Here is a 69674-nt window from a genome sequence, read left to right on the forward strand (position 1 = left end):
GGCATGTGGGATTTCAATCGATAAATGAGTTGACAATTACCGAGAAATCCAAATCCGCAAGCTGACGAGTTGTTGCTGAAGGTGACCGAGATGATGAAGAATCAGTTCGGTCTGAAGCCAAAGGGGCTGACTTGACCTTTTCATACAAATGTCCATATCCAGAATGGTATGATTTGGTCACTCTTCCTATAAATTACAGGCTCCCAGAATTCGCCAAGTTCACTAGTTAAGATGGTACAAGCACCGTAGAACATGTCAGTCGGTATCTTACATAATTAGGCAAAGCATCAGTTGAGGATGCCCATCGAGTTTGTTTCTTCTCCTTGTCCCTGTCAGGGCTAGCCTTTACTTGGTTTTCATCACTATCAGTCAACTCCATTGCCAATTGGGCCGACCTAGAGAAGAAGTTTCATACATATTTTTACACTAGGACTAGAGAAAAGAAGATAACCGATTTGACAACCATGAGATAGAGGACTAATGAATCAGGCACTGAGTTTCTTTAGAGATTTCGGGAGACTAGGAATTTGTGCTTCTCATTGAGCTTGGCTGATGATCAGCTAGCTGCTTTAGCTGTCCAAGGAATGCTACCAACGTGGAAGGAAAAGCTGCTAGGACAAGAATTTGACAACTTAGGTCAATTGACTCAACGAGTAGCAGCGCTCAATAGCCAATTTCAGAGTATGCGGAGAGATACCTGATTCTAGAAGAACACCACAGTAGCCGAAGCTCATGATCCATACTTAATTGAAGATGGCTATGAAGATGAAGAAGAGGAGGTTGCTGCAGCTGAATGGAATTGGGGCAAGAAGACAATAATGGTGCCAAATCCTTAGGGAGGAGGAGTTAAGGAGAGCTATGACTTTGATGTCATAAAATCGGACAAGCTCTTTGACTTCTTACTTGAGAAGGGCCAGATCAAATTGCCGAACAATCATATTATGTTGCCCCCTGAACAGTTGAAGAATAAGAAGTTCTGCAAGTTCCATAATGCCACTTCTCATTCCACTAATGAGCGCAGAATTTTCCGGCAGCATATATAGAGAGCAATTCAACAAGGGAGGCTCAAGTTCGATACGCCTTAGAAGATGAAAGTTGATGATAATCCTTTCCCAGGAGATCAAAATATGGTTGATGTTGAGATATTCAAAGGAAAACCCAAGGTCCTAACATCAGCCAGGTCAAAAGAAGCTGGAACAGTTGATCCTAAGATGCAAATATTAGCTGATGAATATAGAGAGATTAGAAAACGTCATGATCAGCAGAAGAGCCGATATGAGCAGGGAAACATCAAAGGATGGAGCGACGAAGCCACAAGTCACATCTTGGATCCTGTTGAAAAAGTGGCAGCGACAGAAGGAAAAGGATTATCAGCAATGGCTAGAGGATCAAGAATACCAGCGTCAATTAAAAGAAGAAAGGTATGAAAGGAAGCAAGCTGAATCGCACTGGAATTGTTCTTTCTTCAAATACCGCTGGAACGAAGGTTTGAAATTACCTACCAGACATGATTGTCTAGAATGCAGCAATCAATATTGGGAGTTTAAGCAATCTCAAATCAACCGCCGGTCTATCCATACCCAGGATGCATATCATCATAATAGCATGGATCGGTGCTTAAAAATAAAAGTATTCATGATCGGCTAGGAAAAAGAGTTGTTGACCAAGACTGAGCTGATCATGAAGAAGGAAGCAACCAGAGGGAACATGTCTAGTAGGAGGGCCAATGGTGCCCCAGAGGATTGACAAGAAGCCAGAAAAGAAGGGTGCAGCGCCTAAGGAATAAAGAGATGGAACATGCTTAGCCATCCGGTAAAACTCAAGTGTGGCATACCAAGCAAACAGCCGATAGAAAGCAACCATCGGCTAATGTCCAAATGGCTTTTCTGCTACCATCGGAGTTCAGAGCTCCAGCAGATCAGGAAGTTTATTTAGACTTCGATGAATCGGAGTATGAAGAGATAGTTGCCAAGTTAACGGTTGTGCAGCAAGCAATATTTGATAAGCTAGTCAAACATCGGCACTTAAAGGCTTTATATATAAAAGGTTTGGTTGATGGGAAGCCAATGAACAAGATGTTGGTGGACGGAGGTGCTTCTATCAATCTTATGCCTTACACCACTTTCCATAAGCTTGGTAAGGGACCAGGAGATTTACTTGAAATCGATATGATGCTTAGAGACTTCGGAGGTAATACATCTAAGACCCGGGGGGCAATAAATATTGAACTGACGATCAGAAGTAAGACTCTGCTCACCACGTTCTTCATTATTGATGGAAAAGGGTCGTACAGTTTGCTCCTCGATCGTGACTGGATTCACGCAAACTGTTGTGTGCCATCAACCACGCATCAATGTGTGATTCAATGGCATGGAGATGATGTCGAGGTGGTTCGCGCTGATAAGTCTATGAGTATTGCAACAACTGATCCAGTGTTTTGGGAGCTAGGAGACTTCGAATGCCTTTCTGGCAAAACATGGGAAGGAGGCTTCATCAGAATTAATAATGAAGGCCAACAGCTGGTTCAAGCAATCGGCACTGAGAGTTCATTTTGATCAATAGTCATGGCGTTGCGTTAGTCATTGAGTTAAGGAAAATAAGCATTGAGTCTTGGTGATGGGTTTAGACCGGCACACGTGAATGCTGAGTTAAAGTGTAAGTGCGATTCAGAGTTAATGAATTTCTTAAGAGAAGTTCTGTTTCGCTTAATAGGATGCTTGACTTGGATTGATCGATCGTTTGATCTTTGGAATGAAAAATGCATGAAGAAATGTTATCCTAACATCTAGACTTGATAGCCGATTCGTTTAGTCATCGGCCCCAATAGCTGATATTAGGAGGGTATCGCCTCTAGTTCAAAAAGTAAAAATCTTCAAAGATAGTAAAAGGCGATACAATATGTATCGCCTACAGAGCAAAAACAAAAAGAGCAGGAAACATTCATAGTCACGTGCAAAGGCATTGCATTGGAACATATTCATGGAAAGAACAGGAGTCTTTTGTGCATCAGATTACCCTAAGTACAAACTAATCAAAGACCTTATTCACTACATCTTGAGCGGATGTGATATTCACTATGTCCTCTGCTACCATGATGAACTCTTCTAGCAGATCCTCATATTCTTTAGGACCGTTGCCCGATGGGAAACCAATCTCCATGGCGTGGAGTTCATACCCAGTCTAAACTTGTGCCGTGGTCAGCGCCACCGCCGCACCATGATGGACACCATGGAGGGCGATCTCCTGAATGTGGGCTAGAACATCGTGGAGACGAGCATTGGTAAGGGAGCCACGGGAGTTCACGGTGTCAACAGCCGCGTTCGCTGCCAGTTAGAGAGACTCCAACTGCATCGTCAGGGCTGATGATCACAGAAAAGGGGGAATTATCACGATAAAGGCAGTGAGAAATCGGAATGGAGACATCCCTGAAGATCATCTTACCTGTTACCACAGCGTCAGACTCGGCCAGCCATGCTCGGACGGCGCTGGCCTCCTCCTTAGCCGCATGAAGAGCGGCCTGAGAAGCCCCGAGACGAATCTCGAGCTAGCCATTTTCTCGAGTCGCCTCGGAGTAGCGGTTCTGAGCCACCCTCCACTCCTAGAGGAAACGCCGAGCATCGTCACCATTGTACGAATCGAAGGAATCCAACAATGAGGTCAGCGCGGAGGACATGGCATCAGAGGGTTCATCGGCCCTAGGAGGAGGACAAAGCCTGTCATTCACAACAAACCTAGAAACAAGAGTTCACCCCTATGAATAGAAAGTTACAAATTGTCGCTATAAGCAGAAGGCACCAATCTCACCTCATGTGTCGGATGCGCTGGCTCACCGGCATGTTCTCCTCTAGAGTCTCCTCCGCCGTGCGCTTGCCGCAGTTGTCCTCCCCGGCCATGAAGCTGCTTGGATCTATTGGAAAGGGAGAAAACTGCTACAAGGTTGCGAAGGCAAAGAAGTGCAAAGGAATAGGAGCGGTTGCAAGCATAGATGTGTTCAAGGCCAGAGCCCTCGGCTGGTATTTGAAGCCACGGAGCGAAGAGACGAACGCCTCGGGGGAGTACAAAAGGCAACCGCAATTAATAGAAGGCGAAGCGATGCCTCGCTAAGACCGAGAAAGATGCGGTGTTAGGTGACTAAAGGTAGAAGCTCGAGAGGTTCTCTCAATAAAAGCCATGTTTCCATATTCAATTAAGATCAAGATCGTAAATCTAGAATCGGCTGTTTCCAATTGGCTCTTCGGCCGAAGAAGGAAATACAACAAGACAAATATAGTTATCGTACACAAAATATATATGTTGACCTACGGATTACATGTTCAAAACATCCTGAATGATTTTCAGTATTGCGAGCTAGATAGCATTAGCCTCTGCAACCTTGCGCTCGCATTCTTCAGCTGTTCCAGGGGCGTTCTCAAGGCTGCTTCGGATGGTTCTACTTTCTTTCACTTTGGTCAATAGTTCCTATTTCTTCTGTTTGATGGCATCAGGTATTTGAGCCAGAGTAGACTTGCGATGATCAATGGCGGCCTTCACGTTTTCCAGCTCCCTCCCAAGCTCTTCACATTTGGCTTCCAACTAGGACAACTCTGGATCAGTCTTGAGGGAAGAGTTCTTCAGAGCATCAATCGATTGTGTCACTTCTTTGACCTCTTGCCTGTTGGAGTCCCTTTTAGCTAGCAAGGCTTCATGGTTGGACAAGTTCCTCTGGATTGTTTTCACCTTCAAGGCCTGATCTTCGAAGATAGGCAAATATGATAAGACCTTGGAGAGAGCTAGGGATGGATCACCCTGAATAGCCAAGAAGACTCACTGCATTGATTCAGTATCCTGGACCAGATCAACTATGTTCTTCTCAAATACAGGCAGTATATCTTTTAGTCGATTTCTGGTCTCCTTTGGCAAGGATTCAGTAGAGGAGGTGGCTGACGATCTGATTTCATCTTCATCAAAATACTCCTCAAGATTGAAAGAACAACTCTGTGCTGGAGGATCAAGTGCCTGTATATAGGGGAAATCTTGATTAAGAGGTTTGAATCAGTTTGTTGCAAAATGGATGGTGAAAAAGACGCAGTACCTTCTCTGTAGTAGCCTCTATCAGAAGAGGGGGAACAACTAGTGATGCACCAATAGCATCTGGTTGAACCAGCTCTAGATTCCTAGTGCTGATATCTGCAATGGCAAGAGGAGATTTTTATTCATGTTTGTTGTAGAGGAATAGGCCAAGCACACAATTTCCTTACCATCAGGTGTGTGCCGAATTGGGGAATCGGCAGTATGAGTATCAACAATGGGACTGTTCCCAACGTCAATGGGATTATTGTCAATAGGTGAACTGCCAGGCCCCTGCTCTTGCATGGGTATTTCCTTAGAAGATGTCTAGCTAGACAAATGATTAAACAAAGGTTGGAAAGCTGGGCAAATTAAGAAGTTAAAAGGAAAGTACTCCAATGAATATCAAGGATAAAACTCACATTTTCTGCCATCGTGAAAGCATCGGTTGCCTCTACTAAAATCGGCTTCTCCTGAGATGAAGGTTCGGTTGGTGATGAATCAAGTGCCTGAGATAGCTATCCCGCGCCCAAAGTAGACTGAGACGCGATGCTCGATAACTGTGAAGAAAATGGGATAAAAAATTAAACATTAGTTTGAGGAAAGTGTGAATCATTCACCTGAGCAGCTGATGGTCTTGTCCTACGGAGTCTTTTTCTAGTAGTGGATTTCTGAATTGACCTTTGAACCACTTTGCGCTTAGGAGATTGACATGTCATGATCATGGGAACAGCATGGGTTCTCATTAGCTTCTTCAAAGAAGGTGCGGTTGATCTCATCATTGAAACTGGGCATGACGGCTGTTAATCTATCGGACGCCCTCTCCTATCCTGGCTTGGAGGATCGAATTCAATATCCTAAAAGGGTTGGTTAGGACAGTTGGCAAGAAGATTCACCAAGTATTTTTTTCTGAAAAGAGAATGAAGGGATTACCTCACTATCAGAAGCAAATTCCCCGTCCAGAGCTATGCACAGAGGATATACCGGCCCACAGAAGAGATAGGAATGCCATTCTTACCACCAGGAGTCAAAGAGATTGGAAGAAAAGCTGGCCCTAACCCAGTCATGCAAGGAAAAAGATGGAAGGTCTGATCCCAATTGGAAGACTCTAGAAGTTTCTAGCATGTCACTGATGTCTTCCCTCGGCTTTAGGGTGTTCTTGAAGAACAGACAAGGGGGAGTTGAACGAAGTCGAACTGATGGGCCACAAATGAAGGATTATAAAACTTATCAGTTGGAGGATTGCCTGAGATGGAGGAGCCTTTAATCATTTTGCCACGACCATGACGGAATTCGGCTGGAAGAACACATGGCTTAATAAAAGAATTGAAGATTGCAGCCGCTGTTTCGTCCGAACAGTCGGATTCAAATCAGAATCTGAAAGGAAAAGTCAGTTCATCCTCCTCATTATAAGGTAGCCAAGTCAGGACGGCCACATCAAACCCTCTGTAAAATTTTTTGAAGAGGTGGCCAGCATCGAAGTTAATTATTATGGCCGATGCAGCCTCGCCATAGTTCGTACACCGTCGGGTTCTTCCTTCTTTGCCTCTATATTCCTCATCAAAATTAGAGGAGGGAAAGCTCAAGTCTCTGAGGTCGGGCTTTACAGTCTTGTGCATGTACAAATTGAGCCACAATTATATCAGCCACCAAGGACCGCTGATAGTCTGTATCGGCTCATTCTTCAGCAATTAGGCAGCCATCTGGTATATCAGATGATAAGTAGCTCCTAGCGGATATTTTTTGAGAGGGATATTCTTGCCTAATGCTAGGTGTTCCACCATTAGTTTGTGATTATAGGTTGGACCACAGGATGACCCACAGAAAATAAATCTCGTCAGCCACATGTTCAGGAAGGCCACGTATTCCCTTTCACTGATGGCTGATCCATCTTCAATATGATTCAGAATGTAACTTGCCCATCCGGTACAGTCTACAATCTTGGTCAATCTCTTGGAACTGGCACTCAAATACTCATAAGGTTGCACCGATCTAGTAATCCTAAGGCCAGTCAACATGTGTACATTGGCCAGAGTGATGGTCATTGGGCCATGATAAAAAATGAAAGCGTTCAGGGCATTAGACCAGAAGTAAGAAGCGGAGATCCAAAGTGAATCATTCCTCTCCATTTTGAACAACGAAAGTGTTAAGCATTGGTTCAGATCATAAAGCTCCTAGTCTCCGCCTTTTTTTGCAGATACCCTACAGAACCAATCTCTCCATCCCTTAGGTGCGTTAGGCTAGTTTCTGAAGGAAGTTTTGTTCTAGGAGGATGAATCCACTACAGACTGTTTAAAGGGGATCTGTTTGGTTTCTTGGCGAATAAAATCGGATGGATCAGAATCACCCATAGGCCCGAGAAAGTAAGCATTGGGGACGGCAGTTGATGGAATCAAGATCTCATTCCTCATTTCCTAGAAATCAGATAAAATAAATTCAAGAAGAAAGAAGATATGGGATGGCGGTCGATACTCAAAAAATGGAGACTTGGAGATATACCTTAGGGACGTGGTCGACGGTCGCCATCGCGGTCGAAAATTGGTTTGGATCTTGCGAAGATTGCTTGGACGACGGTTCGTTGGAACGGATGATCTGCTAGGGTTTGAGGCCTCAGCGATGACGGCGTCGGCTGTTTGAAATTGGCTTAAGAAGAAAGGGGAAAGCGAACAGGCCGAGTAAGTTGCAAGATATACTGTTGGCATGTTATATGGAACTTGGACCAGGAAGTCAGGAGTCATGCGTATGTCTCGGATGGTGCAGTTGCAGCATGGTAAACTAGTGAACCAGAATTTTAGGATAAAACATTTAATTCCAAAATTGGGGGACATGTGTTTACACCAAAATTTGGGAGGAGAGCGCGGGAACTCGTAGGCTTTTAGACTTATGCCAATCAAGGAGTCGATAGAGTAAAGATTGATATCTGCTGGATCGAATGCGACACTGGATCCATTCTCTTCGAATGATGTCAGCAGATAACGATGACAAGCTATGATTGGCGCCAAGAAAATACATATCGGACTCTACAAAAGGGGAAAGATTAGAGTCCAAGTTATTTTAAGATATGAATATTTCCTTTATACCAAAGAATTATATTGAGTCATACTCGAGTAAGATTCGTGTTTAGACTCTGGGTATAAATATCAAACCCCGGCAATTGTAAAGACATCAACCAATCAAATACAAAGTCAATTACTTTTTTCAGCTCTAGCCACCCCTTAGGAGGAGTAGAGTAGATCTCGGCGAGTTCTTCAGCAAGTATGGCTGCATCGATCCGGTCAACCTCCACTGCTTGTCTATAAGTACCGTCATGGTTTATACCTCTGTTCGTATGGCTGCATCGATCTAGTCGACCCCCACTATGACTCTGGTATAGGCTAGTTATCGACTCTTGTCTAATTTAAGTATGGCCTGTGTGATTCTGCCTCACACCCCACTGCTTGAATTAGATCAAGGTCAAGTTATCGACTCTACCTTAGCATGGCAGTCTTTGGTAGATTCATTAAGTTACCGATATTGCTTATTGCTTTCATTGTTTATCTAATTACAGCAATATCATTTTGCCCGATTAAGATTGATTTGGATCGGCCTTACATCTTGTTTAACTCATCGTTTGCTAATCTAAAACTGATCTAATCTACACCTTAAGCGATGATTTATGTTTTTATCGGCTGTTTTGCGTCAATCTTGATCGTGCATAGCGTGCGGTTAAGGCATGTCCGATCTTGAGTAGATCTATTAGTTAATGAGAACTGTTCCATGGCCTGTCATCATGGCCTATGGGATTCTACCTCTCACCCCACTATTGGCACCATAGAGTGGGGATCGTTAGTTGGTAGACCTATTCCCGAGAAGGCATGACCTTAACTGTGCGCTATGCCTAAATCGGCTGTTTAGCCGATATCGAGTGCTTTCATGAACAGTTCACATTACAAGATCGTTGAAGTAGAGATAAGTTGAAAGATATGTTAGCCCCATGATCTTATTATTGTATTATAGCCTGCATGATTCTGCATCATGCCCTACTGATATTAGTAATGAGTTAGGGTCGTTGAGTCTATTATTGTTTCTACGGCATGCATGATTCTGCCTCATGCCCCACTGGTCATGGTAATAGATGAGATCTAACATGTTCATTAGATTTATCCTTATTAAATGGTTAAGTGATGTTGAATTGTTTCTTTATATAAAAAGGAGTTCGGTTACTTATAATCATTGGCTCAGTACAAACCGATCATCGTTGATATCTTATTGCCATTGATTAATATTTGCTTAAATAACATTTATCCTGAATGATAACTGATTCTTATTATACAACCCCATGAACTTTAATCGATTCATTCTTGCGAATATGCTGGGATCGACTATTTAGTCGATCTCCTCTCATATCGGCTCTCAGAGCCGCACATTTGGGACTATCTGGCAACACCGACATGTTCCGCCCTTAATTACTGATGAGCTTTCTCTCCTTGTCAATTGTAGGGTCAAATTGACTGGCATGTCTCGGGAGGATTGCGCAGGATCGACCACCCTTGCGCTAAAGCTAGGCGGATCTGCTCCATCGAGTGGACCCTTCTGGCTTACTGCGTGTATCCTCGGCACAGAGACAAAAATTTTGTGTCGACAGTTCCCAAACAAAAAAGACCCCCCAACCGACCCCTTTAGGATTGCCCGGGGGCTCGAGGGCTATACCCATCAGGTACGCTCGCGTGCACCCTCTGAGAAGAAACCCGGCTGAGCCTGACTCCGCCGCAACCTTCGCTGGGGCTTAGGGGCTTGCCCGAGCCCCTAGGCTCCCGATCTACACCGGCACTCTGGTCCAACCCTTGGCTCCTGCCCGGCAAATGATGCCTGCCATGGCCTGGGCACAAGAAGACAAGCCCTGAGCTACCGAGGCTCGGTGGATCCCGGTGCTGCCCCTTGGGCACGGCATTGCCGACCACTTTCCTGACAAGGTCACACACAGGGCATGACACAAGAAGACAAAGCTTCCCACCAGCCTCTAGAGGCTCGGGGGCTCCTAGGCCCGCGCATTAGCCCCTGGAGCCGACCTCCTTTACCACCAAGAAGACTCCAAAAGGTCCACCCGGGGGAGGCCGGTCCGAGCCGACACAACCTGACACGCAGAGTGTCAGAACAGAGAAGTCGGATGACACCCAAGGCTTCTTCGGCTCTACGACACCGCCATGGTCCACAGCATGTTCCTACAAGGCCTTCCTAGACTCTGGCTCATGTAGACCATAGACTAGTTCCCCCAAACCACCATATACCCAACCTATCTCGTTATATAAGGGATAAGGTCAGACCTAGGGAAAGGGGAGAGGACGATCACCATAACTCATATCATTCCATTCCATTCCTTGGCCTCTGCTCAGCACCGAGAGCAAGGCAACCCACTGAGGGGCACCGAGAGCTCCTCCACCGCATCCCGTCATCTTCCTCCTCTCCGATGAGGGGAAGGCTTTGACGAGGCAATCTTAGGATTAGCATCGAACTAAGCCCCTACCAAATCTCTCTACAACACTATTGTGACCCCTCGATTTTGGGTGCCTTTTAGTATAAGGATCATTAGCTGCTGGACATAGGGCATCGATTAGCCTAAACCAGGATAAAGCATTGCGTCCTCTCTATGATTCTTGTGTTCTTGAGTCCACCCGAGCCACCGGAGACCCGTACTCTGACACTAACTCGAACAACATGCTTACCGTGGTTCCAACCCCACGATAGGTAGTGTGTTATTTATTTATTTATTTTGGCTTGATGTAGAGGCAAGTACCAGAATGTTGTCCTCTCAGGTGATAATTTTGAGTCTCTGACTGAGCATGTTGCCAAGTTTCCTATTTCAAGTATCCCTTTTGGGAGGCTGGTCTCCATCGAACCTACAAGAACATTGGAATGCAGCGATAAGTGTTGTCCTTAGTTGTGGTCTGCCTTCTTACAATCGCTCTTTGCCAAGAAGAGAGGTATATCACTGGCTGATGCGTATGATGAAAAAAATGTTAGGGTGAGCATTTTAGCATTTTGGAAGCTTATTCCTACTGAAGCTACAAAAGCTAACAAGAAATCACCTGTTGATCATCAAGAGCATGCGACATTCATTGAAAGATTCCTTTGCAAGGATTATGGGTCTGGTGCACTCCAGCAGTTGTAGGAGTGGGATCATTTTCTCAAATCATTGACGCTTTCTGAGGACCAGTTGATGTATAACTTTGTATTTATTAGGAGGATGTCATTGCTACTCTATTCTTTGACATTCATCAACTCCTGAAGCATCAATTTGCTTGCTAGAATTTAAGTGATGAAGCTATGAGCACTCTTTTGGATAGTAACAATGTTTATAGTGACACACATGTTTCACGGACCTGTGCAGGGGATCCCTTCCTAAAGAATTTCCTCCATCTACCTCGTATGGATATTGGGGTCGCCCGGTTTGCATTTTGTGCACCATCCCCATGGTAGTGTTGTAGTTGATGTACAGGGTCACACAATTAGCCATGCTATTGAGGGTGTTGTGCTGAAGAAGATAACTATGGAGTCACCACATGTGGGCCATGCTCTCTTAAATTCATATTAGAGGGAGGAAATCATCCGACTGCTGAGATATGCCTTCTATCGTTATCCGCAGACTGCGCTAGATGCATCTTGGATGCACAACCAATGGCCCCAATTGGATCGGCAACTTCAAATGCCAAGCATCTTCTTATACACCTTCCTAACTGAAGCAAGTAGTCTATTTTTCCTTTACCAAGTCAGTGCATCAGCTTATGACTGAGCAGATAGCTAAGCTTGCAGTCTATTTTTCCTTTGCCAAGTCAGTTCATCAGCTTAGGACTGCTGCTTCACTATAACTATAGACAAATTGTCTTCCTAACCATGGGCCACATACTTTGGTTTGCATATGGATGCTTATTATTATGTACTCTTTGGATGTCAATGCATGGCATCTATATGCATAAACTTGCATGTAAACTCTGACTGTTATGAGAGGCCTGCTTTTGTATACTGCCTAGTTTAGGTTTAGTTGGAACTATTGTTTAGGAGGATCCTCCAACTTAATAGCATGATATGACTATGATATTGTTAGCCTTTGACCGAACATAGGAGGGTGAGAGTGGAGAGAAAAAGAGAACCAATTGAGTGGGAGGCAAGAGTCGCCCCTCTACCTTCCCGCTCTTCCCCCTTTTATAGAGAAGGTGGGAGGAGAGGTTCTCATTATTTCCGCTAGTGGGGCTTGTATTTTATAAAATAACCTCTAGGGGCTACAAATGGGCTCTAACTATTATATTACAAGCTCCCAAGCCATGTAATTGGGCCCTCTATGGGTATTTGGAGGCTTTCACTCCAGGGATCATCAACCTGATAAGATCATGTTATCTAACTATAGTGAGATTGAAAGGAGTCATGCTTTCTCTAAGGGGTTTTCCCACCATAGTTGTATTACAATTGCATGGAAGCTTCCTCACCATCTCGATGAAAACCATCCTTTCTATCCGTCCATAGTGATATTGTGGTTTAATCAAAGCTTCCTCACCATCTCAAGTCCCAACGCACCCCATCATCGTGAATGTGCACCCTATTTTACAACTCCCATTGGTATAGAAGACATATGTCCCTACAAGTGAGGAAGTAGAAAGGTTTCCCTCGTGCTTGATGCGGGACATCAACTTGATAAGCTTATCCAAGCAAACCAGGTTAAAACTTCGAATAATACTAATCACAATATCAAAATGTGGCAAGGTTAAAAAGGAAACATGCTTTATAAAGGCATTTATATTTGTAGTGGTATGGTACCTCAGTTGAACGGAAGCTTTCTTACTACTCAACAAACCCAATCCTCTTTATAATATTCATTTTTCAGTCATAATGTGGTTGGATGGAAGCTTCCTCACCATCTCAACAAACTCTATCATTTGCGCATGTAAGACGAATATGCATCCTATTTCATAGGATACACGCTTCCCTCGAAGCACCATGATGTCTCCCTAATGCTTGTTGATGTATATTTTGCAACACCCATCGACATAAAAAGGATATACGGGGTTCTCTACAAGCGTTACAAAGTTTCCCACTTACTTAATTGAGGTTGATGTATGCAAACCAACAAATACTAGAACTAGTCACATGACCAAAGTATAGCAAAGGTTAAAAAGGAGACACGCTTTTCCAAGGATCTCTCTCCATTTATAGCTGTATTGTGATTGGATGGAAGCTTCTTTGCTATCTCAACACACCCTACCCTTTTTGCAAACATGCAAGACGAACTTGGCACCCAATTTTACGGCATGCATCCCATGTGCGTCCGATACAAGCAGAAATTGTATGCCAAATCTGCATCCTTTCCTTGTCATGTCGGTGTCGTGACTCATCCGTGACACCGCTAAAAATTGTGTCCTTTATGGGTGTTTGGAATTTTTTCACTCATGCTCAACTGGGGATCATCAACCTGATAAAATCAAGTTCTCTCTAACTACAGTGAGATTAAAAGGACTTATCCTTTCTCTAAGGATGTTTTCCCATCATAATGATATTGCAGCTGCATGGATGTTTCATCACCGTCTCAATGAACCCATCCTATCTATCTGTCCATAGTGATATTGTGGTTTAATAAAAGCTTCCTTATCATCCCAAGTCTCAACATGCCCTATCATAAATGTGTACCCTATTTTACAACACCCATTGGTATAGAATACACATGTCCTGCAAGTGAAGAAGTAGAAAGGTTTTCCTCATGCTTGATTACGGACCATCAACTTGATAAGCTTACCCAAGTAGACAGGGTTACGACTTCAGATAATATCAGTCACTAGATCAAAATGTAGCAAGGTAAAAAAGAGTCAAGCTTTATAAAGACCTTTTTATATTTATAGTGGTATATATCTCAGTCGAACAGAAGCTTTCTTACTATCTCAACAATCCCTATTATCTTTATACTATTCATTCATTTTTAGCCGTAATGTGGTTGGATAGAAGCTTCCTCATCACCCCAATAAAATTCTTATCATTTGCGCATGCACGAGGAATGTGCACCCTATTTTGCGGGATTCACGCTTTTCTAAGAGCATTATGAAGTTTTTCTTGATGGGGCATTTTTTCAACACCCATATATAACCATAAAAAGGATATACCCCGTCTATAAGTGCTACGAAGTTTTTCACATGCTTGATTAGGGGCCATGACGTATGCAAACCAACAAACCCCAAAACTAGTCACATAGGCAAAGTACTATAGCAATGCTGCGAAGTTTTCCACATGCTTATTAGGGACCATGACGTGTTGGTGCCGTGACCCATCCGTTTCATCCCGTGGCTCCTCCAGCCGCTGACAAGTGGACCCACACAGCAGAACTCGGTGGGCTACGGCCCAGACGCGATCGAGGCCCAAACCAAGGAGTCCACCGGCACGGCCTCCCTTCTACTTCTACTGAAAAGAGAGCGCGCCCGCCGCCAGCCGGAGCCGGGTTTGTTTGGTGCTCGGCCTCCGTCTCCGTATGGCCGCGCCGCGCCCGCGGTTGATTACTTTTGCTTGCTTCGCAGCCAAGACCAAGAGTCCAATCCGTCGCGCGATGTGGGCGCAGAGATAAATCTCCAGGATTTACGTGCCTGCATATATATCCGGGGACGGTCTAGTCCGCTTGTTTAGGCGGTTAGTTGGTTCTTGGACTCTCTTCTTCGGCCTCACTTGTTCTTGCGAGCCGCCAGGGGATTCTCTTCGGTTTCCAGGTTCTTTAGCTATCGAATTCGGTTGTTCCCAGTCTCCTCTCCTCCAAAGATAGCTTCTTTCTCGTGGCGCGGCCTCGACGGATTGCTGATCTTCTTGGGGTTTTATTCTTAATCTGCCCTGATTTGACCTTCAGGGAATTGGGAGAGGAGACGCCCGTCGATCAGGGAGAAGAAGTCATGGGGTCGTGGTGCTCCAAGGAGAACACGCCGGGGGGCAGGCAGCCGCACGATCACAACCACAATCAGAATCACAACAGCAGTGCCGCGAGTAAAGGGGGCAAGAATCGGTACGCCAACTTCGGCGATGATTACCACACCCTGGAGCAGGTGAGGTCGATCGGTTCCCTTCAGTGTTTAAATCTGTGCTGCTTCTTGATTCCTTGCAATGCTGCCTAGTGCTGGTACATTCAGAAGCTGGGGGTTGATTCGGTTTTGTTGGATGGTTCTTTGTTGGTGTCAGATTAAGAGATTCTTGCACTATCCTCGTGTTTACATATTATTATAATAAGTTAGATTACTGGGAGCCTGAGGGTGTTTATAGTATTAGATTAGATTACATAGATAATTGTAGCTGTCAAAATAGTTGTATTGTTATTCTTTGATGGTTCTTAAATGCCTCAAGGTTTGCAAGTGTCTTGATCCTTTAATAATTCTTGTGATTTAAGTTATTGTGTTGACTGTTGTCATCAAAGTATAGGGAAATTAATAATGTGATCTGGGAGGTCCGATATGCACCTAGTTGTTTCCTGGGGATATCATTTATGAGTGATGACATTAAGCATCACATTCTTACCAGTGAAGTTGCCTTTTTGAACCCCTTTACCTTGTGCCTTTGCACCCAAGGAATTTTCTTTTATTAATCTGATCTGACTCAAGGTTCCATTCAGTTACACTGTACCTTTTGTGAAGTTATTTTCTTGCCCTCTTTAATCTAGGTTACCAATGCCCTTGCACATGCTGGTCTGGAGTCCTCTAATCTGATTGTGGGGATTGATTTCACAAAGAGCAACGAATGGACAGGTATGTTTGTGCTGATCAGCTCTGCGAGACGTAACTATGTGAACTTATGCAAGAGTTGTTTTACTTTTTCTTCTTTTCTTCTTTCTTCCAACAGAAGTTCTGATCTGTTTGTAAGCGCAGGCAAAGTGTCCTTCAACAACCGGAGCTTGCACGCAATGGGTAACACTCCAAATCCATATGAGCAGGCCATATCCATCATAGGGAGAACCCTCGCACGATTTGACGAGGACAACCTCATACCATGCTTTGGATTTGGCGACAGTCAGTTCTAACTTGCCTCAGTTCAGTCTTTTTGCATAAATAAAAATGCAGATATGTAATATCTAAGTTTCATATTGCAGCAACTACTCACGATCAATCTGTATTTAGCTTCTACCGTGATAACCAACCGTGTGACGGCTTTGAGCAAGCTCTTGCTCGGTATAGGGAACTTGTTCCGCAACTTAATTTGGCTGGTTGGTGCACCATTGCTTGTTTTAAGCTTCACATATGACAACATAGTAAGATTCATTTGGCTCATGTGTGATGAATAATGCTTAACAGGTCCAACTTCGTTTGCGCCAATCATTGAGACTGCTATTGGAATTGTTGATAGTAGTGGTGGCCAGTATCATGTCCTGCTTATAATAGCAGATGGACAGGTTTGTTCGAACTCGTATTCAGTTTCTGTTGTATAATCGTAATTCCTATCCTGAAGAATTCGTCATGATGACATGCTATACCCTCTAATGTTCTGGCTATGGTTTTCTTTTGAATTTTCCAGGTTACACGCAGCGTTGAAACAGGCAATGGTCAGTTGAGCCGACAGGAAAGGGAGACCATAGATGCCATTGTGAAGGCTAGGTAACCATACGCCAAATATTTCTATGATTAAGACTGCTTTTGACTTACCATGAACTAGTGTTTTGGTCATATACTGAGCTTTTATGTCTCAACACTGAATCCATCAATGCAGTGACTACCCACTTTCAATTGTGCTTGTTGGTGTTGGGGATGGGCCATGGGACATGATGAGGCAATTCGATGATAACATACCTTCCCGCGCATTCGACAATTTTCAGGTAAAAATTGTATAGTCGTTCTCTGGAACCATGGCACCCCATCTTTGATCAAATATGCATGAGAAACACTAATTACGCTGGTGGAATGGAATGCAGTTTGTGAACTTCACACAGATCATGTCAAGGCCTATACCCGCCAGCAAAAAGGAGGCAGAATTTGCTCTTTCAGCACTGATGGAGATTCCAGAACAATTCAAGGCAGCACTGAGCCTCCAGCTTCTTAGGTATTTTCTTGTCCACCAGTCAAAACTTTACTCATACCTGGAAATTCGGATCATCCACTGCCTGTTTATCTCTGTTTATCACTGTAAGTAGTCATCAAGTTTGTTTTTACATGTTTCTTGGGCAGCAAACGAAGAGGATTTCCGAACCGGCCAGTGCTGCCTCCACCTGGGAATGGTGGGCTGAAATACTCTGGATGGTCAGCAGTAAAACCAACCGAATCCACTAGCTACGGATCAGCGCCTGAGAAGCCATCTGCACCTCGACAGGACAGTGACATTGGTGATCCACAGGTACGTGTCAGTGCCATTATAGTAGAGACAATGAAACATCAATGTGGATATGTTCATGAATGTTTTTACCTCAGCATGCTGAAGTGCTGAACTCCTTTCCTGCATGCAGACCTGTCCAATCTGCTGGAGCCAAACAAAGGACCTTGCTCTCGGGTGTGGGCATCAGGTACCGGATTGAACTGCTTGGAAGCCCCCGCTGAAATTTTTCTTTCTTTATGACGGTGATATATCGCCATCACTTTGGCATCAGCTATATGTGAATTGGTAATAACCAAATGATGGTTGTCTGAAAGTGCAGACGTGTTCTGACTGCTCGAAGGATCTGAAGGTGTGCCCGATATGCCAGAAGGCGATCTCGACAAGACTGAAGCTCTACTGAAACAAAGCCCTTGAGAAGAGAAGCTCATTGGCAATCATCAGTTGAGGAGGATTTTTTTTTTTGATATGATTAGATATATATACTATATAGGAGGTTCTGCAAATTGATTGGCAGCAGGAAGGCTGTAAATAGAAGGTTTTTGTGAAGATGAATGCTCAAACTTGATACTTTGTGTGTGGTTATGGCAGGCATGCATACAATTGGTTAACGAAATTAAAGAAATGGTCCATGTCAAATGACAATCTGTTATAGTTTTGTTCCTATATTCATGCCAAAATAATATAAATAAACAATATAGTGAAGGAACACAGGTACGTGCATACCTGGGAGCAGGTGATGAGTGAATGCCTGCCTGCCCTCTTTCTCTCCTCTCCTTTCTCCGAAGAAAGAGCGCGAAGCTTGCAAGGAAGGAGATGGAGCTGCTGCTGCTGAGGCAATGCAAGCAACCTGCATGACTCCCTCAACGCCAACCGGGAGACACGCCATAGACACGATGGCGTTGCTTCTCGGATGGCATTCAGGGAGCCAGGCAGCACGAGCCGCCATGAAAAGCAGCTACATGTACACCTCATGCTGTACATACATATGCATATTATTGTACGACATAGACATACAGATGAGCCAGGACATACCTTGAGACCACGACGACAATGCTTGGCAATTGCCATCCATGGCGTGCTCTGTATCCTACGTGAACGTACACACCTCATGCTGTACATATAGATGGTGACGGACGCGCGCGGCAACGTCTGTGTGCTCTACTGCTCTGTGCTGTGCTGGTGGTGGGATCGCGCGCGCGGGCGCGTCCAAAAGCAAAAGGTCGCAGCTGTGAAGGGTACGTACGGTGCCGGGGCTCTGGACCCCGCCGGGAGCCCGGGCAATGCCAGCGACCAGCGCGCAGTCCAGCTGCGCGGCCGGCGGCATGCATGCATGTGAGCGCGGTGAGCCGGCCGGCCTGCGCGTTGCGTGGCTGTGTCTGCGGCTGCACCAGCACCAGCCGCGAGTAGCACAGCGTCGTGCTGATCAACTGTTGTAGTAGTTTGCAATGGCAAATGCAAACGTAGGTCAGGGCAGGTAGGGCCGGTACGCAGCAGCCTTGCCTAGGTAGGCGACGATTCCTCCACTGCCTTACAGGTCACCGCTGCTCTTGTCCGATCCGCTTTCCATCGCCCGGCCGGGCCTGGGGGCTCAGGCGCTCAGCGATTCAGATTCAGATTCATTTCAGGGACGACGACATGACATGCTCGATCCGACACTGTTACTGTTACCGGCCGATGGCCGATGCCATGTTTTGGGTTTTGGGACGTATTACCGCTACATACATACGCGTGGTGAAGTAATTTAGTCAGCCTGCAGGTCTGCGTGAAAAGATGAGACTAGTCTGTTACGGGATGCTAATCATGCAAGCAACTCAGGTCCTCAGGCCAGCGCGTGTGCAGAGCACGGCACAGGACTTTGAGAATGGGTCATGCTCATGCATGGCACGACCTCTTGGCATGGCTCAAAACGTGACGTGGCACACGAAATTTTCGGCCGAGCTGGCATGGCGCGAAGCAAGGGTACCGTCGTGCTAGCTTGATCCGCCATGGTACCAAAATGGCATGTAAGTGCGTTTACCATGCTACGGGTGGAATTGCCTTACCTCTCTTCTAATCCTCAAAGGTATCATGAAAAAACATCGAAACTTTTCATAAAACGGTACATACAAAATATATTTCCCTATGTCATTGGCGAGCAAAGATAATCTATGGATTGTGGACAGACGAGCCATTGACCAGGATCGTACCAAATCCAAAACTTGATGTGCCAGCACACGGGCAGCACACGGTAAGGGCGGGCGGACCTATAGGGTATGTAAATGTGGGCCACAGCATACCCTATGGGACAGCCAGTCCTTTTGTACTAATAAATACATCGACATATTTATATAAAATAGTTACAACTAAGGCAATAACGAGCAAGTAGTGTGAACTTTGGCTTCTATAAGTAGGATAGGAGAATTTGCAAGTTCAATTCTTTCCATGTTTTCTAAGTCATTGAATTTTTATTTTCTTGTTTTCTTAGTCGATCTACAGTTATTTTATTTTCTAAGTTGCGCATGTATACTACCGAGCTGCAATTTAATTTTAATTGTTCTATTTTTATCCTCTGCAAATTAACTATGGTAATTGTTCTATTTTAATTGTTATATCTTTTGTCATTTGAGAATTGAACTTGCAAATTCTATCTTTTATTCTATTTAGCGATGCATGCATGATGTGCGCTGATGTGGTTACACGGCCTTTTTTTCAATTTAGCTCCAAAAAAATGTGGAATCCACTTGCCATATGATGAGCGTCATAGAAGTTGTGTTTTGGTACCTACAATAAACAATGAAATAAAAAGCAATTGAGGTTTGTTTTGGTCACTAAACTAAACAGTCTCCTCTAATATCATAGATAGTAACATTTAGTGACGAATTGAGCTATTGTCATCTCATATCTGGCATAAAGATATAATGTGTTGCTAATATATATGTAGTCACTTTCCTGAAACAATGAGAGTTTTGTTTTGGTCACTAAACTATTTGTCGTCGTTTTTACTTTAATCTTTGAATTTAAGACCTATCATGCTATTTAATGTACGTGGTCGTGGTTTTACCAATAGAAATATGGTTTTACTATATTCGGCTCGTTCGACTGATGGGTTGCACAGTAGATTTCGGATTATTTCGGACAATTCAATAGTGTTCTGGGAGAGAGAATAAGCTGAAACAAGATGAAACAAGCTGGAACTTGAGCAGCCGAACACGCCGATTGAAAGTAGTTTTACCTTCTTCTTTTAGTATACCTTGTGGTAAAATACTAGGTCTGCCACTGACGCTCCCAAAAAGTGGCATGAAGCACGAGAGGACTAACACCGTGCCGTGCATTAGACCCAATTATGAGACATCCAACCCGCCCCGCTAAAAAAATCCAATATGACAGTACAGTGGCTGGGTTAGCAGGTTCCGGTCATGATTTTAGAGGCCTGACCCGACTTAACCTAGAGTAGACAAATTTGAGACATAGTCTAACCTGCCAAAACTCGATCTATTGGTGTGTCTTATCAGGCTCAAATTCGGATCGAAATAGTCTAACCTGTCAACTATTGGGGTGTGTTTGATCGGACTCTGACCTGTCAACCCGATCTATTGGTGTGTCTGATTGGGCTCATGTTCCTACCGAAACAGGGTTTTCTCGATCCATTATCACTAATTTTTAGCAATCGACTATTTGGATCCACTTGCTAATAGGTGGCTGGATAGTGAGTTGAATATGCATACGAATGATTAGCACAAATTAGCAACCCTAAACCTGCTAAAGGAACTAATAATTAACAGCCCTTCAGATAGTAACTAGCAGGTTTATTAGCAGGACTGTTTGGATTCACTAATATTAATTTTAGCGGGTAATTTTTAGAGTTAAAAGATCCAGAACAGGCCCATAGTCTAAACTGCCAACTCGATCTATCGGTGCGTCTGATCGGGCTAAGGTTCCGACCAAAGATTTTGATCCGATATTTTTTCTCTCGGTCTCTCCATGCTGTGCGTGTGCTTGTCTCTCCCCATCTCCTCTCCTGCTGGGCCGGATGGGGGACTGCCGGCCCATGGACCGAAACGGATCCATCATCCAGCCCCTTCTATCAGCCAGTCCAGCCCTACGCCACACTGCTGCCCAAACTGCAAGAGCGCTGCGATAAATAAGATAGATCCACTTACACAGCGAAATCATCAGAAAAAAATTTCTAGAAATAAGGAGAGAAATCAAAGGGCCGATCAAAATGAAAGACCAAAGTAAACAAAGCTACTGAAAGAGGAACAAATCACCTACTCAGCTACTACTCCCTCCCTCCATGGACTGACTGCCGGTCGTTTTCTTTTTCTTTCTTTCTTTGTGGAGGAAAAAAAGAGAGAGGAGAAATGGAGACGCATCGCATGGCATGGCCTTCATTTATCTGTCTTCCTCGAATACCATCGCAGCAGGCCCTTTTATAGCAGCAGGGTAGCAGTAGCACCGGGGCAAAAAGACGCACATGGCCTGCTGGGGGATGTGCGGGTGGCCAGCTCACGGCGTCGCGCCAGTCCCGCAGCGACGAGCGCTCCCGCCCACCCGCTGCCATCGACGATCCCATTCCCACCTGACCAGGGGGTGTGCCCGGCCGCCGCCCCATCGGCATCGGCATCGGCAATTAATGTTCTTTTGATCGTTCCATCTCGTCTCCCTCTCGCCATTAACGGATTGACCTCCTCCTTGCCGGCTCCTCCTTCCTTCCTTCATCCCTTCCGGCTCCCGAGACCCGGCGGACGGGACGGCCCTAGATAGATCATATTCTGCAGTTGGGTCGTCGATCCATCGGCTGCCGGCCGTCAGCAATGGGGCGCGTGAAGCTTGCGATCAGGAGGATCGAGAACAAGACGAGCCGGCAGGTGACCTTCTCGAAGCGCCGGAACGGGCTGGTCAAGAAGGCGTACGAGCTGTGCGTGACCTCGCCCTCCTCATGTTCTCCCTCTCCGCACGCCTCACCCACTTCTCCGGCCGCCGCCGCGGGGTGGAGGACGTCATCCTCCGATACATGGACCTCTCGGAGCACGACAGGGGAGGGTACGGTGAGCCAGTCAGCGAGGCGTTCGTCCATGTCTCGTCATGGATCCATCATCTCCTCCTTCCTGTCTCTTTGTTCAGTTATGTAGTATTACCATTGCATTGCTGATGGAATGCGGCTCATGAATATGCATGTCTCCCTCTCTGTCTTGATTCTTTGTTGGGTGATGTGATTACTTGCTTGTCATCCCTCCGATGGACCATCGTTGCAGCGCCATCCACAACCCAGAGGTAAGGCACACCGCACCCTGGCACACGCACTACTGACACTGCCCGGATCACCCATGGAATTTTGTACTACTTCAGTAACTAACTGTAGCAATGCAACTAACACTCTGCTGTCAGTGCGCGCAGTCTGCTGCTGCTGTTTTTACGTTTTGCCCTTAATAATTTGGGGGTGCGTGCGTTGCAGGAGATTCAGCAAGAGATTCACACCTCGCAGCAGCAGCTGCACATCCTCTGAGGTGAGATTGATTCTCCTCCGATCCTGCATGGTTTCACTTGTGTACATATACTGACTGACATACTGTGTACGTACGCTGTTGCATCCGTGCATTGTTAATTGCAGGCTGTTGGAGCCGCCGGACCCTGCCGCGTTCGCCTCCACGACCGACGACGACATCGACGCCTGCCACTGCCAGAAGTTCCTCATGGACGTGCTCGATCGCGTCGTCCAAAGGAAGGTCGTAATCCATGCATGGCGATCCAGCTTCACTTTACTAGTATATACAACGCAGGGATAAATAATCCTTCTGAATTACTGTGATCTGCAAATGCAACTTCTGAATTGTGTGTTTAATTTGTGTTGCCCACCAACGAGGAGTTCCCCTTGCAGAATTTCCTGTTGAGCTTGAGCAATCACATGCCCCCCTTCCAACCGGCTGCATCTCTGCTGGGATGCAAGTACAGGTATGTATACACACAACTCTTTCTTTCATTCTTTGGTTGGTGGTCCGGTGTGGAAATGTTGCATCGTGCATGGCAGGGGCCAAATGGTGCGCCGGCGATGTACGTCCCACCCGGACGACGACGCGGAGGGCATGGCCGCGTTCGCCGGCGACGCCCCCACGGCCCACGCTGTGGGCCGCCGCCGCCAGCGACGGGGGCCCATCAGACCCCGGCGGCCACCACATGTTGTCGTTCGGTGCTGCATCCGACGACCCGTTCATCTACCTCAGGTACGTACGTACTACACGTGCCCGATCGACGTGCCGGCGGCGTGCACGTACCTACGCCGTCACTGGAACTTCGTTCCCTCTCTCCGTCGTCTCAGGGACCAGCAGGACGTGTACGACGCCACCTCCCAGCTGGTCCACCTGCCCGGCGAGCCGTGCGTGGCCGGATTAGGCGGCAACGCCGACGCCGAGGCGGAGGCGTGGCGGCAGGCGTACTCCTGCACCGAGCTGCTCTCCACGCCCATCCCCGCCACGCCCTTCCCTCTCACAATGCCGCTGGTGAGCCATGGCGCAACTGCCACTGCGACGACGCCACCACGGCAGGCAAGGCTGACGATGACGCGTTTTTTTCCTTGCTGGTTCCTGCTGCAGCGCTGCCTGGCGCCGGACGAGCAGTTCCTGACGATGCCGGACAGCGGCGGCGGCGTGGTGACTGCGCATCAGGAGCAGGTGGAGGCCGCGTCGGCGTCGGCGAGCTGCTCCTACGTGCCCAGCGACGACACCGGCACGCCAGCGATGGCCTACGACAGCGCCGTACCGCCAGCCAACCTCGCCTGACCTGACACGACCGACCTACATTCTGTTGACAGCACAGTATGTATACGTGAGGACAAGGACAGCTTTGATGACCCAACCCTAGCGGCGCCCCCTGGCAGCCGCCCCCAACCCGCCGCCGCCGCCGGCGGCCGCCATACCGGCGCCAGCGGCCCCGCCCTCCCCCTCCCCACTCCCCTGCCCTCCCTACAGCCTCCAAGCCCGCAAAACCAGCCCCTCCCGCAGCCTTCTTCTCCACGGGATGCGCCTCCACCAGGGAGCCGCCGCCGCCGCTCGTTTCCGGGCCGAGCGCCGTGGCCGCCGGAGATGGAGCTTCCTCTGAGCAGCTGCCGCTCCAGATGTCTCCGGCCACCATGGTGTTGCGCGGATCCGGCGCCGGCTGCCCCGGTGAGGGCGATTTCGGGTCAGCCGGTGACGGCGAGACACCGACGGCGCCGCTGCCGTCCACGGAGGATGGCGCCTCCCGCGCGACAACGGCTGTGTCAGGTGCGCCGCCCCCCCACCTGCCCCAACCACCGGCCGCCGCCACGGCACCGCCGCGCGCGCTGCAGGGCGAAGAAACTGGCGTTGATGGCCGTGGGGCGGCTGCCCGGCCAACGGCGCCGCCCGCGGGGTCCGCGCCTCCACCAGCTGCGAAGCCGGCGCCTCCGGCCCAGCCGTTGGGGGCTGACGGGACCGGATCTGGGGCTGCGCGGCCCGATGACGGGGGAGCGCCCCCTGCCTCTTGGTCTCCGCCCGTCACGGAGAGCACAGTTTGCGGCGAGCTCAGCCCGGCACCACAGGCTGCCTCGGGACGCCCTGCCGCAACCTCGCCGTCCTCGCTCTCTCCCTTCGCCCAACCCTTCCACCCACGGGAGCGCTCGAGGGGACGCTCCAAGGCTCGTCGCTGGGCTGAGGATGAGGATGGCCTCCTCGATGTCTCGGATACGGAGCGGACGTCGACCGCCTCCCAGCCCCCTACCTCGACGCGGCTCGTTGAGGCCAGCGACGGCTGAGGTCGCCGCTAGCCGAGACAGCCCGGCCACGCTCAGTCGTCGTCGGAGGCGAGCGCAGCTATGCTGCCGGGGCTGGCGCTGTCGGTGTGCGGCGCAAGCGCCCTCGTCGGCCACGTCCGCAGCTCATCCACGGGCTCCCAGTCCGTGGGCGGGACGGGGACAGCCGGCCTAGCCGGAGTGCCCGTGATCGTGCGCAGTGTCGGCGCCCGGTCCATCGGAGGCTTGGACCATAACCTGCTTCCGGCGTCCGACGACGCTTACGCAGAAGGCTGGCGCAAGGTCCTGTCGTGTGGGTCATCTGGAGGCCGCGACGAGGCTCCGCCACCGCGCCCAATGCCCCGTTTTCTGCCACAGCTGCTCGGGGAATGTCTCAATTGCCTCTCCTCCAAGAACAGGGTGGCGACCTACAGACTGCCCCAGCGCTGCCTGCGTTGCAGGGGCTTCCGCCACCGTGCACGCGACTACAAAATGCCCCAAGCAGACTCGGCAAGGACCGGCGTGCCTGATGAGTTGGGCGCACCTCGTCGACGCGTCCAGTCACGCACTCAAGGCGGTACGTGTGGCTTGCGCGCGGACGGCGGTGCGCTGAGCTCGGGCAAAGCCGTGGCGGACACCGGTGGGCGCCGCGGCAAAGGACACCGACGACGTCGCAGGTGTCGGGGACGGCCAAGGGATGACGGCAACGCCGCGACGCCGGACAACACTGCCGCTGCCAACGACAGTGTTGTCCAGGAAGGTCACGGTGAGCCAGGTGGAGCTGTGCCTGCATCGACCGCTGCTGTGTCTGTCGGGCCGAGGGCGGAGACGGCGATGATCGAGGCGGCGGCGGACAAGACAACGGAGGCGGCCGGTGGTAGACACCACCGACTCCTCCAGCGACGCTGCGGCCGACTGCGGCGAGACCGTCTGCACCGCTGCCACTGCCGCAGCCGACAGTGCTAGCCAGGAGGGTCACGGTCTCGGTGAGCCCACCAGTGAGGCATGGGGCCTTTCCGAGCTCGATCTGTTGCTCACACAATACTCGGACGCCACGCACACTGCACGCGATGTCTCAGAGGACCCGATGATGGAGGAGATTGCTGCCTCCCTCGCAGTCTGTCGGATGGCCGCCGGTGACCGCCTCGGTATCCCTTCTCAGACGGCAACGGGCTTCGCTCCACGGCCGCCTGAACACGGTCAAGCTTAGGTCACGCCACTTTGGGTGGCGAAGACAACCCCCTTAGGAGCGCCGCCCCTACAGAGGACAAGGAGGGCGGTCCACCTGGCTTTGGTCCGCCCGAGGCCTCGGCGGATGCTGACATGTTCAGTATGCCGCCTCGGGGGGACCGCACGATCGACGTGAGCGACAGCTCCGCTGCACGCCGCCTCGAGATTCACCAGGCGCGTGCTGAAGAAGGTCGACTCTCCGCTTATTCAGCCTCCCAAGCAGCCCCCTGCTAAGACGGTGATGCCGTGGCGGAGCAGACGGTTTGCGGCTCAGAGTACCTGCTTCCAAGCGAGGTGATGTGTTGATCATACAGCGTATGGGCTACACCAAGAGTCCATCAGCGCCATCCGCGTTGTAGCTGGATGCCTTTAACGAGATCTTCGTCGGCAACCTGACTACATCCAACGTCGAAGCGCTGAACGCGCTTTTCCCGGACGGTGGAAAGAGCTCGTCCAGGCAGACGCGAAGACGCAAGGCCACCTCCTAGGTCGCATTGTTGCGTCAGTATTGGTTGTTTCCTTTTATATAATATCAAAACTAGAGATCTTCTGTTAGGATGGTCCAGCTATGGCTGTTTTAGGTCGACTTTGACGCTCGGTAGATGCGTGTTGTCTGTACGTTTAAACTCTTCTAATACATTGCGTATCCGAGAAGAAGAAAAATCACTAGAGCGAATAATTTCATCATAGCTGAGCCAGTGGCGCACCGGTGCCCACAAAAAGAAAAGAAAAAGAAAAAGATGACTCAGACGCGCACAGACACGACAGTAAAATCCAAGAAAAGATCATGCAGTCTGTTGATAAAGCAAAACCAGATCAGAACGAATGATCGAATCCTTCTCAGAAGTTTCTTCGCAGATACAGGCGACTAGACGATTCTTCTTCTTGTTTCTCCTCACCACCAAGTACCAACTCACGAATCCGAATGGCACCTGAAGAATGCAGTGCTGGAGCCAGGAGAGACGACACACGGCACAGCGCAGGAAGGGAAGATCCATGTAAAGCCGCGCAGTGCGGCGTCAGCTTTCGCCGTCGCTGACAAAAGCAGGGCCTGCACCAAAGAAAAGCCATGGACGACTCAGGAATGTTCCTTCCTGCTGAGATCTCGCATCAAATCCAGGCCGGTTTTCTGTCACCACATATGGGTTCCTTAGTCATGAATTAACCCCATACCTGCCTACTTCGAGACGAAACTGGTCCAGGGAGCGCCTTTTTTTCCATGGCTAAGCAACTTGCCCTTGTTTCCTTCTCATCTCACCTCCTCATTGACTGACTGCTTTCCAGTTTTCAACTTGAGACTTCATTAACAGGAAGATTGCATGAACTTCCAATGATTGTGAGTTTGTGGCACATTTTATTACTTCATCTCACCTTGGCCAATTTTTAAAATTGCACAAGAAAAGCATGGGCAGGTGTTCCTCCAAAATGAACCGCTGATTCACTGGCCATGTATGTATTGGTGGGAAGAGCACATTCCAAGCTGCTGTCTGAACATGCCAAGCCAGAAACATGAAACATCGAGCATCAGGCTAGTATTTGTTAGTGCCAAGAATAACCCAAGCTTTACCTTTATCCACCTCAAGAAATATGCTTTTGTGAGATAAAGCAGACCCCAATCAATTGCCGGCAGCCGGCAACGTTGCCCCACTCCGCACCTTTGCTCGAAGCAGCTGTTGTTTTTTCAATGGCGGAACACGAGATAGTGGCCCCACGCCCAATTTTCAAAAGCCCCTCTTTTCTCCCTCTTTATTTTGGAAGGAGGTGCCACCACTAGGCTCGATCAGACTCCTTTTAACTCCATCACTCCATTCCCTGGCTCTCGTTGTTGTGGTTCTTGCTCTCTAGCTTGCTTTCCCCATTAAGCCTCTCTACACTCTTGAGCTCCTCGTCTTTGCCTTGTTGTACTTGGTAGTGGTGGTGCTGCAGAAATGGGCACTCCTTATCACCTCCAATCCCCAGGAACCATCATAAACAAGCTAATGAACAGGAAGCAGCTGCCACTGGCCTTGCCACAGCCGCCGCCAGTTGATCCGTCCAAGGTAATCGAGCAGCCACCAGAACTGCCACAGCTGCCGCCGGTGGATCCGTCCAACGAGCAGCCACCGGCGCAGCTGGTGGATCCGTCCAAGATAACTGAGCAGCCACAGGCGCTGCGGCAGCCGGCGCGAGCACCGTCGAAGATAATCCTGCAACCGCGCCATCGGACCTCGCCGGCGATGTGGTGTGCGGCCATCGTCTGCTTCGCCTTCAGCATACTCCTCATCGTTGCAGGCGTCGTCATCCTGATCATCTTCCTGGCGGTGAAGCCAAGGCCGCCATCCTTCGACACTGCCAACGCCATCCTCAACAGCATCTACGTGGATTCACCGGCCCCCTATTTCAACAACGACATGACGCTCGTGGCCAACATCTCCAACCCCAACAAGAAGATCGACTTGGTGTTCCGGTCCGCCACCATCGAGCTCTTCTTCCAGGACAGGCCCATGGCCGTGCAGGCGCTGCCTCCGTTCCTGCAGCGGCGTGGCCAGTCCCAGGTCCTGAATATGCACCTGGTGTCCAGCCGAGTTCTGCTGCCGCCCGAGGTGGCTGTAAAGATGGTGAACCAGGTGAGGAGCAACAGGGTGGTGTACACAATCAAAGGCACCTTCAAAGTGGAGGCCAGGTTTGGGTTTGGCCACTACTCATACTGGATGTACACAATCTGTGAGCTGGAGCTCACTGCCCCTCCTTGTGGAGTTCTTGTTGCCCGGAGATGCAGAACAAAATGACTGGCTTTAGAAAATTTCACTCGTTTTTGTTTTGTTATTATATCAAATCTTAGTTTTTTATACTGATGATGAAAAATGGCCTGAGAACAGCAAAACATACCTATTGATTCATGTGAATTTGAAGTTGATTCTTCATCTTTGTAGATCTCTTGGTTGCTCAGTTGTTGCTGCGTCCTGGTGGCTAGCTGCAACACAGTATGTCAGTAGCTTAGATTGTAAGCAACCTGAACATAGACTTCAACAAAGTGTGTAATGTACAGCATATGGAACTCGTTGCTTGAGTGTAAGCAATACAGTGGATTTTTATCGAATTTGTATTGCAGATTGAGATGACACACAAAGCTTGGATAGAGGTGATTCAGCAATACATCACCACCATCTATAACCATAATCTCATAGTTTTCCAAATGAGGGCAACACTGAATCTTTTACCACTAAACTGGTGTTACATATGGACAGCACATGCTCCATGATAAATACTCTTTTCTGAATTCTCATATCAGGACTAGTTTTACAACACGATGTGTCAGATATCAATAAAAAAACTGTCACGCACATTACAGTTTGATCTAGTAAGTCTGGACATAAGCCTATATGCTGCCGCGGACCTCAAACACCCTTACAGTGTGATCAGCTCCACAAGAAGCGAGCTCAAGTGCCGATTTCTCATCGGTCGAGCTGGGTTCCTGCCACCGTAAACGGTGAACAGTTGACACGTGACACAAGAGAGGGTCAAATTGAAGCACGCATGCCACACTGAGCGGAGTGTTTGGAGTACTTCCTGCAGCTCTTCCACCTGAAACACTCCAGAGCTCGATCAATCCATTATCCATGCCAACAGCGAGGATACCAGCATTAGAAGAACGGTCACGGCCCATCCATGCTAATGCAGTTACACTGTCACGGAACTGAGGCAATGTTGCAAGTAGCTTGACAGAAGATGCGTCTTCAACACACCATATCTTGACACTCTTGTCCCTCGATCCAGTTGCAAATTCATAGCCGAAGGGATTCCATGAGCACGCCCATATAATTCTTTTGTGTGCTTCAAGCTTTGCAACCAGACGGTGCTCTGCTCCTTCTTCTAGAATTACACAAGTGATATCATATCAACAACTCCAGCACAAACGAAACAGCATGACTGGAGAGACAAATGTAAAGCAATAACTTCAAAGGCACTACATGATCATAAGAATTACTGCCTACCGGTTTTCCTGATTGAAAAGATAGACAATTGGCGATCCCTCGAAACACTTAAAAGAAACGCATTATCACGAGAGAACTCCATTTCTGTCACTGTTAGATTGTGAGATTGCAAGCGGCCAACAGCTTTCCATGCTCCAACCTCCCAGAGCCAGATCTCAGCAACTGCTGCTGACTGAGTCTGAATGGGAGTGAAATTCCATCAAATTTCCCATGGGTACAGTAAAATCAAACCATTAATAACAATTAAACATATTCAGCATCAACTAATGTAATTATGCTAATATGTCAAATATTAACAAAAAAAAATGCCAAATGAAGACGCACTAGTTTTCACACAGTGGTCCATCCTACATGAATGTTTCATGTATCCCCGGAAATAAAGAAAGCTCCAAGAATACTAGAATTTCATCCCATCCCCCTCTTCATATTAAGATGAAAAACAAGCATTTGTTTGTGAATCCACACCCAATCCAGTTATCTTAAGAGAAGGTATGAATTACTGAATCAAAGGATCAAGTATTTCTTGTAACATGATCACACATATACGGATCAACAAAAACATTTTCTCAATGGCATCCAGGAATTCCTATGGAATAATATGGTATTATCACGACTTGCTTTTGACTTTTGGTATTGCTGTTGTTGTTCTATTGACGAATTTCACAATTAGCACAAGAAAACATGCAGCAACAATACCTTGCAAGACGATGCAACAAGCTTCCCTTCATAATCACAGCATATCGAGAAGAGCTCGTTTCCGTGACCATATAGTTTGTGTGATTCAGGCCACAGAGTATTCCATGCAAGCTGGTCCTCCACAGGAGGCTCAGTGAATACAGTAGGCACTGCATCAGGAATTGTTTCCATAGAATCTGGACCATCATTAGAATTACCGCTTGGGGATTCCTTGACTCCTGCTACACCACCATGCAAAAAGCAACATCAAATAAAAGGAAAAAAACTGAATTATATACAAGTGTGTGTTTTCATGCCAAATAAAAGGAGGCATTATTATTCAATTACAATAGACATGGGTGGTGTGAGAGATACTGACCATGTGTATATATGGGTTTCTGTGAAAGCCCAAGAGCAGACATATTTGCTCCAAGGACTTGAACATTGTCAAAATCCTCAGAGATGTCAGGTTTCAACAGAGTTGCTTGTTGTAGGGTCTTCAAAAATGATAAGGGGGCCTCAAAGACTCTAGAGACCTTTTCATCAGCACCACTAACAAAGCGATGGTTCCCACTACCCTGAATGAATGTCACACAGTTGAGATCATGGCCATGAATTTGTGGACGGGCAATTTCACGCCAATAGATCATGTCTCCAGGGTTAACTTGATTTCTCCAAGGTGCAAATATACGTGTTGTCTGCATGTTTAGCATTGATGTAAAAGAGCATTAGCAAGTAGAAGAGAAAACACAACTAAACAAATATATGAGTTCTAGAAGTCAAAACTGGTATTAAGTCGAGGAACTTGCCTGGTCATGGCTAACTGATAGCAAATATTGGCCAGATCTTGCCCATGTCAAGTCAGACACAGGTGCAAAATGACCAGACGGGACTATCTGAGGCTGCCAATTTTCAGAATCCAGTCCAACATCTCTCCACATATGAAAGGATCCACCATAACCATGTGCAAGAATGGCTCTGCCATCAGGCTGCCAATGTCCACCATAAAATCCAAGTGTGGAGTGACTTAATTCACCAACAGTCACTGAATTAATCCAAAGGCCAGTATTTTTCTCTGGCCTCCATATCATCATCATCTTGTCCATGGATGCAGATAATATGCTCATTGGCTGATGAGCTCCATCCCCAGTTAACAGTGTAGGCGGCTGCCACTCTACGGAATATACCCAATCGTCATGCCCAACAAGAAGAGACTCCAATGATACTTGGTAACTTGTACTCCCGGCCACAAATAGAGGTCCTTCAATATAGGAGGTCATCTCAATAGTTCCTTTCCTCAATTGTACGGAGGAGCCAGAAGAAGCAGCTTCTGAAGTCATTTTCCATATCCGAATGGTTCTGTCCTGAGATGAGCTAACAAGGAAAAGGTTGTGCTTTTCACCACCCATAATCACAGGTAAAGAAAAGTCTAAACTTCTGATCCAATCAGAATGACCTTTAAGCTCACATGCCTTAATGAACTGCGCACAGAAAAATGTGTAGTTAGGGTAGCAAGAAATGGAAGAATGGACAAAAAAAGATATTGCAAAAACAAGTTACAAACCTTGCCTGCCTTATCCCCACAATAGATGTGGATCTTGTGATCTAAACCACCCATCGCCAAAATGAGATGGCCTCCTTGTTCTGGCAATACAGCTAATGAAAGTGAAACCATTGGTTTCAAACCAACGGACAGAGAATGCAGGCAAGACACTTTGCAATCACCTGTGAAGAGAAAGCAAATAAGTTAAGTACAAATGCAGTGCCACATTCCCAAGAACCGTTAAAATAGTTTGAATAGTTAAACCAGCATGACAAAAGATTAGGCACCTAACACTAATATTGGCAATCTACAAGGAAGCAATCTTACCACCAGGGGCGGGCTCAATTGCCATCTCCCAAATAACAACAATACCATCCGAAGAAGTAGAAGCAAAAATTGCAATAGTATCAGACACCATCCTTCCAGCAAGACAGGTGATCCCTTTCTTATGCATCCCTGGGAGCTGCAACGCATGAGACCACTGCAAAGAAGGCGTAAACAGTAAATCAAACAATTAGGCATCAGCAGAAACCATTGGAGTCCATTTTTAAGTTTATCAAGCAAATAATTCCCAGCAAGAATACTGCAAGTAGCCTACCCCAACTTGTTTGGGACTTAAAGGCTTTGTTGTTGTTGTTGTTGTTGTTGTTGTTGTTGTTGCAAGAATACTGCAAGGTTGCAACCAATTCTAATACTACAGAGCAGTGAGCAGCCAATGTAAGTACAGAACATAGTATACAATTAAATGAGGGCGAATAGATAATGAAGTCACCTCTCCTTTGCCAGAACCAATCTTCCAAGCCATGATAGTACCATCAGCACTTCCTGAGAGTAGATAGTGCGTCTCCCTGCCACGAACTGCAAACCATGAAGGAAAAACAGTCAACAAAATGGAGCACTAGGCCTCACAAAGGAGAAAAAGAAACCAGAGTTCAGGATCAGACATGTCTAATCTAGTACTGTGTATATATATATATATATATATATATAGAACTACTATCCTGTAGCTGGCTACAGAATAACTTATTCTGTAGCCACTTTGAGTTACGATAATTACTATGTTATTTTACGAGATTATAGTAACTCCTTACTAAGTGGTTTAATATAACGTTATGGTAAATATCCCCATGTGTTATAGTAACCCAACTATCGTAAATATGTATTTATATTATGGTAAATTAGTATATAAAATTATAGTAAATGGAGGTGGCTACAGAATAACTTATTTTGTAGCCGGCTACTGTATATATATATATATATATATATATATATATATATATATATATATATATATATATATATATATATATATATGCAACCTGTCAGTTACCAACTAAAACAATTCAAGGAATGAACGAAATAACAATAATCTATAAAGCTCCAGACGAATAGACGATCACTGCTGATACTTGGATCACCTTACATAGTCAAAACATATAACCTTGCTAAGCCCAAAAAACAACAAATGGAAAAATCTATCACACAAGAGTCGTTTCAGCAATCAGCAACCTCCAAAGTACAGTAGTTACAATTCGGAAACATTGAGCCTACGAAATAAAAAATATGTTAAAACAAAATAAAATAAAAGTGACCCACCTTGGAGCACATCCTTCTTAGTGGGAAGCCATAGCGTGCAGTTCACCGGCGCTTTGTGCCCCGGAAGCGTTGTCACGATCTCACCTCTCTGCTCGCACGAACACGAGTTCGGACGAATTGGGTGACACGAACAATTGAGATATACTTATCAGGTAACTAAAACTGCAGGAAATAGAAAATGGTGAAGGAGCGAGGCGGCAGACCAGTGGAGAGAAGAGGGCGACGGCGTTCTGGGTGCCGAAGGCGACGAGACCGCAGGCTCCCCACGAGACGTTGTTCACCACGCGGTTGCAGCCGGCGCCTATGAAGACCCTCCGCGCCTCCACGGCCCTGCCCTCTCTGTGGGATCCAGAGAGCTGCTCTCCGGCGGCCGGCGACATCACGAGCAAAACCAGGCTCCCCGCAGCGGAGCCGGATGCGAACCGCGCTTAGGGCTGCAAATCTGCAATAGACGGCCAGGGAGTAATCAGACTACACCACCCATGGAGGTGCCGCTGGAGCTGGCCCAACTAGAATGAGGAGCGGCGCGGGGGCTGGTGAAGTGGAGATGCAGCGGCGGCGCCGGCGGCGGTGGCGAGCTGGGCGGAGAGAAGCGTGGCGTTGGGAAGGGCGCGGCGCGGCCGCGCGGGTGCTCGAGGGAGAGTAGTAGGGTTGCTTCACAAGGATATCTGTTTGGGCCGTGATCCCTGGGTCTGGGCTAATTACACAGCAAACCCAAACAATTGGGATCTGGGCCATAGCCTTCACGGGCCGCTAATGTAAGTAAAACTATAGCACTATTTGCAGCTTTGCGCTTGTGCAATTTTTTATTTTTTTGCAATAATGATATGGCTCGGGCGTCCATCCCGTGGCTTCTTGTCCGGACGTGGCTCATCCGCGTTCGCGTTCACTCGCTCGTATAATGCGCATGACTTCTCGTCTGGACCTCGTGGCTCATCTTTATCTACTCGCAGGCTCATCCTCATCCACTCGCCCGCGTCGCTCACACCGCTTTGTGCTGTGCGCCCCAGCTCGCGGTCGCAGGATGGATTCTGCCGCGATGCTCGCCGACGCCACCCACGCTCGAGCCCGAGCCGCTCGCCGACGCCGCCCCCGACCAAGCCGCGCGCCGCGCCCCCCCCCCCCCCCCCCCCTCCACCCACACCCTTACTCGTGCCTCCCATCGCGGCTGTGGTCCATCCACCTGTCGCGTCCACTGTCGAGGTCCGTACCACCAACGAGCTCCGCACCGGCGACCTCCACACACTCTGTGGCATCGAGCTCCATGCCTATGTCAAGCTCCACAACGACGAGCCCCATTCGTCCAAGCAGCAAGAAGACATTGCGCTTGCGCTAAAAGCCCATGTTGCAAGTATATGTTTCAAATGTTTCATATGTCTCAGAGGTATGTTGCAAGGGTTTCATATGAATTTTAAAAAGTAGATCGGGATGTTGCATATGTTGTAATGGTTTACACGTATGTTGCAAACGTTTGTTCTCAATATTTTCATATGTTTTTCGAACATATGTTGTAATTGTGTTTATCTGGATGTTGCATGTGTTTCACATATATGTTGTAAGCGTTTTCCTGGATGTTTCGTATGTGTTGTAGTTGGTTTCAAGTGTTTTTTCATGTGTTTTTGCAAGTGTTTTAGACGCATATTTTAAATGTTTTATCTGCCTTTAGACGAATGTTGCGAGTGTTGTATCTGGATGTTTTAAAAGTAGATCGGGTGTTGCATCTTTCTCCTCGCTTTTTCTGCTGCCTTGCGCTTGGTGTCTCCTCCTCGCCTTCTGTTGCCTTGCATCCTTCTCAGACTGCGGAGGGGGCGCAGCGAGGGCCGGCGAAGGGGGTGCGCTGGGGGCCGACGGACGGGACGTGTTGGGGATTGCGGCGTGGATGCGAGCGCACGTCGTTCCCCCTTCCGTTGCGCGGGCCAATAGCGCTTGGTCCTCTTTATTTTTCTATTTTACGCGGAATGCTAAGATGGTCCTGTTGGTGAGCCACGACGCCAGCCCACGGTTCGGTTGGCTGAGGACTGTGAGATGCGTTCGGATGCACTGCGGGCGCCAGACATCCGAGCACTAGTGCCCCCGAGTTTTTTTTGTGTGAATGAAGGTTTTATTAATTTAGATTATAGAATAGAAAAATATGGTCTAGTGAATGATTAATTGAACCATGGGCTAAGTGAACTCAAGTTGTATTGATGATACTTCAAAAACATGGGCTAAATGAACTCAAGTTGTATTGGTGATACTTCAAAAACACCATTACTTCAAAAAAAAATGAAAGCACAAGTGTACTAGTGAATGGTTAATTGAACCCAAGAGCAAGTTCAGTGCCCTTTATTGTTTTCATTTTTTAGGAAAACAAAAAAAATAGTCATTTTATGACTTCAGCATAGCCGTTTTTTTGACAATTTTCTCATTATAGCTATTCAAAATATGGGGAAATTTCATAACGACCATTTTTAATTTTCACATCATAGTATCGTTTCCGATCATTTTCATCGTCATGTCGTCATTTTTTCTTCTACTAGAATTGACCCATTAATTGATTAATTAATTTACAAGTACAAATACATCTGAGCACATAAATTACTAAATCCGTTCCAAATTATAGTCCGTTTGACTTTTTTGATCCCAAATTTAACTACTCGTCTTATTCAAAAATTTATGTAAAATACCACTTCTTTTATTGTGGCTTGCTTTATTAACAAACGTTCTTTAAAATGACTTAAATTTGACTATGTTTGTACAATTTTTTTAATAAGCCTATGTTCGCTTGAGCTTATAAGCCAGAATCAGTCCTACTTTTTCAGCCATGGGATATTGTTTTTCTCTCATAATAAATTAACCCTACAAATCAGCTATAACAGTAATAAGTCCTGCCGAATAGAGCCTAAGACGAGTGGTCATACTTAAGGTTAAAAAAAATCAAATGAATTATAATTTGGAACGGAGGGAGTACCAGCTATAATCTGAATTAATTAACAATTTAACTACACACTGATACACTAATCACACTATTCTTATTACACCTCCAAAATTCACCGTTCAAGTGCCTGCTAATCGGTGATATCTACCAGCAGCACTTCAGCGAGCATGATTCATCAGCTAGAGTAGTCGGACATGGCGAACGAGCAGCTCGACGAGCCGCCCTTCGGCAGCGGGCTCCGGGGCGGCGACCGCTGCGCCTGCCCGTCCAGTGGCGCTGGCGCGGCGGCGGCGGTCGCCGCCGCCGTGGCGTTGCACGCCGGCTGCTCCTTCCCCTCTTCAGACCTCTCGGCCTGCCGCCCGATCTCCTTGAGCAGCGCGACGACGTCCTTCATCGCCGGCCGGTCTTCCGCACGGTGGGCAATGCAGAGCATGGCGACCGAGAACACCTGCAGCATCTCCTGCACCTGCGTCTCCGGCTTCCCGCGCAGCCGCGGGTCCAGGAGCTCCGCCGTGGCTTTCTTCGCGCGGACGTGCTCCCGCACCCACTGCACCAGGTGTGTGCCGCCCGGCAGCGTCGGGTCCAGCGGGTGCCTCCCCGTCAAGATCTCCAGCACCACCACGCCGAAGCTGTACACGTCGCTCTTCTCCGTGATCCGTTGCATGGACGCGTACTCTGTTTTGTTTTGATTTGAGGCATGCACCAACAAGAAGAATGTCAGGGAAAAACTTTACTAGCTTTTCTGAGGAAATCGATGCTACGTACGACGGCTATTTACCTGGCGCGATGTAGCCATAGGAGCCGGCGATGCGTGGCGCCTTGGACGAGTCGAGCTTGGCGGAGCCGCACGCGACGGCGCCGGAGAGGACGCGGGCGAGGCCGAAGTCGGCGAGGTACGGCTCGTTCCGGGGGCCGAGGAGGACGTTCATGGCCTTGATGTCGCCGTGAAGGATGGCCGGCAGGCAGTCGTGGTGGAGGTACGCTACGGCGTGCGCGACGCCGAGCGCGACGTCGTAACGCGCGCCCCAGTCGGCGGCGCCCTTGACGCCGCCGCGGTGGAGGAACCCGCTGAGGCTGCCGTTGGGGAGGTAGGTGTAGAACAGCAGCTTGGTGCTGCGGTTGGCGCCCCACCCGAGCAGCCGCACGATGTTGCGGTGCCGGATGGAGCCCAGCGCCGAGATCTCGTTGCGGAACGCGCCGGCCTCGTCGGACGACCACATCTTCTTCACGGCGAGGGAGTCGCCGTTGGGGAGGGCCACGCGGTACACCACGCCCGAGCTCCCCGTGCCGATCACGTTCGCTGACGTCAGCGCGTGCACCACCTCGTCCACGGAGAAGTCCAGCTTCTGGTACAGGGTCACCTCCCACGTCTCGTCGGCGCCGTGCCCGTGGATGGCGCCGTTGCGGCGCCGCGACCGCGCGAGCACGTAGGTGGCCATCAGGAGGAGGAAAGCGCTCACCACCACCAGGATCGTCATCGCCAGCTTCAGCGCCGAGACGGCCGCGTGCCGGGAGGCCTCGTCGCCGCCGGCGCCCACGACGAGCAGGTGGTTGCCCGCGATGTCGCTGAGCGGAAGCTTCTGGAAGAAGGGCGTGTCTGGGAGCTCACCGGAGAACATGTTGTACGAGATGTTGAGCATGACAAGGTTATCGAGCCTCGCGAGGGGCGCAAGGCTGCCGGAGAGCTGGTTGTACGATATGTCGAGGCTGCCGAGCTTATCCAGCTCGCCGAACTGCGCTGGAATCTCGCCGGAGAGACGGTTGCAGCTGAGGTTAAGCGAAATTTCCAGCGAGGGAAGCTTCCCGAGCTCCGGCGGGATGCCACCAGAGAGTGCGTTGTCGCCGAGGTCCAGCTGCTGAAGCTTCTCGCAGGAACCGAGCTCCGGCGGTATGCCGCCGGAGATCCGGTTCTTGCCGAGGTTAAGCTTCGTCAGCTCTGGCAACAACCCAATGCCCGGGCCCAGCAGACCGGTGAGCTTGTTGTCGGAGATGTCGACGAACTGTAGGCTGCGGGGCAGCTCATCCGGCAAAGAGCCATACAGGGCATTCGAGTGCAGGTCCATGAATTCTAGGTTGTCGCAGCCGGACAGCGCCGCCGGCAATGGCCCGACAAGGCGGTTGCTGCCCAAGTCGAGGAAATTAAGGTTCTTCAGCTTGCCGATCTCCGCAGGTACCGTCCCGGAAAGCCGGTTGTTGTTGAGCCGGAGCCGGTAGAGATTGGTGCAGTTGCCGATCTCCGGCGGTATGAACCCGGAGAGGTCGTTGTCGAGGAGCAGCAGCTTGGTCAGGTTCTGCAGCGCGAACAGCTCCCTCGGGACGGCGCCGGTGAGGTTGTTGTACGAGAGATCCAGCGACTGCAAACCCTCGCACTGGGCCAGGCCCGACGGCACGGGGCCGGTCAGCCGGTTCTGCCACGCGTAGAACAGGGTCAGGTTGCGCAGCCGCGAGAAGTCGATGCCGATCTCGCCGGACAGCTCGTTGTTGTCCACCTCGATGTCGGTCAGCGACGTGCAGTTCGAGAGCTCCGGCGGGATGACGCCTGTGAGCTTGTTGGTGCTGAGCTGCAGCTGCTGCAGGTTGGGCAGCGTGCCGAAGCTTCTCGGGATGGGCCCCGTGAGCGAGTTGAGCGACAGGTCGATGAGCACGAGGTCCTTGCAGTTGGCGATCTCCGGCGGGATGGTGCCGACGAGCTGGTTCTGCCAGAGCAGCAACGTCTGCAGCTTGCGCAGCTGGCCGAGCTGCGGCGGGATGGGGCCCGAGAGGGAGTTCTGGTACAGGTAGAGGCTGGTGAGCTCGGTGCAGTTGCCGATGCTCTTGGGGATGGAGCCGGTGAGCATCGCGGTGTAGATGGCGATCGTCTGGATCTTCTTGAGCTGCCCGATCGTCTCCGGCAGGCTCCCGAAGAGGCCGGTCTCGGCGAGGCCCAGCATGCTCAGGTCGGTGCACCCGCCGATCTCCGGAGGCAGCGGGCCCTTAAGCGCCTGGTTCCCGCCGGCGCGCAGCACCTGCAGCTTCTTCATGTTGCCGATGCTCGCCGGGATGGCGCCGCTGAGCTCGTTGTCGTAGAGCGTGAGCGACGTCAGGCTGGTGAGGTTGCCAATGTCGCCGGGGATGGCGCCCCGCAGCGAGTTGGTGTTGAGCGCCAGCGACTGGAGCTTCGTCAGCCGGCACAGCTCGGGCGGGATCGCGCCGGACAGCTGGTTCTTGCTGAGGTCAAGCGTGGTCAGCTCGGCGAGGTCGCCGAGCTCCTTGGGGATCGCGCCGGTCAGGTTGGTGCCGGAGAGCACCAGCGTCTTGAGCGACGAGCTCAGCGGCCGCAGCTCCGGCCCCGCCGGGAGCGTCCCGCCGAGGTCGACCGACTTGATGGACAGCGACACGACGTTGCCGCGCGCGTCGCACCCCACGCCCTGCCACCGGCACGGGGTCGCGTCCGCCGCCCGCCACGACGAGTCCAGTGCGCCGCGCGCCGGCCCCTTCCATCGCAGCAGCGCCTGGCCTTGCTCGTTGACGCCGCGGCACGGCGCGAGCAGCGCCGGGGAGAGACACACGAGGAGCGCGACCAGCCTCGCTGCAGTGGTGGCGCGCAGGCGTGGAGGCATTGGTGGAGCAGAGAGTGGCCGAGGCCGCGGGTGAGTGGTGGCACTGGCACCTCCTCGTTGCCTTGGGATTGTAGAGCGGGAGACCCCAGGATTTGTTTATAGCACCCAAAGGGTTTAGAGATCTGGATCCAAATGAAATAATGAAGCAATAGCTTAGCTTTTGCAGGATATTCTTTTCGATAAACAACATATTTGATTAGGTACAGTGACTGCCTTGTACAATCTCTACTCTCTAGCCATGGATGATAGATCCTACTGCGCACACCATCGATTCGTCTTTGAGATTTGTGCTCGATCGCTATGGTTTCACTCTGGCACATATCTTGAAGCCGTTTTGACGGTGACGATAGCACAAATGGTTTCACATTTCCTAGATACAGTGGTGTGTGTGACTGTGAGTGGTCTCTTCTACATGGAATACACATGTTGCAAAATTTGGTTCTTGAAGTTTCAGATCAGAAAGGAATATTGGGAATTTTCAATTGAAGTGTGGGGGAGAAAGAAGATGGAAGGAAGATGGCATGGATGGAGCCCAGCTGATGCCATCATTTGGATATGTTTATCCCTAGTTGATGTACTCATTATTGCCATTGGGTGATCCTGAATTTTTAATTGCTTGCTGTTTCTTTTGTAGTGCTGTGCTCTGTTGAGGAGGTGAGTGAGAACATGAACATTTCTTCCTCCTCGGGTTCCGGGAAATGCTAATCGTAATTCCCTCGGTAATCTGAAGCTCTGAACTTTATCCTTTGTTAAGTACAGTCGCCCAGTTCGTTTGGGCTGGTTTGGCTTATAAGCCATGACTGAAAGTACCGTTGGCTGGTTTGGTGTGAAAGAAAAATATTGTTCGTTGGTTGATAAGCCGGATACGAGCAAGCGAACAGCCAGATAGTGTTTCTAGCGCCTGTGAAAGTTTGTTCTTTTGTACTGATGCTGGGTGGTCAGAACTCAGAAGTTAACAGCGGCTGCTGCTGGTGTTTGTTTACTACTTAATTCACATGCTCTCCTCTGGGCTCTGGGTGTTTACCTTGTCTGAAAAAAAAAGCCAAAATACTGTAGTGGCCGGTTGCTGTGAGGAAGAAATACCGTAGCGGATGGAAGATGCAAAGTGCTTTGTGAGGAGGAGCAGGCGGCTGGTCTGAACGGACCAGACCACCAGACCAGCCGGCTGGTCTGAACGGACCAGACCAGCGAACGGATGTTTCTGATGGTCTGTCTATCTGCAGTGATTCAGAGCTGCTTCTGTGAAAAAAAGTACAGTATAAATTTGTTGTACTGTGAGAGCAGTAGAAATGATATCCACACCAAATTACACTTCTTCTTTTTTTACCAGAGTCAAAGCTGGATCATCATTCCTCAAGCTTTATCAAATCTACACCTCAATGCATGTTTTTCTTGAACTTTACTGTTGTGCCGACCTATTACTTTCTGGCGGTGGAAAAGGAAGATGCAGAAGTGCCAACTCCAGTGAGAGAAAAATCATGCAGTAGAATTCTTCAAAAAAAATCATGCAGTAGTGTTGCAGGTGAACATGCTCTCTGTGATCTTGGTAATGCAACCTCTCTGACACCGATGATCTGGCTATCATTTCTTGTATAAAATCAATCCCTCTTAGATCTAACCTGCGTTCATCTTTCCCTGCACTTGTCTCAGATCTGCACAAACTTACGGTAGCAGTCTGCCACAGGTAGTTGTACATGTACTGTGCATATATTGCCTTGAGACAATGTTCCAACCTGTGCTAAGATAATTTCATCAGCATGTTATACTACAAAAAAATTTAAGTGTTTCTGTCATATAATTCTACTACTGAGTAGTATTACTGTAATCATCCGACAAGAGAATTGTGCTCTTGCACATGGACAGAGGATTAAACTTTTGGGAGGTCTAGCAGTCTAGCCACTAGCCACACAACACTAAGCTTCTCTGTATTAATAATTCACATGGATGAGAACTAAAACACTGCAAGACAGGGTGGTAGTGGTACATCAACCAATGCAAATTCATAAAAAAATTTATATGCTCAATTTACTGTTTCTGCACCTTCTCCTTCTGTGTGGTACTAATTTCCAAGTTCAGAGAGCATGCACGTTCGCATCACATGCCTAACTTTCCAGAGAAACCGAAAGGAGTTCAATAAAATACATGGACCGGCAAACTCTTATTACTGTCTGTGAACTCAATCATAGGCATCAGAGGAGTGTCCGGGTTAAAGAAAATGAGCAAGTGAGGTAGAATAAGATAGGAATCTTAGGGGAGGGGCACATGCAGTAAAGGAGTGTAGGTTAGTATAATACCTATAGAAAGATAACATATTACTACCAACTTAACCGTGCAAAAGGGTGGCAACCCCGCTGGAAAGTGACAGAAAAAAGATTAGGTGCTAGTGAAAATCTGAAACTTTTATCATGAACATGTACATACCTATGAGTAGAAATAGTCTACGAGAACTTAGAACTATTGTGTTAATAAGATAATGTTTTGCTACATGTTCTAGTTAAATTTATACGTTGGTCACCTAAGCTAATTAGCATCTTTTTCAAGACTCGCCCAAATTTTAATATCAGTTCTATGAAATAATCTCAAATTAGCTTTGTGTTAATAGTAGTATGTACTAAGTCAATGTCATCCAACAAACAGACCACAAGTGCATGAAAAATAGAACACCTTATTAGTTAGATTAAAAATGCGATCACATGAGCGACGGCAAACATGTTAGGGGACATGTTAGCTGTCACACATGACTCGCAAGGTTTAAGTAATAGGGATGGAAGCATCATGGGAATACAGAGACGGCTTTGGATTTAGATCCCATCAAGGTGCTGTGACCTAGTGGTGATGTGATCACAACATGGAGCACACATGGTTAAGTTATAAGGGAGGGCTTATCGCTAGTTTAAATTTTAAATAAGTTGAAACCTATACCTTGTTCTAGCTGTGATGCATGTTCTTTTACATCTCATTCTTCCGTTAGTTCTCTGACACCAGAGCATTTTCCAGCCCCGCTTGCTGCCAAGATCTGATCTGATCTTGTAGTAATTTAAATTTTTCACAGAACATGGCCAAACTGTTTTATGTACTTGGATAGATAGATAGATCCGGCGCGTGTTTAGGTGCAGGAAGTTGGAATTTGGGGCTACTGTAGCACTTTCGTTTTTATTTGGCAATTAGTGTTCAATCATGGACTAATTAGGCTCAAAACGTTCGTCTCGTAATTTCCCACCAAACTGTGCAATTAGTTTTTTTTTTTTGTCTACATTTAATGCTCCATGCACGGGCCGCAAACATTCAATGTAACAGGTACTGTAACACTTTTTGGGAATTTAGGGTTGAACTAAACAAGGCGCCAGTTGATGAGTTCCTGCAGGTACAGTGATCAAAAGCAGGCTATGATTGTGGGTATTACATTTACCGAATGTGGCCTCTGTCAGTTCGGAACATTCTGCTGCAAAGAAGCTGCAGAAGGTTAAACAATGATGAAAGAAGGATTAACATTTAATTACCCTGTCATTAGACGCTTCTTCCAACGTGTTCTTTGCCGAGCAGTACTACTGCTGTCAGAAGGCAAATTACTAGATATTTACAAATGTAGTCAATTTCAGTTGTACCGAGCACCGCTGTTGTACCAGTATATATATTTCAGTACTAAACTACTCTGGCTGATGGACATGAATCCCTTGTTTGCAAGTTAATACACCTCTCTGCCGTCGCCTTCCCCCGAGCGCCCCCCTTCGGGCGACTCGGGGCGACCGGCGCCGGCACCCAGGACCACCTCCCCGCCTCACCCTCCCGGCCGCCGGCGCCGCCCTTCGGTGTGCGGCGGCGGCGGCCCCGAAAATAGGGCGCTGTCCGCTGCGCATCCTCCCCCCCCCCCCCCCCCCCCCCCCCCCCCCCCCCGCTCTCCAACTCCGGCGACCTCGCGCGGCCGGACGGGCGAATCCGAGGTCGCTAGGGCCGGATCTAGCCTCTACACCTTGCCCCGCTTGGTGGAGTTGTGGTCACTACACGCTGCCTGGGTCTCGAGGCCAGGCTGGGCTGCGCGTCTGGCCGCGCCGGCTGGTGGCCGTGGCCGTCCGCTCCTTGCTGTAGGCGCCGTGGCTGGCCTGCTCGTGTGCGGATCCGGCAGGGACCGTGGCGGGGAGGGAGCCAGCGGCCAGATCTGGCTGAGCGGTGGCTACCTCGGCGGCCGGGTCTGCGGCTGCAGGGGGAGTGGCCGGTGCACTAGCCTATGCCACGCGGCGGCACCCTTGCCTTCTCCGGCAGCCAGGCCGGCTGACGACCCAGATCCGTTCACCCCTGGGCCGGATCTGCCTTCCCCTTCGTTGGTTCTGGCCGAGGTAGTGGCGGTCGGCGACGGCATCCTCACCGCCCGTGGCGCGTGTAGGGCGGCCACGGTTGGGCGGCGAAGGCCTACAGGTTGGCCGTCTCGGCAGCGCCTGGCAAGGTGCTGGCGTCCGGGAGCCCCCCACTACTACCTCCTACGCGGAGGCCGGCTTGAGGGGCCGGATCTGCTCTCCCTAGGGCCGGATCTGGCCCCCAGGGCTGATGGCGACCTCCTCCTTGGATCTGGACTGCTGTTTTGGGGTGAAAACCCTGCGCAGGCTTCCCTTGGCCGGTTGGCCCAACAACGGTGGCGCGCCAGCGTCATTACCTTCTTGGAGGCATCATCAATGCTTAGTCCTTGGGGTTGCAGGGACAAGTTTGGGGACGAAAGTCCCTTTTGGGTGCTCCTCCCAATGAAGTTGGCTTCCACAGATGTCATCCCCTTCTTGAAGGCTTCGTTGATGCACTCCGCTTGTTTCAACCGTGCCATTCGCTAGAGTCTACTGTACTGTGTCCGCGTGTGCTTCATTCTATTCTTTGCATCGGTCTGCCCTACCTCAGTTGATGTTGCCGCTGCAGTCGCTCGGCTGATCACACGACTACCTGGTCACTGTTGATGTTGCTGCACAGTCGTGCGGTTCATAGCAGCTACTTGGTCGCTATTGATGTTGCCACTACAATCGTGCGGTTCACAGTGGCTACATGGTGGCTGTTGATGTTGCCGCTACAGTCGCTCAGTTCACAGTGACTACCTGGTCGTTGTTGATGTTGCCGATGCGGTCGCTCGATTGTTCACAACGGCTACGTGGTCGCTGTTGACTCCCGTTATCTTCGTTCTTATCGGTGGATGCTTTGTCACCGCGGCTTCATCTTTTGAGTGGGCAGCCTTTTTGTTGAATCTTTCTATAGGTCCAGTTGGTTAGGTCGGTGGTGAAGGGTCCTCTCCCTTCCGCCTTTCTTGCTTGTTTTCTTGTTTTCTTGTATCGGGTGCTTGGGGTCTTGGTAATCTTGGGATTACTGGGATGCCTGTTGTTGTATCTGTTTAACAACTCCTACTTCCTCTTAATAAAAAACGGGCTATATGTCCGATCAACAAAACTCTACTGGCTATCGAACACACTCAAAAAAAATTTGTACTAGCTAAACATCTCTAAGTCAAAAGATAGACTATAGCATTTACCTATTTACCCCTGGTGACTTTGTAAAGATGGGTACATTCTACTACTAACAAAATGCAACGGCTAAAGATAGCAGCAGAAAGGTAAAGGTTTCCCAGTCACTTCTTTCTTCCAAAGTGCTATACCTAAGGGGATACTAGAAAGTAGAGACAACAATCCAAGGTTTCTGGCCTAGCAACTACTGCCCCAAATTGCTGAGGTTGGGGTGTTCTGTCTACCTCAGTCTATGTCTATCTGATCTTATGGTAGCTTGCCATGGTTCATGTGGGGGTATGGCCCCCAAAACATGGGCCACACCATCAGAGGTGGCCCAGCTCACAAGATCAAGACGTGCACGGCGCTGCTCGGCGTGCACCGCAAGACATTGTATAGTACCAAATATGATACTTTCCTTGTAACCCTACCTCCTCCAGAGTATATAAGGAGAGGTAGGGGTCCCCTAGCGGACACGATCCATACATCAAGATCTATCTACTATATCTCAATACAATACACCAAAGACACATGACATAGGGTATTATGTCGATCAGACGGCCCGAACCTGTCTAAATCGCTGTCTCTGCGCCTTGTGTCACCATCCGGTTCCTGATTACGCGCATCCTCACCGACAAATCTACCATCGCGGGATACCCCTCGGTGGACTGCCGACGATATTCTGTCGACAGTTGACGCACCAGATAGTGGGTGTGCGCTTGATCTATGGCGAGCCAGATGGACCTCAAATTAACAGCGCGTTCTCGTCATTAATCTCATGGAGATCCATGCCGGTCCACGACGACAATTCATCACTGGCTACACCAGCCCCTACGACAGCAGATTCGATCTCGGAACCACCTCCGAGGTCGCCTTCACCAACAACTCACCGCCCGCCGGGTGCTCGCTGTCAACGCCGACCAGATAACGCCATACGTCGCCGACCAGACGCTCCGTCTAAAGCTAAGTCACGCTTTAATATTCTTCTAAATATTCTCCGATCTTTGTATATCGCTATAATGTTTCTCCGAACTGTTTTCTCCATGTTTGCTCTCCAAACGTTTTTCCGAACCCCCGAACAGTCATGTTGATGCTCGGACGCCTCCAGAGACGGCCCTGTCTCCGGCTCCTCCCTACATGTGCATGAGCGTCTGCCCTCTACATTATGGGTGGTCGGCAGCGGCTCCTTAGCGACGCCTGTTCCTCCTACATGTGCACGGGCTCCGCGCTTGACATTATGGACTATGGGCTAGCTAGGGTTGGAGACTCAACTACACACTAACTGGTCGGGCAGTTTATATTAAATATAAATACATCTTTGCTCCAACTGATCGTCGAGCTACATACGCTATTTTTTTCTCCGGAGTTCATATATTTTTACATCATGTACTACCCGTTCTACATATTTGTATTGTAGGATCATCGTCTAGGTGATCGGATCACCTGGTGCTCGGACTTCTCCACCGATAATTTGGTCGGACCGTTTGGTTCATGGACTCCTTCGCCGACCAATTGATCAGACTGTTCGCTGGTCGCTTCTACTCAATGCACACTTCGCTGCCGACCAGTTGACCAGACTGTTCGTCGCTCGTGCTTCATCGCCAGCTACATCGGTTACTCCTCAGCGCTCGGATTCTTCGTGCTCGAGGACTAAGTGGGCACACTTCACCGCACGGACGTCGCCGCCTACGTCGGGGACTCCTCGCTCCTCGGTGCTCGGACATCGCCAGCAATGCCGGGGACTCCTTGGTGCTCCGATATCACCAGCTACGTCGCGGACTCCTCGGTGCTTGGACATCGCCGCCTACGCCGGGGGCTCCTCGGTGCTCGGACATCGCCGCCTACGTTGGGGACTCCTCGCTCCTCGGTGCTCGGTCATCGCCGCCTACGTCGGGGACTCCTCGCTCCTCGGTGCTTGGACATCGCCAGCGACGCTGGGGACTCCTTGCTCCTCGGTGCTCGGACATCGCCGCTTACGCCGGGGACTCCTCGGTGCTCCGATATCGCCAGCTACGTCGGGGACTCCTCGGTGCTCGAACATCGCCGCCTACGCCAGGGGCTCCTCGGTGCTCGGACATCGCCGCCTACGTCGAGGACTCCTCACTGCTCGGACGTCGCCAGCTACGCCGGGGACAACTCGCTCCTCGGTGCTCGGTCATCGTCAGCGACGTCGGGGACTCCTTGCTCCTCGGTGCTCGGTCATCGCCAGCGACGCCGAGGACTCTTCGCTACTCGGTGCTCGGTCATCTCCAGCGACGTCGAGGACTCCTCGCTCCTCAGTGCTCGGACATCACCAGCGATGCCGGGGACTCCTCGGTCCTCGGTGCTTGGTCATCGCCAACGACGCTGGGGACTCCTCGCTCCTCGGTGCTCGGGAATCGCCAGCGACGCCGGGGACTCCTCGCTCCTCGGTGCTCGTACATCACCAGCGATGCCGGGGACTCTCGCTCCTCGGTGCTCGGACATCACCAGTGATGCCAGGGACTCTCGCTCTTTGGCTCTTGGACATCGCCAGCGACGCCGGAGACTCTCGCTCCTCGACGCTCGGACATCGCCAGCGACGTCGGGAACTCCTCGCTCCTCGGTGCTCGGACATCGCCAGCGACGTCGGGGACTCCTCGGTCCTCGGTGCTCGGTCATCGCCAGCGACGCCGGGGACTCCTCGCTCCTCGGTGCTCGAGAATCGCTAGCGACGCCGGGGACTCCTCGGTCCTCGGTGCTCGGACATCGCCAGTGACGCCGGGGACTCCTCGGTCCTCGGTGCTCGGACATCGCCAGCGACACCGGGGACTCCTCGGTCCTCGGTGCTCGGTCATTGCCAGCGATGTCGGGGACTCCTCGCTCCTCGGTGCTCGGGAATCGCTAGCGACGCCGGGGACTCCTCGCTCCTCGGTGCTCGTACATCACCAGCGACGCCGGGGACTCTCGCTCCTCGGCGCTCGGACATCGCCAGCGATGTCGGGAACTTCTCGGTCATCGCCAGCGACGCCGGGGACTCCTCGCTCCTCGGTGCTCGAAAATCGCCAGCGACGCCGGGGACTCCTCGCTCCTCGGTGCTCGTACATCACCAGCGACGTCGGGGACTCTCGCTCCTCGGTGCTCGGACATCGCCAGCGACGCCGGGGACTCTCGCTCTTTGGCTCTCGGACATCGCCAGCAACGTCGAAGACTCTCGCTCCTCGGCGCTCGGACATCGCCAACGACGTCGGGAACTCCTCGCTCCTCGGTGCTCGGATATCGCCAGCGACGCCAGGGACTCCTCGCTCTTCGTTGCTCGAGAATCGCCAGCGACGCCGAGGACTCTCGCTCCACGGTGCTCGGACATCGCCAGCGACGCCGGGGACTCTCGCTCTTTGGCTCTCGGACATTGCCAGCGACGCCGGAGACTCTCGCTCCTTAGCGCTCGGACATCGCCAGCGAACGTCGGGAACTCCTCGCTCCTTGGTGCTCGGATATCGCCAGCGACGCCAGGGACTCTTCGCTCTTCGGTGCTCGGACATCGCCAGCGACGCCGGAGACTCTCGCTCCTCGGCGCTCGGACATCACCAACGACGTCGGGAACTCCTCGGTGCTCGGATATCGCCAGCGATGCCAGGGACTCCTTGCTCTTTGGTGCTCAGACATCGCCAGCGACGTCAGGGACTCCTCACTCCTCGGTGCTCGGTCATCGCCAGCGATGCCGAGGACTCCTCGGTGCTCGGTCATCGCCAGTGACGCCGGGGACTCCTCGCTCCTCGGTGCTCGGTCATCGCCAACGACGCCGAGGACTCCTCGCTCCTCGGTGCTCGGTCATCGCCAGCGACGCCGAGGACTCCTCGCTCCTCGGTGCTCGGTCATCGCTAGCTACGCCGGGAACTCCCTAGGTGGTCGGACATCGCCGGTTACGCCGGGGACTCCTCGGTGCTCGGATCTTGCTATGTCTCGTCGGTGTGCTATCAAGCTGCTCCATGCTGTTCGGATCAGGGTGCTGATCTTAGGCAGCACGTCTGGGGTCTTGATACGCGCATGTCAGACGACGTCGGTAAGCTTTCAGACTTCTTTGACCCTGCTACAAGATTCATTCTTCATCTTCCAGCAGACTCGGGGACTAAGTGGGCACACTTCACCTTGCGGTGAATGTGTTTGTTCTCATCTCGAGGCTACGCCCGGGGACTGGCTACCTGCTCGGCTGGTCTTCTACTTTATGACCCTGGCACCACGTGACTACGTCACCTACTGTCAGGCTCGGGGACTAGCTGTGGGGGTATAGCCCCCAAGACATGGGTCACACCATCAAAGGTGGCCCAGCTCATAAGATCAAGGCGTGCACGGCCCTGCTCGGCGTACACCGCAAGACATTGTATAGTACCAAATAGAATACTTTCTTTATAACCCTTCCTCCTCCAGAGTATATAAGGAGAGGTAGGGGTCCCCTAGCGGACACGATCCATAGATCAAGATCTATCTACTACATCTCAATACAATACACCAAAGACACATGACGTAGGGTATTATGTCGATCAGACGGCCCGAACCTGTCTAAATCGCTGTCTCTACGCCTTGTGTCACCATTCGGTTCCTGATTACGCGCATCCCCACCGATAAATCTACCATCACGGGATACCCCTCGGTGGACTGCCGACGATATCCCGTCGACAGTTCCCAAGCTTCAATTTTTGTCAGGACACGACAAGAACAAGAACAGACTGGCCTCAAACTAATGGAACTTTAACAGACTATCTAGGAAGAATTAATGTACATAATGTTTGAACATTTACTAAAAGCAATAATGCTTCAAATGATCAATTCGGACATAGTACTTTTGGAGATTTAGGAGCTCCACATACAACCACAGCAGGACAAAGCAAGGGATCTGAATGGGCCATGAGATATTGAGTGAAAGCCAAAGTTTAAGGATCGTGACTCCTTTTTTGTTCTCCACGTGGTAATGCCACTGATGATTAGCCGCAAAGCGGATTAGGAGCCCATCATAATTCATAATTTGCACGAGCAATCTCATAATGCAATTGTTGCAGAATACATATCCAAACTTCGATCTGATCCTCATTGGAAAGACCTTGATCTATCTCTGAACACAATTGAAGATTAAAAGGGATCCCCCAAATTGAAACCATGAAGATCACCAGCACCGCTTTCTATCAGCAGGATGTGGACTGCCACCATGGTAGTTCAGGAGGCACTACTCCATGTTTCTTTCTTTCCCTATAAAAACTTCCAAGAAAAGAGTGTCTTGTCATGCACTTTGGAGCACAAGGCCGGTCATGTCGATTTTCTATGCCTGCCTGCCCTTTTCTGTTTTGAAGCGTGTCTCGAAGACCTGCTCTTGCTTGTTCAATGTGATGTTCAGAATAAGCCATATGCAAATGCATAGAGATTACAGTGCAGTGCAGGGCAATGGGTCACTGTCTTCAGTGTCCCCTAGTGGTTGACGACGATTTGTGCTCCCAGGTTTTCAGGATTTTGTTGGCTTAACGCCCACATCACTGTCTTCAGCTTTTATGCATCTGGGCAATAATCTATTTTTGGATCAGGGAGTGGGTTATTATGTGGGTCACAAAGCAGGCTGATCAGTTGCAATGCAATTGGGTGTGATTATGCACGGCTATTCTATTGCTTTGATGAGTAGTTTACATTCGCAAAAGAGTTTAGAAGGGCCACTAGAGAGAAAATAACTGAACAAAATCAGGTGAGTTATTTTTTAAAAAAGTATTCGAGATCTGCAGCATTTAGCTAAACAGAACATACATACAAAAGAGCAGTTCAAAATTTGCAAGTGCAAAAAGGATGTCTGAAGGCTGAAGCACTAATAAAAACTCCAACCTCATGGTGCTCTGACTGAACGTGCATGCTTACATGATCGAGTGGACCAAATTAGAGGAAAGGACTGATTCGGCTGATTCGATTACCAACTCTATATATGATGATTGCCCTATCAGCCTTGGACGTTTCTTTAGATAATCAAAATTTGTAATTTGCCAATCTATCGGCCACAATTATGGAGCATTATAGTAGGGCCTGCAGATTAATTTGTATATAATGCATTTCTGCAGGCGCGTTGAGTGCCTGAATGTGCATTCCAGTTGTCATTCTGCTTGGGAAGCTTAGACTAGACCATTCACATTTTACTTAAAATTAGGACCACAAATTGTAAAGGCAAATAACAACTTTAACCGAATCCTTCTGCTAGCTTTTGATGAAAAAGGAAAAAAAAAGAAGGAGAAGAAGAAAAGGTCATTACTGCTGGGCGGCTAGCAGGATCAGGAGTTCAGGACCATCCCTGAACTGAACAATCCATGCATGCCTTGCCTGCGGTACATAGCGCCTCGACGGACGCTTTGATCGGGCATGCTTGCATGCAGGTGTGCAAGGCCTCCTTGGGACGATGAACGCGCCACCGGTCCTGCGCCTCGGAACCGGCACTGCTTCCGGCGGATGATTCAGAGTGACGCGATGCAGGAAAAGTTGGCGTCGCAGAATGTCCGAAACGAACGTCGTCAGATTGTCAGAACTTAGAATAGCAGGCCTGAGCGGCCGGAGAGGAGGTTTAGATGCTCAGAGACTTCAGAGACAGCGTGAGGACGGAACGGACGGGCCAAATCACCATCGTCAGCAACGGATGGTCCACCTCTTCTGTCTTTTTCTGCTCACGCGAGACGGCGAGAGATGCAGCGGTGCAGGCGACGTTTAGATACTGACAATCAAACCGAAAAATCAAGGACCGAATCAAAAATATCGAAACCGAATTTTTCGGTACTCTGTTCGGTTCCTAATTTTAGAAACCGAAATTACCGAGGTAAATTCAGTTCTTTATCTCGGGGAACCGAATTTACCGAATTCCCTGAAATGTCCCAAGTTTGAGTGTGGTTATATTATTGATTGTACTATTATAGACTATTATATTGTATATTTGTGGTACTCACTCTTATAGTCTTATGGACTTTTATATGTATATTTATTTTGCACTATTATTCTCTATGAAATCATGTTAAAATTAGCTTTTGAGCCTGCTATTACACGTCTCTGTGATCAGTTCGGTATTGTTCGGTAAATACCGAAACCGAACCAAAAGTACCGAAACCGAATTTTCTCGGTACCGATTTTTAGAAGGAACCGATTGGTTCGGTATTACCGAATGCCCAGGTTGACTCATGAGAGGGAGATTATTTACCTGCGGCAAGCAACTGCTGACTTTGAGGTTTGAAGTTCGTACTTAATACTTGTATATATAGCTGTATAGTTCGTAACATATATATAAATTTTCGCAAACTCTATCCCGCCTCCGTCGCGCTGGCTCATTAGCGCGCGACCGCAGCCGCCGCAACGGCCCCTCTTCTTCTCCATGTCCAGGTTAGAAGGAGCTCAGGGAGGCAGGTCGGTCCGTCGGTGGGAACGGGAGAGGCAGCGGCAGTAACACCGCCAGAGCGGGCGACGGAGTAGGTGGCCGAGCCAGGTTGAGGCGAGGGCGCCCGTGGCCAAGGCGGCGCCGGGGGGGGGGGGGGGGGGGGGGGAAGAAGGAGGCCGCTGCAGACATGATAGGGTCTCGTATTCCCCCAAACGCGCGACGGTCGCACGATAATGTTGTCCATAAAGTAGATCGTGATATTGCACATGTTGCAATAACTATACACGCGTGTTTCAACTTTCAAGTGTATGTTCCAAATGTTTCATCTGCAGCTTCACACGTATGTTGCAAGTGTTTCATATGGATGTTGCAAAAGTAGATCTGGATGTTGCAAATACATGCATATTGCAAGCATATGTTTCAAGTGTTTTAGGTGTTTCATACGTATGTTGCAAGTGTTTTATCTGGATGTTGCATATGTTTGCAATGGCTACATACATGTTTTCAAGTTTTTTTAGTGTTTTGCAAGTGTTTCAACCGTACGTTGCAAGTGTTTCAGTTGTTTTCAGACGTATTTTGCAAGTATTTCATCTGGATATTGTAAAAGTAGATCAGGTGTTGCACATGTTGCAACGAGACCCACATGCCATAGCCACCTGGTGCAGCTGCTAGGGTGTCGCCATGGGTCTACGTGCAGGCGCCTAAGGCTCTCAGATGCATTTGTGGTGCGGCATCCATAGGCAGGGGTAGGTGACTAGCATCCACGTGGTTCCTGCGTGCGGGCGTGGTGGTCAGGTGAATCAGAGCAAGTGTGATTGTAGGGCGGCACACAACATGGGGTCCGCGCAAAGAGCACGCAGAAACAGGCGGTGCGGGCTCTTTTCGCGTGGGGTGCGGCCTGTCACATGAAGAACTGGAGGCGTCCGATATTTTGGGGCAGATTTGGATGTTCGGCCACTAGTAACGTCCAATGCAGATTAATACTTCTTTTGGAGGAAGAGGATATATGTGCAAAAATTACAATGGGCCATGGTCCGTTATGTGCTGATGCCATATGGTCCGTGCTACCACAGCAGTCTCTAGTGGCCCATGGACCCAACAGTGTCAATTAAGGAGTCCATGCACAAGCTCATCCCTTGCAGTTTTTTTTAATTCGTTTTTTTTTGCAAAATTATTTGTGTGTTGCTGCTTTCTTTTGATTTGTGTATCTGAACTTGTGTCTGCACCCCGCAGCCTTCTTTTTAATAAATTTCAGTAGGGGCTTTGCCCCTCCTGTTTGTTAAAAAAAATTATTTGTGTGATTTTTTTTAAAAAAAATACAAAACTAATACTACTGCCGCGATAAAATCGGCGAGGGGTACTTGCTGCCGGTTGAGTTGACGTAATTTTTTTTTGTCTGAGATAGAGTCATGCGCGGCATCCGACCGAGTCCGCCCCGAGCCGGATTCGAGTTTTTGGACGGAGCCCTTAAAAACAACCGGCCTCGTTATTGTGCACCGCGTGATATTTCGCAAAGCTATTCCACTGCTCGCTCGCGCGTTCCGCCGCCGCAGAAATGGCGTACCACGTTGAGCACCTGCACTCGGCGGAGGCCCGAGGCCGTGAACGACGCCATCTACGGCGAGGGCGAGAGCGGCCGCCTAGCGGTCGTCCGGTTCGGCCGCGGCGGCCATGACGACTGCGTGCGCTTCTACGCGGTTCGCTGGGTCGTATTTGGTTTATAAGCCATGTCTTATCAGCTAACAAACATTATTTTTCTCTTTCACCTAACCAACCAATAGTACTTTCAGCCATGACTTATAAGCCAAACCAACCAAACGAACAGAGCAATGGTCGCCGTGGCCGAGCAGGTCGGGCCTATAGCGGCGCTCATCGCCGTGGACATCGACGAGGTGCAGGACTTAAACGCCATGTACGACCTCCAGCACAAGCCCTGCACCGTCATGTTCTTCTACAGGTACCGCTACGTCGACGTGCGTGGATTTCGCTACAGTGACGACGTCAACAACTGGGCCGATATCACCGGCGCCGACGAGTTCGCCGACGTCGTGGAGGTGGTGCACGAGAGAGCCACCGCAGGGTGCCACATCGTTGACTTCGGCCACGTATAGCTTTTATATCGTTGGTCAATTTCTTCTTCTTGTTATTGTTCTGCAACCTCATGTGCACAAATTTCGTTTATATCTTTTTTTTTGTAAAGACAATTGTATGCATAATGCATACCAAGGGGCTAAAAAGATATGGTATCCTTCATAAAACAAACCTATATATCATCTTACTACTAGCACCACTAATTTCAACAACACTTCACGCGTCTCTAAATCTAGTACCACACTAATACACAGCTTATTTTAATCTCTCATGTCCTTTGTCACGCTGTGGATGTGACCTAATTTTCATCGAACTCGCGGACGTCCCATCATGGCGCATCAAATCTGAAGCTGACTAAGGTCGTGTTTAGTTCTAGAAAGTTGTAATTTATTGTAGTACTTTTGTTTTTATTTGGCAATTAATGTTCAAACATGGACTAATTAGCTCAAAACGTTCGTCTCGTAATTTTCCACCAAACTGTGCAATTAGTTTTTTTTTTCGTCTACATTTAATGCTCCATGCACGGACCGTAAACATTCGATGTTATGTCTACTGTGGCACTTTTTAGGATTTTGGGTTGGAACTAAACATGGGCTAAATTTTAATTTTAGTGCAGCACATTGTGGGGGTTTTTTTTTTGGGCAAGCAAGAGACCTTTATTCATTACTTAAAAATTTGGATTACAATCTCGAGGAATAATTCGCTCCACACACAACATCGAGTTGATGCGTCAAACAATCAAATGTCTAGTACGCTTCGCGAGTCGTGACATCTCATTGGCTACACGATCATACTCTCTCTTAGTGTGGAGGTAATCTATTTCCAACTCAATGGCCTCCTCCACGATGAACCGCATATGTGATCTTCGTCCATTTTGTATGTTGTCAACATCCGTGCAACCAAGCTCAGTCCGTTTCAAGGATTGCCCGGTTCCTACACCATTTCGCGTGCTACAAGGAAAAGGCCTTCCCGACATGCCAACCTTATATTTGAAATGACCAAATGGCCAAGAGAGGGTTAATTGGGCTCGACCTAAAAATTTAATGAAGAAATAACCATAGGGTATGCAAAAACTACTCACCTCTTGCATGGTTAAAGTGTAGGACGAAAATGATCATACATAATAAGATTGAGTCCTAGGACCATCAAGTTGGTCAAGAGCACACTAAAATAATAAGGTCCCTAGTTAGGGAATTAAAACCTATCAGTAAACACAGTGAGCCCATCGAGCCCGATGCCAATAGCAATGCCTGGGGCTGGGGCCGGGGGGGGGGGGGGGGGGTTCTCTTCCTATTGTCTCGATGGTTGCTAGGTCGTCCTCACACCATCAGAAGTCACATATATCCATGTGCGGTAGGTCCTCATCTGCGAAATCAAAAAGAAAGAGCTTTGCCGCCGTAGTATCCACACATTAGGAAAAAATGATGGTACAATGAGAAGGCTGGTACATATTTCCACTGTAGTTCGGCTAATTTCGGTTGATTCAATAGTGTTCTGTGAGAGAGAATAAGCTGAAATAATCCAAGACCAGATCAGCCGAACACGCTGCAGCACATACCTGATGGAGGGAGTTGCTCCACCGTTGGATCAAGAGACGCTAGACGAGGACATCAAAACATCAGGAGATGCTATCAACGGTGGCCCCACACATACCTGTTGCCTGTTGGTGGAGAAGTCGCTCCACCATTGACTTCGAAGGGCCAGAAAGTAGACCTTTGGGCTATGTACCTAGTTAGAGCTATCCTCTAGATTCATTATAATAGTTGTAATGACGTCTTAACAATAGGTGTGGGTGGGAAGACATTTTATTTCTCGGCCATATGAGTGAGATCTAGTCTACGAATTGATAGTCATCATTCTGTGCTCATTCAATTCTTTTGTATAATAGGCTGTGTACTTCCTGCTGCGCAGAGGCCGGAAGATTTTTCAAGATACTCTGTTAACTTGATGTAATATTCTTGAAATTTAATACTCCATCCATGCTGAAATACAAGGCATCCAAGCGTTTTTCAAACAAAATAAGGAGCCCGACGAAAGACCACCTTGCCTCTCACTAAACAGGATGGAAGAAGTAGTTCAATTGTTACTTTATTTAATTCAGCCAACTGATTTGAGTGATGACAAGTTTAAAAGGCTTAGTATTTATATTTATTGCTAAAAAGACAGAGAATTTAATATTGCTAAAGAAGACAGAGGAGAGAGGGTGTCGGGTTCATAACGGGGTCCCTCATGACCTGCTTCCCCGCAAAAAACTTGGCCCCGCAGACGACGTGGCGAACGACGCACAACTACTGGGCCGGCCTAAAAACCTAACGATAGGCCAGAAGGGTGATCTCCGACTGGAAGGTCTGGCCGAAGAGAGGACCGACGCTCGCTTCCGACTTCGGCCCGCCTCTCCGACCGGAAGGCCTAGCCGAAGAGAAGACCGACGTTCGCTTCCGACTCTGGCCCGCTCTCTCCGACCAGAAGGCCTGGCCAAGGAGGAACGACGCTCGCTTTTGACTCCGGCCCGCCTCTCCCACCGGAAGGTTTGGCCAGCTCGCCTCCGACTCCGACGCTCGCTTCCGACTCCGGCCTGCCTCTCCAACCGGAAGGCCTATCCGAGAAGGGACGACGCTCGCGCCCGACTCTGACCCGCGTCTCCGACCAGGGATGCACCGAACCTCTGCTTACAGCTCTTCTCTGACTGGCGCGGTCAGAGCCGACTGGGACCAACCGACCGGGGACGCCCGCTCAGTAAGGACCCAGGAAACGAGCAGAGCAAGTAAGGCAGGGCGCTCAAGTCAACCGCAATACCAAGGACCGTACCTTGTACACCTGCAGCACAGTACTGACAGGGCATGTTAGAAGGGTGCCCTGCCACCTTACAGGCATGTCAGAGCCCAAGCAGTGTTGTGGGCGCCGACGATTGCCCTATAGTGTTGTGGGCGCCCTCAACTCCCATACCAGGCGAACACGGTTAAACCCCCCACATGCCTCTGGGCATCAACAGTGTTGTGGGCGCCGTCATTTGCCATACATGGTGAATACGGTAAAATCTCCCACATGCGTCTGACATCAACAGTGTTGTGGGCGTCTACAATCATCATTGTACTCGACGGCGTGCGCAACAAGACTTAGTAGCATACGTAAACTCTCTGTCTCTCACTTGTAAGGCCATCCCCTTCATCTATAAAAGGGGATGTGCTCTCTCCAAAACAAGGACAAATCGATTCACAGACGACTCTTTGACGATTCAACCACCGGGATTTGATCGATTCGAACACCCAACGAACAACTCCAACCGAGCACACGCTCAAATACTTAGCACACATAGGAGCTCCTGTCTCTCTCGGCCCTTCGGTCCAGAGTCCGACCGAACCTCTTGCACCCCTGAAAGGTCCTAATATGGCTAGATGGGGGTGAATAGCCTATTTAAAAATATACAAACCAACTAGAGCAATTTGATTAGTATAACAAATAGCAAAATGCAAACTTGCTCTAGCTCTACAAGGGTTGCAAGCCACCTATCCAACAATTCTAGTTGCTATGATCACTAAACACACAATTTTCTATGTCACTACTCACTAAGAGCTCTCACACTTGCTACACTAAAGAGCTCCACTAGATGAACTTAAACTACAAAGGAAGCTCTCAATTCTAGCTACACTAAATAACTTACTACAACTAGTTTGCAAGAATATAAATGAGTGAGTAGGGTGATTATACTGCCGTGTAGAGGATTGAACCAATCACAAGATGAATACTAAATCAATCACTGGGAGAATACCAAAGGGCAAGAGACAACCAATTTTCTCCTGAGGTTCACGTGCTTACCAACACGCTACATCCCCGTTGTGTCGACCAACACTTGGTGGTTCGGCGGCTAAGAGGTGTTGCATGAACCTCATCCACACAATTGGACACCACAAGAACCTACCCACAAGTGAGGTAACTCAATGATACGAGCAATCCACTAGAGTTACCTTTCGATGCTCCGTCGGGGAAGACACAAGACCCCTCACAATCACCGGGAGATGGCCACAAATAATCACCAACTCATGCCAATCCTCCACCGCTGCACCAAGCCGTCTAGGTGGTGGCAACCACCAAGAGCAACAAGCGAATCCCACCGTAAAACACGAACACCAAGTGCCTCTAGATGCAATCACTCAAGCAATGCACTTGGATTCTCTCCCAATCTCACAAAGATAATGAATCAATGATGGAGACGAGTGGGAGGGCTTTGGCTAAGCTCACAATGTTGCTATGCCAATGCAAAAGGCCAAGAGATTGAGCTTGAGCTGGTCATGGGGCTTAAATAGAAGCCCCCACAAAATAGAGCCGTTGTACCCCTTCACTGGGCACTGCTCGGGGTGACCGGATGCTCCGGTCAGATCGACCGGACGTAGGATCCCAACGTCCGGTCGCCCGATGCTTGCCACATGTCATCGGCTTCAAACGCTGATCGCCCGATCTCAACGGTCAAGTGAAGACCGGACACGTCAGTTTGAACATGACCGGACATTGGACCCTAGCGTCCGATCATTTCCAGTAAGGTCCCATTCAAAAAAATTCATGACTGGACGTGTCTAGTCATGGCCAACCGGACTCACCCAGCGTTCGGTCACTCAACATTTCCTCTGTGCGCTGCCACATCAGCGGAACCAGACACACCCACTCAACGTTCGGTTGAAGATCGATGCCAGCGTCTTCACTACTTCTACTAACCGGACGCGTCAGTCTAGTTGAGGCCAGCGTCCGGTCCATTATGTGAAACCCTGTCTTTTCTGTATAGGGCGCCGGTGGCACCGTCGAACACTCTCCCAGTGAAGTTTCTAACCCTTGCTCAAATGTGCCAACCACCAAGTGTATCACCTTGTGCACATCTGTTAGCATATTTTCACAAAATGTTTTCAAGGGTGTTAGCACTCCACTAGATCCTAAATGCATATGCAATGAGTTAGAGCATCTAGTGGCACTTTGATAACCGTATTTCGATACGAGTTTCACCCCTCTTAATAGTATGGCTATCAAACCTAAATGTGATCACACTCGCTAAGTGTCTTGATCACCGAACCAAAATGGCTCTACTACTTATACCTTTACCTTGAGCCTTTTGTTTTTCTCTTTCTTCTTTTCAAGTCCAAGCACTTGATCATCCCCATGGCATCACCATCATCATGTTATGATCTTCATTTGCTTCACCACTTGGAATGTGCTACCTATCTCATGAACACTTTGATAAACTAGGTTAGCACTTAGGGTTTCATCAATTCACCAAAACCAAACTAGAGCTTTTAACCCCCCATCTTACTCCCTTCCGTTTGTAACCCCACAGCAAACTTCGAGCACCTAGGCTCAGGAATAAAGTCACCGACCGACTCAAACTAGATGTAGGGCACGTTGCCTGAACCAGTGTAAACCCTATGTTATTGAGTGTTAGGCCACATCCGATCATAACATATGGCAAAACTATAAATATTTACGTGCTGGTCACTTTCTGCACCGACAGTTGGCGCCGTCCATAGGGAGGACGTCGTACGTTCACACTTTTGGTCATTGGATGGCCCATCTTTCTACCATCTTCGCCATGGTGGGCTCAAGCGATACGACTCACTTCGGCTCGCTGGAGTTTCCTACGCTCCCACCTGTTGGGATGTGGGTTCCACCCGTCTTTGAGCCATCCCAGGCCTTCCTCTTTGCAAGCCTAGACTTCGTCGCCGACCGGCTCGGTGTGCTGCACCTCCATAAGGAGGCACTTGTTCTGACGCCCGTCGGAGGGGCGCCCTCCATCGGCGCCGGACCACCCGACGACCTCAACGACGAGGTGCCTGCACTTCACTCTGGGCCTACGCTAGGCTCAAACCCCGCTGTGACTAATGTACATACTGTTATTTACTCTTTATTTACTATTTTTCACCGATTCTCTGGAGGGACCCCGTTGTCCCTACCGCGACCGTCGTATGACCGGTTCCCCTATGGCCTCGCATCCCTTGTGGACACATATGCACGGGGGCTTCAAAAGATGCTGGTGCCCCCCTCTCACTTCCAAATTTGTGGGGATGGCGGACTACGCTCCCGCCTCTTTTCACAACCTCATGGATGACGATGTTGAGAGCGATGGCTCCAGCATTGGCAATGCCGTGGCACCTAGCCACCCTCTGTCCCATGAGTGCGCTATGGTAGATGCTCCGAGACAGCCACCGGTGGTGGTGGAGTCTCTTCAGACCCACACCTCTCTGGACCCTCGTGCGGATGCCCTCATGTGTGCTCAGGAGCACAACGAGGAGCTACAACAAAGGTGATAGAACTAGCCACCACCTGCACTAGCGTGCTTAGTGCAGCACGCTGCGCCTCGTGCGCATAACCCAGCGAGCTTCGCTCGGGGTCACGCCCGCCAAGTTTAGTGCAACATCATCGACGGGGGTAACGATCCCCCATAGTTCGCTCAGGCTGGCCAGAACATCACCGTGGCGGCGATGCTTCTGCATGGCCTTTTCGAGCCAGTCGACCCTAGGAGCAGGCGGTCCACCGAAACCTCCAAAGATTGGTGGAGACCGCCGCCGTTCAACAGGCGAAAAGCTCCACGTCACGCCACCAACTCACGGCCTCTCTCCCCATCAGGGGAGCGGGGACGCACCAGATGAATCGCTCCATCTACTCGCCACTACAGCCACCAGGCGTGGAACAGGAGGCTACAGCTGTGCCACGACCTGACCCGGTGCCCGCTCCACACCGGCCACCTGTGCGCAAATGCCTCGGGCCAAACCAAGACGCTCGTAGCGTCATCAACAACCGGTGTTAGGCCTAGTATGACGAGGATGTCCACTGGGCGATGGTGAGAGCAGGTAGCATGGGCTCTGGCTGGACCATCGAGGGGACCGGTGAAACGCACCCCAGGCGCGGTCACTGACCCAACAACCGAAGTCCTAGCTCGGATGGCTTGGGACCATGGGCCTTTCGCTGGCACATCCAAAGAGCATCGTTCCCATAGTGCTTCCGACTACCCACTAACATTACCAAGTATACCGGGGAGACAAACCCCGGTATATGGCTCAAAGACTTCCATCTTACCCGTCGAGCCGGAGGAGTGGATGATGACCACTTCATCATCCAGTACCTTCCCATTTGCATGGGGGAACATGTTCGAGCATGGCTCGAATTCCTACAGCATCCATGACTGGGCGGACCTTAAGAGGATCTTCGTTGGAAATTTCTAGGGGACATATGTCTACCCTGGAAACTCCTAGGACCTCAAGAGCTGCCAGTAGGAGCCCGGTGAGTCCCTACGGGATTACATCCACAGGTTCTCAAAGCGGTGCAACTCCCTACCTATTGTCGTCGACGCAGACATCATAAGCGCATTTCTCTTCGGGACAAGCTACGAGTCCTTGATCCACAAGCTTGGCTGCCTGAAGCCCCATACCACCCGTGACCTGCTCGATGTCACCATAAACCATGCCTCCGGCAAAGAGGCGGTCGGAGCGGTCTTCAATGGAGGCTGGGACAAGGGCAAGGCCAAGCACAAGGACCAAGACAAGGGCCCCTCCACATAGAGGGGCAAAAAGAACAAGAAGGATCGGCGCCGACTAGCCAACTCCGTGTTGGTCGCCATGGCTGATCATGTGGGCAAGCAGCCCCAGCAAGGCCAACCTGACCACTTCGACAAGCTCATGGATAGCCCATGCACCAACCATGCTTACCCCATCAAGCACCTCTATAAGGACTGTGAGCTCCTCAAGTGCTTCCTACGACAGGCCGGTGGGCAGAAAGAAGGAAAGGGCAAGGAGGTAGTGGCCAAGAAAAGAGGCACGACGGGCAAGGATGGGGATAGCTTTCTTGACCCTGAGGAATGCATCATGATCTTTAGGGGATCCAATGCCATCTACTCCAAGCTCCAGCACAAAGTGCGCTATAGAGAGGCATGTGTTGCCGAGACAGCCATCCCCTCCTTCCTTCACTGGTTGGAATCTTCGATCACCTTTGACTAGAGGGACCATCCCTCTCATGTCGCTAGACTAGGTCGCTACCCGCTCATCATTGACCCCATCGTCCATAAGAAGCTCCTCACCAAGGTGCTGATGGACAGAGGTAGTGGCCTCAACATCCTCTACGTCGACACCCTCAACGCCATGCGCTTCCCCTAGTCGGAGCTCTGTTCGGCAAGCTCTCCCTTCCATGGCATGATCCTAGAGGCGTAGGCGTACCCACTCAGGCATATAGAGGCTCACCGGCTGTTTGGCCACCCTGAGCTGATTCATCTCTTGGCTCGGCGAACGGGGGATGCCCCTCTACAAGCTACTCAAAAGGATAGACACATTCGTCTATACTAAGGAAGCACAACAGGCTTTGGAGAGCCTCAAAATGTCACTGACGTCGGCCCCAATCCTTGTCGCTCCCAAACAGGGAGAACCCCTCCTCCTCTATGTTGCGGCAAGCAACCACAGGTGAGCGTCGCCCTAGTCATCGAAAGGGAGGAGCCAAGACACCACCTTAAGGTCCAACGACCCATATACTTCATTGGGGAGGTACTCACCGACCCCAAGGTCCAGTACCCCTAGGTGCAAAGACTCCTATACACCATGCTTATGGGGACCCGGAAGCTCCTGCACTACTTCACCGACCATGAAGTCATGGTCGTCACTTCATACCCGCTCAGAGACATCGTCCACAACCGTGATGCCATGAGATGGATCTCTAAGTGGGCACTCAAACTCATTTCTTGAACCGCTATTAAATCCTAGGCTCTCGTGGACTTTGTCGCCGAATGGATGGAGGTCTAGCTATCGACGCCGGATGTCACCCACGAGTACTAGATGATGTACTTCGATGGGTCTGTAATGGCACCCGGCTTAGGGGCTAGAGTGGTTCTGATCTCCCTAGATGGGAGTAGGCTCTGCTACGCCATCTGCCTCCACTTTCTAGCCTCAAACAACACTGTGGAATATGAGGCCCTCATCAACGGATTACGCATCACCATTGAGCTCGACGCTACGTGACTCTATGTTCACGGCGACTTGAAGCTGGTCATCGACCAGGTCATGAAGGAGTCCTCTTGCAAAAGCCCCCTCATGGCAGCATACTTCTAGGAGGTGCACAAACTTGAGGACAAATTCTAGGGGATCGAGCTACATCATGTCCCTTGAAAGGACAATGATGTCGCCGATCTTCTCACAAAATTGGCTGCCAGGCGAGATCCGTCTCCAAGCGGGGTCTTCATCAATGACCTCCACGAGCTGTCCACCTGCATCCTAGAAGATCCAATCTAGATACACCCCGAGGCCAACCCAGCGCTCAGGGGCTCTAACCTCGATGCCAAACCGGCGCTCAGGGGCTCTAACCCTAGTGCCTCCATGACAACGTCGCCCGCCAACATCGCCGTGTTGGCACTCGATCAAACCAACTGGCGAGCGCCGCTACTCGCCTACCTCCTTGAGAAGGTTGAAAGGTCCTAATATGGCTAGAGGGGGTGAATAGCCTATTTAAAAATCTACAAATCAACTAAAGCAACTTAATTAGTATGACAAATAGCAAAAAGATAACTTGCTCTAGCTCTACAAGGGCTGCAAGCCATCTATCCAACAATTCTAGTTGCAATAATTCCTAGGCACACAACTTACAAAGTTACTACTCACTAAGAGCTCTCAAACTCGCTACTCTAAAGAGCTCCACTAGATGAACTTAAAACAACAAAGCAAGTACTCAATTCTAATTACACTAAAGAGCTTGCCACAACTAGTTTGCAAGAATATAAATGAGTGAGTAGGGTGATTATACCGCCATGTAGAGGAGTGAACCAATCACAAGGTGAATATTAAATCAATCACCGGGAGAATACCAAATGGCAAGAGTCAACTGATTTTCTCCCGAGGTTCACGTGCTTGCCAACACGCTACGTCCCCGTTGTGTCGACCAACACTTGGTGGTTCAGCGGCTAAGAGGTGTTGCACAAACCTCGTCCACATGATTGGACACCGTAAGAACCTACCCACAAGTGAGGTAACTCAATGACACAAGCAATCCACTAGAGTTACCTTTCGGCGCTCCACCGGAGAAGGTACAAATCCCCTCACAATCATCGGAGATGGCCACAAACAATCACCAACTCGTGCCAATCCTCCACCACTGCACCAAGCCATCTAGGTGGTGGCAACCACCAAGAGTAACAAGTGAATCCCGCAGCGAAACACGAATGCCAAGTGCCACTAAATGCAATCACTCAAGCAATGTACTTGGATTCTCTCCCAATCTCACAATGATGAAGATGTGTGGGAGGGCTTTGGCTAAGCTCACAAGGTTGCTATGTCAATGCAAAATGGCCAAGAGAGTGAGCTTGAGCTGGCCATGGGGCTTAAATAGAAGCCCCCAAGGAATAGAGCCGTTGGGCTCCTCACTGCACTGAACACGGGCCGACTGGACGCTCCGGTCATATTAACCGGACGCTGGACCTCAGCGTCCGGTCATGCGATGTGCGCCATGTGTCATCGACTTCAAATGTCGGTCGCCTGATTTCAACAGTCAAGTGATGACTGGATGCGTCAGTTAGAAAGTGACCGAACGCTGGACCCCAGCACCCGGTCGTTTCCAGTAAGGTTCCAAACGCAAGATTTCACGACCGGACGCGCCCGGTCATGTCTGACCGAACTCACCCAGCGTCCGGTTACTCAATGTCTCCTCTGTGTGTCCCACGTCAGCGTACGTCAGCATTGACCGAACGTACCCTGCCAGCGTCCGGTCAAAGACCGAGACCACGCGCTCACTACTGCTACTGACCGGACGTGCTGGTCCAACAGAGACCAGCGTTCAATCACTTACAGTGACCTTTGTCTTTTCTATCTAGGGCGCCGGTGGCACCGTTGGACTGTCTGCACTCTACGGGCGGACACTCCGCTGGTGAAGTTTCCTACCCTTGCTCAAATGTACTAACCACCAAGTGTATCACCTTGCGCACATGTGTTAGCTTATTTTCACAAATATTTTCAAGGGTGTTAGCACTCCACTAGATCCTAAATGCATATGCAATGAGTTAGAGCATCTAGTGGCACTTTGATAACCGCATTTTGATACGAGTTCCACCCCTCTTAATAGTATGGCTATCGATCCTAAATGTGATCACACTCGCTAAGTGTCTCGATCACTAAAATAATATGGCTCTTACAATTTTACCTTTGCCTTGAGCCTTTTGGTTTTCTCTTTCTTCTTTTCTAAGTTTAAGCATTTTATCATCACCATGCCATCATCATTGTCATGATCTTCGCCATTTGCTTCATCACTTGGAGAGTGCTACCTATCTCATAATCACTTTGATAAACTAGGTTAGCACTTAGGGTTTCATCAATTAACCAAAACCAAACTAGAGCTTTGAATCTCCCCCTTTTTGGTAATTGATGACAACCCTTACACAAAGATATGAATTGAGATTTAATTGAATCCACGTTGCTTGCCCAAGCATATTTACCATGTGTAAAAGAATATGGACAAGTTTCATGAACTCCAAATGGTAGCAATTGCTCCCCCTACATATGTGCTAAGAGTTTGGATTGTAGCTTGCACATATGCTTAGATAGGAAATATAGGTGTCAATTTCTACCAAATGATGCTAAGGTATAAGAGATGGACCTTTGAAGCGTGATACCAATCGGAGTGCACCAATATACCATCCTTAGCACCATTAGTAACTAGACATACTCAAAAACTAGAATACCCCATGAGATCAATATTACAAATAAGGGTCTAGTTTCCATAGAATGAACATAGGTCTAGTTACTTTAGCCTATGCATGCTAGTTTTTCATTTCAACATTCAAACCTACAACTAGCATACACCACATAATCATGGATATTGAAATTAAGAACTTGTACCATGCAAGCAAATATATGAAATGCACATTCAAACTCGTCATACAAGTTTATGAGCTTGCTCCCCCTACTTGTGTGCAATTTTGATTGATCCCCTTACAATGTCTTTTCATTTGTTTGCTCCTCCTATCTTACTATCTTTGTGAATTTTCTCTCCCCCTTTGTCAACAATTGGCACAAAAGGTGAGCTCAAATTATAGATAGGTTGGGGTGAAACCATGTGAAATGAGGATCATTTTCCAAATTTGGTTCAATCTAGATTACTTGCAAAAGATATTTAACTCGGTTTGATCCAAGGACAAGCTTCTTCACACCTCCAAATAAGGGTTATCTTGTACCATGTTGAGTTAAACACTTGTAGCTTATTTTCTAGATCAAACACTAGGTTTACAAGCCCACAAACATGTCATATGCTACCACTAGATCATTTTAAACAAACAAGCAATAGTGGTACCATACAAGCATCAAATTCATTTGATTTTCATGAATGAGCCTAGGACATGATAGGAATGACTAGATGCACTAAACAAGTCCTTAGCAATGGATGGATGACATGTCAATCAATTGTACCTTGCTTTGCTCGAAGGAGAGGCATGCCATATAATGGGGGTGCATCAACACATATTTGAGAAGTCAAGTATGTTCAATTCATTCCTTAGCTTGCAAAACCTTTTTTCATCAAGTGGCTTGGTGAAGATATCGGCAAGTTGATCTTCGGTGCCCACACTCTCAATACAAATGTCCCCTTTTTGTTGACGATCTCTTATGAAATGATGGCGGACATCAATATGCTTTGTTCTTGAGTGTTGAACCGAGTTGTTGGTGAGTTTGACAGCACTCTCATTGTCACATAGCAATGGCACTTGCTTGAATTTGATCCCAAAGTCACTCAAGGTAGCCTTCATCCAAAGTAATTGAGTACAACAACTACCGGTTGAAATGTACTCCGCTTCGGTGGTTGAAAGTGCTACACTATTTTGCTTCTTTGATGAACAAGACACAAGTAATCTTCCTAATAGTTGACATGTGTTCGATGTGCTCTTTCTCTCAACTTTGCATCCCGCATAATCGGAGTCCGAATATCCAATCAACTCAAATCTTGCTCCTTTGGGATACCACAATCCAATATTTTGTGTATGCTTCAAGTACCACAATATTATTTTTGTTGCTTTTAAGTGACTTTCTCTTGGTGAGGCTTGAAATCTAGCACACATGCATACACTAAACATTACATCCGGTCTTGATGTGGTCACATAGAGTAGGTTTACAATCATAGACCGATACAGCTTTTGATCCACCATGTTGCCACTAGCATCACTATCCAAGCTTCCACTTGTCCCCATTGGTGTACTAATAGCTTTAGCATCATCCATTCCAAACTTCTTGAGCATGTCCTTGATGTACTTGCCTTGACTCACAAATGTGCCATTCTTTATTTGCTTGATTTGAAGACCAAGGAAGTAACTAAGCTCTCCAATCATGGACATCTCAAACTCACTTGCCATCATCTTGCCAAACTCCTCACAAAAATCTTGATTTGTTGACCAAAAAATGATATCATCAACATAGATTTGCATTACAAACAAGTCATTTCCAAGCTTCTTGGTGAAAAGAGTGGTGTCAACCTTTCCCATCTTGAATCCCTTAGAGAGTAGGAAATCCCTCAATCTCTCATACCATGCTCTTGGTGCTTGATTGAATCCATACAAAGCCTTTCTCAACTTGTAAACATGGTTGGGTTTCTTTTCATCTTCAAAACTGGGAGGTTGCTCAACATACACAGCCTCATTAATGTACCCATTGAGAAATGCACTCTTCACATCCATTTGATACAACTTGATGTTGTGGGCACAAGCATAGACTAACAAGATCCTAATTGCTTCCAATCTTGTAACGGGGGCATATATTTCTCTAAAGTCAAGACCTTCAACTTGAGTGTAACCTTGAGCCACTAATCTTGCTTTGTTCCTTATTACTATCCCATCTTGATCTTGCTTGTTCCAAAAGACCCACTTGGTTCCAATCACATTATGATCCTTAGGCCTCTCAACTAAATCCCATACTTGGTTTCTTGTGAAGTTGTTTAGCTCTTAATGCATAGCATTGACCCAATCAACATCCCTCAAAGCTTCATCTATCTTATTAGGTTCAATGGATGACACAAATGAGAAATGCTCACAAAATGAAGCCAATCTTGATCTTGTTTGCACACCTCTTGAAATATCACCAATGATAGTGTCCAATGGATGATCTTTTGCAACATTGGTTGGTTGAAACACTTGCACTTGATTGCTAGCATTTGATTTATCACTTGGTTGAGATGATGAACTAGCCAT

General features: G+C 48.9%; 6 protein-coding genes across 17 annotated transcripts; 4 read left to right on the forward strand and 2 right to left on the reverse strand.

Moving 5' to 3' along the window:
* The first annotated feature begins 14200 nt into the window (after positions 1–14200).
* On the forward strand, positions 14201–17971 carry LOC136501769 (E3 ubiquitin-protein ligase RGLG2-like). Its single transcript, XM_066497306.1, has 12 exons — positions 14201–14762; positions 14897–15089; positions 15698–15782; positions 15903–16043; positions 16124–16237; positions 16326–16423; positions 16546–16625; positions 16738–16843; positions 16940–17067; positions 17193–17358; positions 17468–17524; positions 17657–17971. Exons 2-12 carry the CDS (start codon positions 14940–14942, stop codon positions 17735–17737), a joined length of 1206 nt encoding a protein of 401 aa, XP_066353403.1. The 5' UTR covers positions 14201–14762; positions 14897–14939; the 3' UTR covers positions 17738–17971.
* Positions 17972–21808: 3837 nt separating this feature from the next.
* On the forward strand, positions 21809–26845 carry LOC136502063 (uncharacterized). Of its 9 annotated transcripts, none has more exons than XM_066497553.1 (7): positions 21809–22364; positions 22572–22590; positions 22772–22823; positions 22928–23042; positions 23195–23268; positions 23345–23813; positions 23907–26845. In XM_066497553.1, exons 1-7 carry the CDS (start codon positions 22131–22133, stop codon positions 24090–24092), a joined length of 1149 nt encoding a protein of 382 aa, XP_066353650.1. In that variant the 5' UTR covers positions 21809–22130; the 3' UTR covers positions 24093–26845. The 9 variants fall into 9 exon arrangements, with proteins under 9 accessions (XP_066353650.1, XP_066353649.1, XP_066353647.1 ...); XM_066497552.1 differs by having other exon boundaries at positions 23345–23537; positions 23633–26845; XM_066497550.1 differs by having other exon boundaries at positions 23195–23813.
* LOC136500285 (lysine-rich arabinogalactan protein 19-like) lies at positions 24443–25084 on the forward strand. Its single transcript, XM_066495634.1, has one exon. The coding sequence runs from the start codon at positions 24443–24445 to the stop codon at positions 25082–25084; it is 642 nt and encodes a 213-aa protein (XP_066351731.1).
* Positions 26846–26996: 151 nt separating the features above from the next.
* LOC136502065 (NDR1/HIN1-like protein 10) lies at positions 26997–29355 on the forward strand. Its single transcript, XM_066497556.1, has one exon. It carries the CDS (start codon positions 28219–28221, stop codon positions 29056–29058), a length of 840 nt encoding a protein of 279 aa, XP_066353653.1. The 5' UTR covers positions 26997–28218; the 3' UTR covers positions 29059–29355.
* A 46-nt stretch (positions 29356–29401) lies between these two features.
* Positions 29402–34742, reverse strand: LOC136502062 (elongator complex protein 2-like). Of its 4 annotated transcripts, none has more exons than XM_066497543.1 (10): positions 34282–34742; positions 34079–34166; positions 33255–33340; positions 32810–32963; positions 32504–32664; positions 31749–32420; positions 31319–31637; positions 30961–31178; positions 30265–30442; positions 29402–30142 (listed from the first exon to the last, which is right to left on the reverse strand). In XM_066497543.1, exons 1-10 carry the CDS (start codon positions 34456–34458, stop codon positions 29649–29651), a joined length of 2547 nt encoding a protein of 848 aa, XP_066353640.1. In that variant the 5' UTR covers positions 34459–34742; the 3' UTR covers positions 29402–29648. The 4 variants fall into 4 exon arrangements, with proteins under 4 accessions (XP_066353640.1, XP_066353641.1, XP_066353639.1 ...); XM_066497544.1 differs by having other exon boundaries at positions 29402–30139; positions 30961–31181; XM_066497542.1 differs by having other exon boundaries at positions 30961–31181.
* Positions 34743–37051: 2309 nt separating this feature from the next.
* On the reverse strand, positions 37052–40624 carry LOC136501700 (LRR receptor-like serine/threonine-protein kinase RGI3). The gene is made up of 2 exons (XM_066497225.1): positions 37774–40624; positions 37052–37670 (listed from the first exon to the last, which is right to left on the reverse strand). The coding sequence occupies exons 1-2, from the start codon at positions 40592–40594 to the stop codon at positions 37171–37173; spliced, it is 3321 nt and encodes a 1106-aa protein (XP_066353322.1). The 5' UTR covers positions 40595–40624; the 3' UTR covers positions 37052–37170.
* Positions 40625–69674: the final 29050 nt, after the last annotated feature.

The sequence above is a fragment of the Miscanthus floridulus genome, chromosome 13 (genome assembly GCF_019320115.1).
Source record: "Miscanthus floridulus cultivar M001 chromosome 13, ASM1932011v1, whole genome shotgun sequence".
NCBI classification, from domain to species: Eukaryota; Viridiplantae; Streptophyta; class Magnoliopsida; order Poales; family Poaceae; genus Miscanthus; species Miscanthus floridulus.

What these genes read in the sequence shown, in the direction of transcription:
- LOC136501769 (XM_066497306.1), top strand. Translation starts at nt 14,940, where the DNA reads ATGGGGTCGTGGTGCTCCAAGGAGAACACGCCGGGGGGCAGGCAGCCG. An exon ending in TTATAATAGCAGATGGACAG is followed by an intron (nt 16,424 to 16,545) that starts GTTTGTTCGAAC and finishes TGAATTTTCCAG; the next exon opens with GTTACACGCAGCGTTGAAAC. An exon ending in GCGCATTCGACAATTTTCAG is followed by an intron (nt 16,844 to 16,939) that starts GTAAAAATTGTA and finishes AATGGAATGCAG; the next exon opens with TTTGTGAACTTCACACAGAT.
- LOC136502062 (XM_066497542.1), bottom strand. Translation starts at nt 34,458, where the DNA reads ATGTCGCCGGCCGCCGGAGAGCAGCTCTCTGGATCCCACAGAGAGGGC. An exon ending in TCGCCCTCTTCTCTCCACTG is followed by an intron (nt 34,167 to 34,281) that starts GTCTGCCGCCTC and finishes TCGTGCGAGCAG; the next exon opens with AGAGGTGAGATCGTGACAAC. An exon ending in AATTGAGCCCGCCCCTGGTG is followed by an intron (nt 32,665 to 32,809) that starts GTAAGATTGCTT and finishes TTCTCTTCACAG; the next exon opens with GTGATTGCAAAGTGTCTTGC.
- LOC136500285 (XM_066495634.1), top strand. Translation starts at nt 24,443, where the DNA reads ATGGTGTTGCGCGGATCCGGCGCCGGCTGCCCCGGTGAGGGCGATTTC.
- LOC136501700 (XM_066497225.1), bottom strand. Translation starts at nt 40,594, where the DNA reads ATGCCTCCACGCCTGCGCGCCACCACTGCAGCGAGGCTGGTCGCGCTC. An exon ending in CTATGGCTACATCGCGCCAG is followed by an intron (nt 37,671 to 37,773) that starts GTAAATAGCCGT and finishes AAAACAAAACAG; the next exon opens with AGTACGCGTCCATGCAACGG.
- LOC136502065 (XM_066497556.1), top strand. Translation starts at nt 28,219, where the DNA reads ATGGGCACTCCTTATCACCTCCAATCCCCAGGAACCATCATAAACAAG.
- LOC136502063 (XM_066497546.1), top strand. Translation starts at nt 22,131, where the DNA reads ATGGGGCGCGTGAAGCTTGCGATCAGGAGGATCGAGAACAAGACGAGC. An exon ending in GCAGCTGCACATCCTCTGAG is followed by an intron (nt 22,824 to 22,927) that starts GTGAGATTGATT and finishes TGTTAATTGCAG; the next exon opens with GCTGTTGGAGCCGCCGGACC. An exon ending in ATCGCGTCGTCCAAAGGAAG is followed by an intron (nt 23,043 to 23,194) that starts GTCGTAATCCAT and finishes TTCCCCTTGCAG; the next exon opens with AATTTCCTGTTGAGCTTGAG.